Source organism: Coregonus clupeaformis, chromosome 34, assembly GCF_020615455.1.
Source record: "Coregonus clupeaformis isolate EN_2021a chromosome 34, ASM2061545v1, whole genome shotgun sequence".
Classification (NCBI taxonomy): Eukaryota; Metazoa; Chordata; class Actinopteri; order Salmoniformes; family Salmonidae; genus Coregonus; species Coregonus clupeaformis.
In genome coordinates, this window is record NC_059225.1 from 45,086,259 (window position 1) to 45,157,444 (window position 71,186).

Here is a 71,186-nt window from a genome sequence, read left to right on the forward strand (position 1 = left end):
CCTGACTAGTCTCCCAGTCCCTGCCGCTGAAATACATCCCCACAGCATGATGCGAGGTTTCCTCCACATGTGACGCTTGGCATTCAGGCCAAATAGTTAAATCTAGGTTTCATGAGACCAGAGAATCTTGTTTCTCATGGTCTGAGAGTCCTTTAGGTGCCTTATGGCAAACTCCAAGAGGGCTGTCATGTTCCTTTTACTGAGGAGTGGCTTCCGTCTGGCCACTCTACCATAAAGGTCTGATTGGTGGACTGCTGCAGAGATGGTTATCCTTCTGGAAGGTTCTCCCATCTCCACAGAGGAACTCTGGAGCTCTGTCAGAGTGACCATCAGGTTCTTGGTCACCTCCCTGACCAAGGCCCTTCTCCCCTGATTGCTCAGTTTGGCTGGGCGGCCAACTCTAGGAAGAGTCTTTGTGGTTCCAAACTAATGCCATTTAAGAATGATGGAGGCCACTGTGTTCTTGGGGATCTTCAATGCTGCAGACATTTTTTGGTACCCTTCCCCAGATCTGTGCCTCGACACAATCCTGTCTCTGAGCTCTACCAATCAAGTTGTAGAAACATGTCAAGAATGATCAATGGAAACAGGATGCACCTGAGCTCAATTTCGAGTCTCATAGCAAAGGGTCTGAATACTTATGTAATGAAGGTATTTGTGTTTTTTTTGCAAATATTTCTAAAAACCTGTTTTCGCTTTGTCATTATGGGGTATTATGTGTAGATTGATGAGGAACAAATTAATTTTAGAAATTTTAGAAAAAGGCTGTAACGTAACAAAATGTGGAAAAATAAGGGGTCTGAATACTTTCCGAATGCACTGTAAGTACAATGGTTTACTATCACTATTTTGACGTATTCTAATGAGACCATGTTGACAAGTTTGTGTAACACTGAACATTATTTTTTAACTGGTGACAAATAAAAGTTACAGAGCCACATTAACAGTTATGATTTACAATCCCCAGCCCACAGAATAGTTTCTGCTGTAGAGAAACCCAGGGGATAAAATCCTTGGTTCACCTGGATCACCAGAGAATAAAATGTTCCTGCCAGAATGTGTGCTCATTAAGTAATGATTCAGAGAACAATCTTCATATCTGTTGCGGCTGGTAAGCACTAAAAAACAGATTGCATTTCGAGAGAGAGCGAGAGAGAGAGCGAGAGAGAGAGAGAGAGAGAGAGAGAGAGAGAGAGAGAGCGACGTGTAGAGTGTAGGAAAGTAGAGAGCGAATGTGTGAGAGAGAGGGAGGTAGAGAGAGGCATTTAGCTGGCAGACAGTTCTCCTGATTCAGCCTGGCTGGAGAGCGGGGCTGGCTGTCTTGCTCCATGTACCTCATCTATCATTGCCTATTTCTGGGAGACTCACCCTTTTCTCCCTCTGTCCTTCCTTCCCTCCACACAGCACAGTGGGGAGAATTCAATCTTTCCATGCCTTCCAGTCATCTCCAGAAATGCATTAGTTCGCCCTTCACGTCGGGGGCCTCCTCCTGCCAATAACGGGCCACCACGCAGCACGATGAATGGCCAGAGGAAGCTGCAGCTTTCTACATGTATTCTGATTCCAATCGGTATGGTCCTACAGCTAGATTAGAGTGGAAAGGGAAGGATGGAGGGAGGGAGAGAGGGAGAGAGGTAGAGAGGGAGGGAGGAGGTAGTCTAGCTGCCTGGCTTGAAGGGGTTTCATGGAGCTTGCGGGGAACAGCACAATAAATGTCACAAGAGAAGATGGCCGTATTATATATTAATCTCTGCTCTGAGGTACATTTGTCACATGGGGTTTTGTGATTCAATCTTCTCTGCCTCTGAAGTTTGGCTCTCAGAGAGATGGAAATTCCTAACATGCATGGGTTTCTGGCTATTATGAGTTGAGGAATATGTGTGTGTGTGTTACTTGATAGAGTAATGCAAACAATTTTTTATTAACTATTTTTAAATACCAACTATCCCATAACAACTACAAAAATATAAAATGCTACATGCAACAATTTCAAAGATTTTACTGAGTTACAGTTCATATAAGGATAAAAAAAAAAAAAGTAGGGCCGTTGATCAGAAAACCAGTCCGTATCTGGTGTGAACACTATTTGTCTCATGCAGTGCGATACATCTCATTCGCATAGAGTTGATCAGGCTGTTGATTGTGGCCTGTGGAATGTTGTCACACTCCTCTTCAGTAGCTGTGCGAAGTTGCTGGATATTGGCGGGAACTGGAGCATGCGATCGTACACGTCGATCCAGAGCATCCCGAACATGCTCAATGGCTGACATGTATGGTGAGTATGCAGGCCATGGAAGAACTGGAAAATGTTCAGCTTCCAGAAAATGTATATAGATCCTTGCGACATGGGGCCGTGCATTATCATGCTGAAACATGAGGTGATGGCAGCCGATAAATAGCACGACAATGGGCCTCAGCATCTCATCACGATGGCATTCAAATTGCCATCGATAAAATACAAGTGTGTTCGTTGTCCGTAGCTTATGCCTGCCCATACCATAACCCCACAGCCACCATGGGGCACTCTGTTCACAACGTTGACATCAGCAAACCGCTCGCCCACACATACATGCTGTCTGCCATCTGCCCGGTACAGTTGAAACCGGGATTTATCCATGAAGAGCACACTTCTCCAGCGTGCCAGTGGCCATCGAAGGTGAGCATTTGCCCACTGAAGTCGGTTACGATGCCAAACTGCAGTAAGGTCAAGACCCTGGTGAGGACAACGAGCATGCAGATGAGCTTCCCTGAGATGGTTTCTGACAGTTTGTGCAGAAATTCTTCAGTCAGTTTCATCAGCTGTCTAGGTGGCTGGTCTCAGACGATCCCGCAGGTGAGAAAGCCGGATGTGGAGGTCCGGGGCTAGCGTGGTTACACATGGTCTGTGGTTGTGAGGCCGGTTGGACGTGCTGCCAAATTCTCTAAAACGACTTTGGAGGTGGCTTATGGTAAAGAGTGGCCCTTTATTGTCTCCAGCGCAAGGTGCACCTGTGTAATGATCATGCTGTATAATCAGCTTCTTGATATGCCACACCTGTCAGGTGGATGGATTATCTTGGCGAAGGAAAAATGCTCACTAACAGGGATGTAAACCAAAAACATTGTGTGCTTGGATTTATTATTTTTTTCAGCTCATGAAACATATTTTGGTTCAGTATACATTTGATGGTTTCCGATTCCATTTTAGAGCATTTCTAGGATACAGCAAAAAGACCAAGTGCATAGTTTCCATGGACCCATTGATACAGTAGAGTGTTGATTGTTTTTCTCACAGTATTTATTCCCAGAGGAAAGGGTTGTTGTGACAGGAAGACAGATCTACAGTTCTGGGTAGCCTGGTTACATCCATCAGATGAGACCACATCCACTTTGGGGGCCCCAACTGTTTTAGTACTGAACATCTCAAACAGGTGTCTAAACTGAAGAGGATGAAGATATTTTGAATCACCAGGTAACAGTGCCCCATGTTTCACTTCAGACTGTAAGGGCTGTCATACTCTTTAACAACGACATGGTGCTGTTGTGTGTCATCAATGCTGGGGAGATGACCAAACTCTCCTTCTCTTCTCTCTCCCTCTTTCTCTCTCCATCTCTCTCTCTTTCTCCATCTTGATCTCTCTATCTCTCTACCTCTTCCTCTCTTTCCATCTCTTTACCTCCCTCACTCTCTTTTCTCACCCCCCTCTCTCTCCCTCTTTCTCCTCTCTCTCAGTTATTTGCATAATCCCTGTGACACTCAGATTAATAACTCCACAGTCATTTGCATATCTATGCCTGGAATTGAGAACAGACATTAACACCATAAACGCAGTCCATCTTGAAATAAACTGTTTACTGATGTAGGCCTAGATGTGTTGAGTTATACTGGTAGAGAAGTGAGGGAAACAAAGACAGTCTGATGGTTCCCAGGACCCCAGTACACACACATACGCTGAGCCATGCACACACACACGCACACACACACACGCACACACACACACACACACACTATCCTTCCTTCTGCTCTCTTCAAGCCCTTCACCCCGACCAAACAAACGCAGGCCTGGGAAAAGGGAGACCTTGCCACTCTAATGGTTCTCGGTAACAAACTGCAGTTTAAGAAAGTGTAACCCCAAATTACAAACCCAGAGCTTTGGTTAAAACCATTGCCTTTTCCTGTTGGGGGCGAGGAACCACCAAGATCATATCTGCTTCAACACTGTCCCCCAGTGGAGATAAGATGATCAGCTCTATCAGAGATGGTTGCCTGGGAAGCACAGGACTTTGAGTTCTAGTCTTTCCTAGTATAGGAGATCCAGGACTTTGGAGCTTCCAGGAAAGGATTCCCCGTGTGTACAAAGCAATCTGCCGTCAAATATCAAATATGAATGAGACAGTTGAGACTTTCATGAACACAAAATGTAGGCAATTGAGAAAACTATAATGTAGTGCCAAACCTTCAAACCAAGCGGGCCAAACTGGTTCAAGTGATGTCATTACAACTCCTGCCGGGAAGAGATTGAGAATGTCTCCTCGAATAAATGAATTGAGGACCCTGTGAACGAGACATAATGTATGTACAGCTTCCATAAGAGCTTTGAGCATCTCTTATAGTTTCTTTACCCTTATGGCCATCAATAGGTGAAACAACAAGAGTTTTCTGACATTTTTATCTCATATGTCAAGTCCTTTCAAATCATTGGTCAGAAAGGAAAGGAAACATAGAAAGGAGGCCTATCGAGCCACAGTGTGTGTGTGTGTGTGTGTGTGTGTGTGTGTGTGTGTGTGTGTGTGTGTGTTTGTTACTGACAGAGAGTGGCAGGGTGATCTCACCCCAGGATCTGGTGATAAGAGTATGTTTATTCCCCAGAGTTTGTGAACGGGGTCCTCCTGCTCTGCTCTGCGCAGTGGGGCCTAATGCACTTGTGCTGTGCACTTACACTACACACACTCTTCACAGTCACACACACCCAGAGAGATGCACCACTGCGGAAATGACGTTTGCAATGAGGTAATGACATTTCCCCTATAATGTGGCCGAAGGCATCTTTCAGCAGAATGACAGGTCTAAGAGTCTGACCTGCTCCAGTGACAAGCCAGGCTCTAATCGGTAGGTACAGCTTTCACTGTGGCTCAGGACCCAGCCACAGAGTGGCCGTTCAATTATTGAACAGGTGCAATATGTTCAGGCAGAGAGAGAGAGAGGTACTTCTCTAAAATGGCTGCAGTGTCCTTCCTCTGCTTGCTTGGTAGGAGTCATCAAATGTTAGATGGGAGAAAATGTCCAACTACTTTCCCCCTCGTTCCTTCGGTCCGGAAGCATCTTCCTCTTAATTCCCCAAAGGTGCATCGACTTCGTCGGTTGTCAGCCGCGGCACAGATTTCTTTCATCTCTCTTTCAGAGCAGTTTTATTTTTTTCTCCAAAGGATGTTTTATTGTTTTTCAGCTTTTCATCAGGGCCTGGGTTGCCATGACGACAAAGTGGAATGTCATGCTGAATTTCACCTTTGCTGTTTCACCTCATATGCAGCACAGCATCGCAGTGTGTGTGTGTGTGTGTGTGTGTGTGTGTGTGTGTGTGTGTGTGTGTATATGAGTGTGTGTGTGTCTCATATGGAGCTTGCCGTTCAGAGCAAACACTGCGGAACGGCTCGGCCATACAGATGCCTGATTTCACGGCGCCGGGCGATGAGAGAAGGAGGCGGAGGAGAGGAGGAAGAGGAGATGGCAGGGGAGAGTGACCTTGGGAGAGTGTCCCTCTTGAGGTTTGGGGGGGGAGGAGGGGGGAGGAAGCAGTGTTTCACTCAGCAATCTGCTGCTTATGAGCCCCCAACACGGGGCCCAAATGGTGAGTGCCACAGCTGCACTCAGGTGAAACCGACATGGCCTCCCACTGAAGGCTAAGGACTGGAGGGAAAGTTGAAATGAATAAAAAACAACACTGACTATATTGTTACTGCAGGAGACCTACAGTGCATTCAGAAAGTATTCAGACCCCTTGACTTTTTCCACATTTTGTTACGTTATAGCCTTATTCTAAAATTAATTGAATTGTTTATTTTCCTCATCTACAAACAATACCCCATAATGACAAAGCAAAAACTGGTTTTTAGACATTTTTGCAAATTTATATAAAAAAAATATATATATATATCACATTTACATAAGTATTAAGACCCTTTACTCAGTGCTTTGTTGAAGCACCTTTGGTAGTGATTACAGCCTCGAGTCTTCTTGGGTATGACGCTACAAGCTTGGCACACCTGTATTTGGGGAGTTTCTCCCGTTCTTCTTTGCAGATCCTCTCAAGCTCTGTCATGTTGGATGGGAAGCGTTGCAGCACAGCTATTTTCAGGTCTCTCCAGAGATGTTAGATTGGGTTCAAGTCCGGGCTCTGGCTGGGCCACTCAAGGACATTCAGAGAATTGTCCCGAAGTCACTCCTGCATTGTCTTGGCTGTGTGCTTAGGGTCGTTGTCCTGATGGAAGGTGAACTTTCGCCCCAGTCTGAGGTCTTAAGCGCTCTGGAGAAAAGGTTTTCATCAAGGATCTCTCTGTACTTTGCTCCGTTCATCTTTCCCTCGATCCTGACTAGTCTCCCAGTCCCTGCCGCTGAAAAACATCCCCACAGCATGATGCTGCCACCACCATGCTTCACCGTAGGGATGGTGCCAGGTTTCTTCCAGATGTGACGCTTGGCATTCAGGCCAAAGAGTTTAATATAGTTTTCATCCAACCACATAATTTTGTTTTCACGGTCTGAGAGTCTTTTAGGTGCCTTTTGGCAAACTCCAAACGGGCTGTAATGTGCCTTTTACTGAGGAGTGGCTTCCGTCTGGCCACTCTACCACAAAGGCCTGATTGGTGGAGTGCTGCAGAGATCTCTACAGATCTCTACAGAACTCTGGAGCTCTGTCAGAGTGACCATCAGGTTCTTGGTCACCTCCCTGACCAAGGCCCTTCTCAGTTTGGCCGGGCGGCCAGCTCTACGAAGAGTCTTGGTGGTTCCAAACTTCTTCCATTTAAGAATGATGGAGGCCACTGTGTTCTTGGGGATCTTCAATGCTGCAGAATTTTTTTGGTACCCTTCCCCAGATCTGTGCCTCGACACAATCCTGTCTCGGAGCTCTACGGACAATTCCTTTGACCTTATGGCTTGGTTTTTGCTCTGACATGCGAGACCTTACTGTATATAGACAGATGTGTGCCTTTCCAAATCATGTCCAATCAACTGAATTTACCACAGGTGGACTCCAATCAAGTTGTAGAAAAATCTCAAGGATGGTCAATGGAAACAGGATGCAACTGAGCTCAATTTCGAGTCTCATAGCAAAGGGTCTGAATACTAAAAAATGTTTTTAAACATTTGCAAACATTTCTAAAAACCTGTTTTCGCTTTGTCATTATGGGGTATTGTGTGTAGATTTTTTTTTTTTTAAATATAAAAATATATTTTAGAATAAGGCTGTAACGTAACAAAATGTGGATAAAGGGAAGGGGTCTGAATAATTTCCGAATGCACTGTATATCTGAGGGGCTGTGTTATTCAACTCACAAGGCAGTATCACAGTAAACCGTATCAATTATATGATGTTTAATATTCTTATTATTGTTGTCTTATGACTATTTAATAATGTTTTTAATAACATCAGCTGTTTCTGAGATCACACAGTAAAGTTTAAAACATGGCCTACAAATAATAACTATAAACTCCTACTCAACAACCAAAACCACCTATTGTAATGACAGATCATGCAGTGAGTTTTCAGGAGTCTCTACATGGTTCTCTGAAGGTCCCTATTAGAAGAGGTATTGTTGTGAGAAGTGGCACGGTGCCACACAGGTGCCACAGCAAGCAGATGCTGTCGTAGCCTGTCACCGTTGAGTGGTAGAGCGCAGGAAGAATACCCCTCCACCCCAGAGAGAGCGAAAGGGAGAGGGGAGGGAAAGAGAGGGACATACTGAGATGGAGAGAGGGAGACAGAGAGAGACAGCGACAGAGACAGGATTGGGCTCGGTTTCGACATTGTTGTGTATCATGGGACCCCCTGTCAATCCTCCAGACAATGCCTCTCCTCTCCGTTCATGCTGGGGTTTAACTGACAATAATGGCTCTAACTGTCATGGCTGACGGCTATATTATTCACCATGACAAATGGGGTTGAGTGAAGAGAGATGCGGATGCCAGAGATCACCTCCCCCTCTCTAATCCATAAGTGTCTCTTTAACCCCCCTCCCATCACACACACACACATCCCACACCCCCTTATGCTCACCTCTAAAAAATGATGGACAACTTCATTATTGGACTGTAGAGGAAAATAAGCTTTTCTGTGGTCGTCAGTGTGTGTGTGTTTGTGTGTTTGTGGTGTGAGAAAAGGCTTCTGACATTTCTGAGAGCTATTGTTAAACCATATGACAGATGTCATTATGAAGACTTGGGAAAAGGGCACATAAAGCCATCAACGAGATTGACTGTCATCTGCCAAGAGTCAAACACTGTGACCAAGTCCTGAGTTATTACAGTGTAAGCCTAGAGTGGAAAATATGGTGTCATACTCTGCCCCGTACCGAAATGCATTACTTCCAAAAACTGTTCCACAAACACCAACAACTATCACAGAACATTCTCTAAAAGCTGCATGTTCAAGATGGGTGTTTTAGTGGGCCTATATTCCTGTCAGTTATGATACGATAGGGGAGAATAGATTATAAGGCTGCTATCAGGAGCCTTGGGGCCATATAGTACTGTCTGCTGTTAGAATTCATTAAGTGAGGATAGGCCCTATAGGATTATCTCTGTTCAGAGGCCTGGCTTAGATGCTGGCATCAGGCAGCCTTTCTGACAGGTCATTATGGCGCATCACACTGGGACCCACTGCAGAGAGAGGAGAAGAGCAGGCCCACCATGCCACTGTGTGTGTGTGTGTGTGTGTGTGTATGTGTGTGTGTGTGTGTCTGTGTTTGTGCATGTACCCCAACAGACATGGGGTAGTAAGATCTGCTCTTCTCTGAGATGTGTGGAGGGTTCCCTGCTACACTAATTACTTATAGTTGTACACATTGGGCTCTGGAAGGCCTCACAGCAGTAGAGATGCTTCAGACTGGGAGGAGAGGACTGATACATCATCTTAATGCAGATGTTTAACTAGTAGGGGGCACAATGTTAGAATCATAGGAGAGTCAGGCACTGGGTACTGGATAGCATAGATGAATACACACACACACACACATACATACATACACATATACATACATACATGCATACATGCAGGCACACACACGAACAAACACGCATGCATACACACCCAGTAGAAATAACTCCTCTATGAGAATCCTTTCTGGATAGACATAATGTCTATGAGTTGTTCATATTGGTAGCAGAACTATTACTGTGTCATGCTTGAGCTTAATTCCCATTCATGTTTGATGTCAGTGACTCCCAGTTCAGCTAAATGTCTGTCTGATGCTATCTCCCCTTTAACAGAGAGTAGAAAGAGAGAGAGAGAGAGAGAGAGAGAGAGAGAGAGGGGGAGGGAGAGAGAGAGGAAGAGAAGCAGAGAGGGAGAGAGAGAGGGAGATAGGGAGAGAACAAAAAAGAGAGACTGACGGACAGAGAGAGAGAGAGATAGAGATGATACAGTGGGAAAACCAGCATAGATAATACATGTTCCATATGTGCAGCAGACCTTGATCAATAAGCCTTGTTGTTATGGCAGACCAGAGAGAGAGACGGAAGGGGTATCTGAAGGCAGATGGTATCGATTTGCTCCCGTTTAAACAAACCTCCGTAATGCAATTCCGAGGGTAACTGACAGACACACACACACACACACACTGACGACCACGGAAAAGCTATTATTTCTCAATATTGCAAAACAAATTGTAATTAGACTTTGAGGCCACAGACGATCGAGAAACACAAGTGAGTGGAGCCCTTGAAATTCATCTGCCATTTTATTTAACTTGACCTCTCATAAACTAGGAAGATTATTAGAGGCTTAGATGATAAACCTGTCTGGCTGGGAAACTGCCTAGCTTACAGACATGGACAAACAGACAGGAAGGGGACACTTGATCTCATCAAAATGAAAGGGACAGCTCAGCTACCCCTCTCCTATCGAGCTAGGAGCAGCTCATCTAGCCCTAAAGTAATGTGTGACTGACTTCTCCACTCCATATGTCTGAGACCGAGTCTGGCCCAGCCAGCTCCTAAACAATAAAGACCTAGGATTTATGTGGGGCTCATTGGAAGTGGGAGTGCACACACACACACACACACACACACAAACACGCACACACAAAGTATACACAAAGTACACACACACACACACACAAAGTACACACGCACGCACACACACAGATTTCTCAATCACACAGTGGTGAATTAACGGGAATAGGTAAATGCATTAGATGAGCATTAGATGAAATTACCCAGTCTGGGCTGCTCCCTCCCAGCTAATATTCATGGCTAATTACCAGGTGCTGGTCGACTGTCTATCAACACGGTCGGTGACGCAAGCAGACGTTACAAAGACCTGTAGGCCTAGGAGATGAGTCCAGAGACTGGATTAATGTTAAATACTGATCAAACGCTTGGAGATGAACTTCATATGGGTGCTGAGGGGAACACCATCAGGCTTGACAATGTAATGCACAGAAATTAAGTGGTGAGTTTATAGGAACTCGATAGGATTTTGTCAGACCTAGTTTCAAATAATAATACTTTGAGTGTTTGCTGTAGCCTTCGTTCCATTGCAACAGGCAAGCTCAATCAACCACAGCTAAAGTATTTGAAATAATTTCAAATAGTATTTGAAACCAGGTCTGAATCTCGTACACACGTTACGTGTAGAAACTTTACTCCCCCCAGAGAAATGAGTAGGACTTTCTTCAAACATCTCACTCTTCAAGGTCATACGTCTTCTGCGCTCCTGTTGCTTTAATTACTCTTGATTTAAGGATTCATATCTAATTCTACCAGTGGGCCCAGATTACTCTTTTGTTATTAACTTTGGCACGGCGAAAGAAAACCTGTTGGATTATTTCAATTGAAATGTTTATTTTTAGGCTCATAGCCGATTGCACACTGTGCAGCGAAGGTTTACTCACCACATCGATCTTCTGGATGATATTGAGGGTGGAAATCACAGGATACATCATCATCACCCTGCGATGGCTTCTACTCACTCGCTCTAACTTTTATAAGAGATTAGGCCGTACGGATGCTCTCTCTACACACGCTACGAGAGAGAAGAGCACAAGGTTAAAAGATTAGCAAAGTTCTGTTGAGATTTGAGGCCCCAAAGTAATGCATACCTGTCTGGAGCTTTGCATGCTGGGAGCTAGAAATGCTAGAAATCTCTGCCTTAAAGGTCCAATGCAGCTGTTTTTATCTCAATAACAAATATTTCTGGGTAACAATTAAGTACCTTACAATTAAAATGGTCCAAAACAAAAATAGCTTCTTAGCAAAGAGCAATTTCTCAAGCAAGAATGTTCCTCTTCTCTTACTCTGTCTCCTCTTCTCCCATCCCCTCCAACCCACTCTCTCTTCATCAGTATGCTGTCAGGTCATCTCCATACATCCCCTATGAGGAATCCCTCTTTAGGTGGAGATAAAGATATACATTATGTTCCATAATTCATCCCATTAATAATGGAAGCATTTGCTTTTCAGATGTGGGAAAACATTATCATCTGTGCTCTCAAGGGAATCGCTGGAGACACTATCTCATTGATTACAAAATTCAATGGCGACATGTTGCTGTACGGTAGTGGGTGCACAACCGAAATCACTCAATAGGAATACTACACATGGCTTAGTAGATAGCAGATAGTGGATTGTATAATCTCAGAGGCAATAGTAATGTTTTTTATTCATGCAATAGCTTCAGTTGCAGTCCCTATCAGTTCGATCGTTCTCGTTTGAACAGGCTCGACAGAAATGACTTGACTATTTTCATGAATTTTATTTATATGTTGTTATTGCCTGTATTACAGAGCCAGTGAGTGGTAACTCACATTCCCAAGAGTGTTTTCATGCCTGTAAGACATTCAAAACACAGTCAGGCCTGGTACTCAGTCTGTGCATCAGGTCAAACTGAACATATTGTAAAAAAAGGCTGGTACATTAGACGGCTAAGTTAGCCCCTGACACAAATACACACATACACCTAAATAACTTGCATGTAAACTGATATGTATCTATGCAAGTATGTAAGGGATAGATGTGACTGAATATAGGCCTAGAGCATAGGTCTACCTGCTTTCTCAGGGTTTTGTCACTACAGGACATTTTTTTGTTCTAGATTCTTATTTTAAATGTATGTAATTCTGTCCTTGAGCTGTTCTTGTCTATTATTGTTCTATATTATGTCAGGTTTTATATGGACCCAGGAAGAGTAGCTGATGCATTTGCAACAGCTAATGGGGATCCTAATAAAATAACAATACACACACACACACAGCTGAGTCAGGCCCACTAGGTCTGGGCTAATGATACACACTCATAGATGGATACCGGCCCGCCTTACCGGCTGTCTCAGAGCCGAAGGCCAGCTGAGCCATATTAAAACCATGGTGTACACACACTGCTGTGCTGTTTGGCATGCTGCTCTGTCGCCTTACCTTAGTCCTGAAGAGTTACCCAGGGAATAGTTATATCCATACTGATCACCGCCCATACCCTTCTGGCCCTGAGAAATCAACAGGCAGGAAATATATATTTGCCTTAGATTGCCTCTTCCGCATTTGTCCCCCCATAAATACTTTTACAGCTCTACTAATGCCACTACGGGGAATAAGCAAGGTTACAGTGGATAAGATGAGGCCGAGATTTAGTTGGCAGTTCAGACAGCTCCGGACAAGTGATGAGGAAGGGACTGTTGTTGGGCTGTGTAGCGTTAGCATCGTTAGCATGCTGTGTGTGTGTGTGTGTGTGTGTGTGTGTGTGTGTAAGTGGGAAGGCATCACAGATGCTGGGGTGTATGTGCTCCCAAGCAGGGTCTAGTGAGAATATTCGTCAGCCTAATGTGACAACACCACGGCATTGTACTCTCAACACATGCATTGAGTTTACTGTAGAGACTGTGACATGTTTGTTCCATGTGTTGTTGTTTTGCTGAAGAAGGATTGCATAATTCAAGCCCTGCACTGTACCACAGCTATGGTGTTAGTTATGTCTATATCAAGCCCTCTGAATAAGTAAGAAGCAGATTTGGTAGAATGAGGAAGCTCCCTCTGTGACACTCTCTCTCTATCTCTCTGTGTCTCTCTCGCTCTCTCTCTCTCTGTGACTACAAAGTTGTTTATCAATGGGCAGCATTATTGAAAAGCAGCTCCTGGCTGAAGCAGAACGGATGACCTTGGTGCTAATGCTTATCAGAGACATCCAATATAAATTATTCAAATGAATGACTTCATTTTAGTTTTAAATGCTACTCATTTGGACAACTTCATGAAACTTGCAGGGTTTAAAGCCATAAAATATGCATAGTAAAGCCATCACTCGCTGTATAATGAATAAGCACACCTTGGAATTGACAGATTTGCTCCAGGAAAGTCTTGTTAAACTGATTACAAGAGTACTCTCTAGAGTTGGCTGGGTTCTCTTCACACACTATGTGAAGCCACATCAGCAATATTAGGAGGAGTTGTTAAACAGGTTTTGTCATCATTGTGCCATGGCCAGTTAGCCTTTTTAAAAATCTACCTGACAGTTTTCAGTAAAAAAAAAAACTGGAACTGGTTCTATTTCCAACTGGACATTTAATTAAATGTTATAAATGATAACACATACAGTATATAATTAATGTAAATGTATGTATGTGAACGCTAACTTGAAGTCATGCAGAATCTATAGTGCATAATCACATCTGATGTAACATTTCCATTGATTATGTTTTTACACATTTCACTTGACCCACATTGATATGAGCCATAATAACACATGACATTTCAGTATCTCAATACATCACTGTAGTATAATCTTCATTATAAACTGGGTGGTTTGAGCCTTGAATGTTGATTGGCTGACAGCCGTGGTATATCAGACCGTATACCACGGGTATGACAAAACATGTATTTTTACTGCTCTGATTACGTTGGTAACCAGTTTATAATAGCAATAAGGCACCTTGGGGGCATTGTGGTATATGGCCAATATACCACACCCCCTCATACCTTATTGCTTAATCATCCATCATCATCATCTTTCCAAACATCGATAGAAAGAACACTTGAAATACAGTAATGATACATTAACTATAATATCATAGTCTGTGGTTCAAAGTGCAGTGTTATTAGCTCCTACTCTAGCTTAGAGTGTGTGTGAATGGCTATGACAGGGTCCGGGTCAGAGGGGCTGATGGTGAAGTGTGCTCTCCCATCCCCTCCAACGGTCACCTGTTTCCCCGAGCAACGCCCCCCTGACCTCTGACCGGAGATGACATCACAGTAGGTTCCTCCAGGAAGGCCGGTGGACAGCATCACATCCAGGGAACTGAATAATAGGAAAGAGTTCAGTGTTACATACAATTATTGTAGGATGACTGCTACTATGTTATGGAATTGATTTCCTTACCCATTCAAAGATCATCTTATTAGTATTTGTCAATTCCATCAAACAGTGCTTCCCTTTCGATCAAAAATGGACCATCAAAATGTCCTCTAACAAATTAATTAATGGCATTCATTTAAATGTCTGCAAATGTGTTATCTACAACTTCTTCCATATGGTGAAACTCACATACCAGTTATCATTGTTGATAACTATGAAGCCTTGGTTGCCTCGTCCAAAAGCTATCTGGTTCCCCCCATTGTCCCACCAGTTAGACAACGGCTCCCCATCAACAACATTACGGAACATCACCATATTTCTACATGGAGAGAGAGAGCAGTTCAGCAAAATAATAACCACCATTAAGCGCACATACAAAATAACTGTACATTGACCAGGTCAAACTGCTCACATTACTGGATAACGCTTTGTTTGAAGGGGACCTACATTAATACTTAATATAATACTATCATAAGATGCTTATGTCAACGACCACATTTTTGAGACGCTTACACACTTTTTAAGAAAGCTTTACGTATTGCTTATGAACGTGTTATGAAGTCCTTGTTGAAGGTACCCTTCAAATAAAGTGTTACCCTTTATAGTAGGTCAATACAATACTATTCAACATGATTGACTGACTGAGATCTGGAGGTTTAAACTGTCACCTGATTGTGGGCCATCGGTGTTCACACACCCAGCCCTCCCCACAGCTGCCATCTGGCTGGATAGGGACAGGCTTGGTGGAGCCGTCAGGGAAGCTGGGAGGACCTATCCAATCATTCTGGTCCTGACCGACAGACAGGTAGCAAGACGAACAGCACGACCGTGAGGCGAGCAGTCACATTGACCATAGTCAAGTGACTGTGGTCATACACAATGTGCAAGGTTTAAGATCTAAAGTGTTGTGGTTTAAGAGAAGTCAACAGAACTTTTCCGAGGTTTAGACTGTCAGAAGCATACCTTTCCATCCACAACATGTTGATCCCACCAGTAGCTTGACATCACTCTTGTAACTCCATAGGGATGGGCCAGCATGAAAGCCACGGCCATCTTATACATTCTGAGGATATGATATAAATAATTTGTCTATACTTATACAATATATATAATCAGATTCTACAGTATGGTCCCTACCTGGGCTCCCAGAATGTGAGGATGGAGGCCCCTCCTGCACCATGCCCTCTCTGGTTGTCATGGTTATCCACAAACACCAGTGCCTCGCCTGAGGGCAGCAGATCCCAGCTCTCACCACACGTCCTGAAACAACAGACAAGAAGCTAATTTTCACCTCAGAATAGTCCGATTCTCACAGTATCACAAGCGGGTTCTCTTTCAGTGATGTTTTGTTCTCTCCATCAGAGAACCAGGGTTATGTAGTAACCGAGACAATATACTTCAGTCATACATGCTGAGGGTTCAACATATATTTGAGAATTTGCTGATATACAATCTGCCATATTTATATTCTTAGACCAAGGCAAGATGTTATACTATGTGTGTGCATCCCAAATGGCACCGTATTAACTTCATAGTACACTACATTTGACCAGCAAGGAACATAGGGAATAGGGTGCCATTTGGCAGGCATGCCAAATCATACTTGAGGTCAGAGAGTTTCCGTTGGTTCCACTTGCGGATGACAGAGCCCAGCATAGCACCATACTTGAACTCTGTGACGAGGCCCAGTCCAGAGTAGTCTGTCGCTTTTATCGGCTCGCCACCTAGGTCGATAACCTTGAAGAGAAAATGGGCATGTGTTCCTGTTGGATTTGCAGTGTTTTTGCTAAATCACACAAATAAACATGGTGCCCACAGTAGGCCTACAGCTTAAATGTCAGAAGCTGATTGATAAATTCCTAAATCTGCAGCATTAATGTTTAATTGTCACTTACAAGAAACGCATGACAAAAGGTATATATAAAATATTTGCTAGACTAGCCTGTTGTTTTGAATAAATAAACATATTGTAAGCAATCAAAAATGATACATAACAGGCCAAAACAACAGAACACATTGCCTACTTAAATACATTATACAAGTACAATAAGTCAACATATGGACATTTCTCATTCCCACCTCTTGGTAAATGAGTGGTCTGGATCCCTGTGTGAACCAGGTGGTGTTGAGGTTGTGAAGTCTGCTGTAGATGTTCTTCAGGTCCCTAGGCCACATGTGTTTACATGCGTCCACCCTGAAACCTGCTATACCCATGTCCACCAGCCTGTTCATGTAGTCCACTATCCTCTCCCTCACATGCTCCTTGTCCTGCGCCAGGTCCAGAAGACCTAGCAGACGACAGTTCCGCACCTGGTGGGTTGAAATGCCAAAGCAATACATTGTATGATCTCTGGGTTTATATTACATTACGTGATTTAAAAAAATTGGTTTGCAGAGAGAGAGAACATAATACGTCTCTATCAGTGTCTAGTGGTATTTACAAGAAGTTATCCTATTTATTTTCTCTCTGAAATTATACCTGATAAATGTCTTGGAAAGTCTCAATATTTCTGCTGCTGGTGGTGCATTTGTCATCGTTGAAGTGGGAAGCGGAGTAGGGCACAGATGGGAACTCCCTCTTGCTGGCATTGAAGTATGAGCCACAGGTCGAACGGCGTCTGCCCTCCCCCTCGCCCGCGCCAGACATACACATGTGATTAATGACCACGTCTGCATAGATCTTCACCTGCAGAGGGAGATGTGTTCATAACCACACTAATACTGATACATGAATGTAGTTCACTATTCAAACAGATATCATATCCATTCATAGCAGTAGTTCACGCTATTTTCATGGATCTACAATGAGAGATCTAAAGGCATACAGTACAATTCACACCAGAACGTTATATTTAGATATGATTTATACAGTGCCTTCAGAAAGTATTTATACCCAATGACTTATTCCAAATGTTCTTGTGTTACAGCCTGAATTCAAAATGTATTAAATATACTGAACAAAAATATAAACATGTAAAGTGTTGGTCCCATGTTTTATGAGCTGAAACAAAAGATTCCAGAAATGTTCCACACGCACAAAAAGCTTATTTCTCTCAAATGTTGTGCTCAAATTTAATCCATCCACCTGACAGGTGTGACATATCAAGAAGCTGATTAAACAGCATGATCATTACACAGGTGCACCTTGTGCGGGGACAATAAAAGGACACTCTAAAATGTGCAGTTTTGTCACACAACACAATGCCACATATGTCTCAAGTTTTGAGGGAGCGTGCAATTGGCATGTTGACTGCAGGAATGTCCACCAGAGCTGTTGCCAGATAATTAAATGTTAATTTCTCTACCATAAGCCATGTCGTTTTAGAGAATTTGGCAGTACGCCCAACCGGCCTCACAACTGAAGACTACATGTAACCACGCCAGCCCAAGACCTCCACATCCGACCTTCACCTGCGGGATCGTCTGAGACCAGCCACCCGGACAGCTGATGAAACTGTGGGTTTGCACAACCAAATAATTTCTGCACAAACTATCAGAAACCGTCTCAGGGAAACTCATCCGCATGCTCGTCGTCCTCACCAGGGTCTTGCCCTGACTGCAGTTCGGCATCGTAACCGACGTCAGTGGGCAAATGCTCACCTTCGATGGCCACTGACACGCTGGATGAATTCCAGTTTCAACTGTACCGGGCAGATGGCAGACAGCGTGTATGGCATTGTGTGGGCGAGTGGTTTGGTGATGTCAACGTTGTGAACAGAGTGCCCCATGGTGGCGATGGGGTTACGATATGGGCAGGCATAAGCTAGGGACAATGAACACAATTGTATTTTATCAATGGCAATTTGAGATGAGATCCTGAGGCCCATTGTCGTGCCATTCATCCGCCGCCATCACTTCATGTTTCAGCATGATAATGCACAGCCCCATGTCGCAAGGATCTGTACACAATTCCTGGAAGCTGAAAATGTCCCAGTTCTTCCATGGCCTGCATATTCACCAGACATGTCACTCATTGAGCATGTTGGAAGGCTCTGGATCGACGTGTATGACAGAGTGTTCCGGTTTCTGCCAATATCCAGCAACTTCGCACAGCCATTGAAGAGGAGTGGGACAACATTCCACAGGCCACAATCAACAGCCTCAACAACTCTATGCGAAGGAGATGTGTCGCACTGCATGAGGCAAATGGTGGTCACACCAGATACTGACTGGTTTTCTGATCCACACCCCTACCTTTTTTTTAAGGTATCTGTGGACAACAGATGCATATCTGTATTCCCAGTCATGTGAAATCCATAGATTAGGGCCTAATGAATGTATTTCAATTTAATGATTTCTTTACATGAAATGTAACTCAGTAAAATCGTTTAAATTGTTGCGTTTATATTTTTGCTCAGTGTAAATAAAAATGTACTACACAGAATAATCAGTAATGAGAGTGAAAACATGTTTTTAGAAATTTTTGCAAATATATTGAAAAATGTCTACACAGAAATATCTCACACCCCTGAGTCAATACATGTTAGAATTACCTTTGGCAGTGATTATAGCTGTGAGTCTTTCTGGGTAAGTCTGGGTAATTCATTTCCACATAATTCTTCAAGCTCAGCCATTTTCAAGTCTTGCCATAGATTTTCAAGCTGATTTCAGTCAAAACTGTAACTAGGCCACTCAGGAACATTAAATGTCGTCTTGGTAAGCAACTCCAGTGTATATATGGCCTTGTGTTTTATTTTATTGTTCTTCTGAAAGGTGAATTTGTCTTCCAGTGTCTGTTGGAAAGCAGACAAAACCAGGTTTTCCCCTAGGATTTTGCCTGTGCTTAGCTTTATTCTGTTTCTTTTTACCCTAAAAAAACTATATTCCTTGCTGATGAAAAGCATATAAATAACATGATGCAGCCACCACCATGATTGAAAATATTATTGCGAACAGGATGCATGTTTTGTATTATTTTTATTCTGTACCGGCTTCCTTTTTTTCGCTCTGTCATTTAGGTTAGCATTCTGGAGTAACTACAATGTTGTTGATCCATCCTCAGTTTTCTCCTATCACAGCCATTAAACATTGTAACTGTTTTATAGTCACCATTGGCCTCATGGTGAAATCCCTGAGCGGTTTCCTTCCTCTCCGGCAACTGAGTTAGGAAGGGCGCCTGTATCTTTGTAGTGACCGGGTGTATTGATACACCCTCCAAAGTGTAATTAATAACTTCACCATGCTCAAAGGGTTATTCAGTATGTACTGTACCAATAGGTGCCCTTCTTTCCAATAGGTGCCCTTCTTTGCGAGGCATTGGAAAACCTCCCTGGTCATTGTGGTATAATCTGTGTTTGAAATTCACTGCTCGACTGAGGGACCTTACAGATAATTGTGTGGGGTACAGAGATGAGGTAGTCATTAAAAAATCATGTTAAACACTATTATTGTAGTCCATGCAACTTATTATGTGACTTGTTAATCAAATTTTTACTCCTGAACTTATTTAGGCATGCCATAACAAAGGGGTGAATACTTATTGACAAAACATTTCTGCTTTTTATTTTTAATTAATTTGTTTAAAAGAATCTAAAAACATAATTCCACTTTGACATTATGGGGTATTGTGTGTAGGTTAGTGACACAAAATCTCAATTTAATCCATTTTAAATTCAGGCCCGTAACACAACAAAATGTGGAAAAAGTCAGGGGGTGTGAATACTTTCTGAAGGCACTGTACATGTCGTGTCTCAATATAAGGCTCACACAATTCAAATAGATCTATACAATGAGAGGTCAAAACGCATACAGCACAGTATCTGTGGGCAGTCGTGTTCCTTCCTTAACAATTAAAACAGAAATTCGGTACATCCCTCTAGTACAAATGAGTTAAATGATATCTCTTCTCAAGCAAGCCATTGCATAACCAATAAGATAGTTTTAGAAAGAGTGAGAAATGATTGGACCAAGGCCTTTTTCTCAAAATGTATATAACCATGTCCACTTTTCCTTCTATAAATGAATTCAAAGGAATCATGTTCCATCATCATTACCCCGACATTGTTGCACCTGCAGACCATGTCTCGGAGCTCCTGTTGGGTTCCAGAGCGAGAACAGAGGTTGTAGCTGACTGGCTGGTACCTCTCCCACCACGGTCTCCATGGTTTAGTCACCACCACGTTCTCACTGGGAGGGGAGATCTAGTACAACACATTTATATTTTATTTTATTTTACCTTTATTTAACTAGGCAAGTCAGTTAAGAACAAATTCTTATTTACAATGACGGCCTACACCGGCCAAACCCGGACGACGCTGGGCCAATTGTGCGCCGCCCTATGGGACTCCCAATCACGGCCGGTTGTGATACATACATTTACATTTTAGTCATTTAGCAGACGCTCTTATCCAGAGCGACTTACAGGAGCAATTAGGGTTAAGTGCCTTGCTTAAGGGCACATCGACAGATTTTTCACCTAGTCGGCTCGGGGATTAGAACCAGCGACCTTTCGGTTACTGGCACAACGCTCTTACCCACTAAGCTACCTGCCACATGAAGAATATAGTCTGTAAAATATATAAATTATCAGTCATTTCTATGAGGAATATCTACATGTGTATCAGTGGAGGCTGGTGGGAGGAGCTATAGGAGGATGGGCTCATTGTAGAGGCTGGAATAGAATCAATGGAACGGAGTGAAACGTGGTTTCCATATGTTTGATCTGTTTGATACTGTTCCATTTATTCAATTCCAACAGTGGAGGCTGCTGAAGGGAGGATGGCACATAATAATGTCTGGAATGGAGTTAATGGAATGGTACCAAACAAGTGGTTTCCTTGTGGTTGATACCATTCCATTGACTCCATTCCAGCCATTATTATGAGCCGTCCTCCCCTCAGCAGCCTCCGCTGATGTGCATCTATACTGTATATACACATTATCTATATTATCAATAGTGTTAACAGTGGAGGCTGGGTCATCAGATCTTATACATAAATGTTGTAATAGACTTTAAAAGTAGAAGCGGTCTTCCAACAGAAATACAATGTGATTTGACTGTACTGTTGCCTGGAAGAAAAACACATAGGCATACCTGCACTCCATCAAATCCATTGGGTCCCAGATATCGCTCACACTCTTCAGCTATGTCATTCCAGCGCCACTCAAACAGGTGGACTATGGTTGACCTGCCCTGCTGAATGTGTTGCTTTGTGTGACTTTTAGACTGGTATTGGGAGAGGCCTACTCCAAGACCCAGAGCCAACAGGCAGCCACATAGTTTAGCTTTTACCTGGTGGAGGCAATGACACAAGTGACTGATTAATTTATTACAATACCTAGGTTTCTGTCCAACTGGCGACAGATTTTCACTTGAATATTCTAAAATCTGCGTAAAAACGATATGCAAATTTTCCCTCCAGAGGGATGTTCATCAACACTGACTTGTTGCGGATAAAAGGCTGTGCGTGATGATGTAGTATACATTAAAAAAAACGTTTGGTCCTGGGTGGCGCAGCGGCCAAAAGCACTGCACTGCACACAATTGGCACAGCGCTGTCCGTGGTAGGGGATGGTTTGGCCGCTGGGGCTTTCCTTGGCTCATCGTGCTCTAGCAACCCCTTGTGACAGGGCCGGGCGCCTGCAAGCTGACGACGGTTGTCAGTCGAACGGTGTTTGTGCCCCTACCACCCTGAACACACCTGTTCAGGGTCGGGCCTGGTTAGTACTGGGACAGACTACCGCATGGGAATACCAGGTGCAGTAAGCTATTTTTATTTATTTGACAAATATATATATATATATATATACACACACACTTTTGCAGTTAAGTTAAATGGATTTCCATTGCATTTTCAACTCTACTGATGGTTTTGTCACAGATGCTACAAAGATGTCGATGACCTCCTTAACTCGATTTAATGGCGAGAACGCGGGGGTACAAACGGGGAAAATATGCATACTTTCTTTATGAAGCACCATTTTCCACCACCATGCTAATACTTCTTCCTGATGTTGCACCCCTAGTTCAGCCAGGGATAAACAAGACTGCTGCAACCTGATAGTCTGAACGCAATATCCGGGACTAGGCATTAACCACTTGCTGGAGGAAAATTGCGTATCATGAAGAAAGTACTCATATTTTCAGTCTTATCATTAAATCGAGTTTAGGAGGAAATAGATGCATTTGGAGCCTGAATTGCGAATGTTTTATGTACGAACAGGTCCACGGGGATACAAATGTATAGCCATCTGCGTGCATTCACTTTGGACAATAAGATGAAACGACTCAATATCGCCACCAGGCGGGGTTTGGGCTAGATAAACGCCAGATCATTTTTATTTGATTATTGGCAGCTAAGCACCTACCATGTCACTAACATAATTCAAATGATAGCCCATCCTCGATATTTAGTGAACATTTGCATGAAGCTTATCACTGTGCACCTAATCACCATAAATTCAGTCACGAAATAAATTATAAAGTTCATAATAACTTATTCCATCTGTCTATAAACTCAGCATGTTTTTCCACGTCCTTGTGGTAACATATGAAACATCGCGTGACTACAAATTTACTGCGATTATGGTTTTTATATAAACATTTGCGCACAAAAGCGTTTCCACCGCAATTGTCGCGTAATCCATTTCACCAACCAAAAAAAGATCCCACCTTGTCTTGCAAGTATTACGTTTAAATTGGGACATTTTACAGACACATTTGCTGCTTCCAAAAGACCTGTAGTGCAACCTCAACGAGAGATAAAGACAAACCTCATAAACACCAACATAGGTCCTACAACCAAATTATTACACGGGATTTACTGAACAAATGTTTCAATGCAATAGAAAACATATTGAATCGAGAAAAACAGCATGCGTTTGCAAAGGATACTAGTTTGTTCACATATTTTGGCAGTGGTAAAGGCCTGTGTGTCAGACTGGATATTTCTAACTAGTGTGTTTGTATCATTCAATAACACCGCCATCTGCAGTAGGCTATAGTTCTAAATGACTCACCTTCATTTTTGCTCTTCAGCTCTGCAGATCCATGCAGTCCAGTTGCAAGCTGCTTCTCAGACAACACAGCCAGTCTGTGCAGCATTTGAAGGGGCTTGTTTATAACAGGCCCTAAAGCAGGGAGCTGTTCCTCTTCTGAAGCCCACAGATCAAGCACCCTCAGTGGGCAGGGCAGTAACTGAGAGACCCTGGTCAGTATCTGCAGCAGTGGTTGCAAGTCATGCAAATGCTACCATATATTGCTAATCCCATATATTGGTGCTAAACATATGAATGGGTGACTGATTATCTTCATGAAATGAGGCATGGAACTGACAATACAAGAAAAGTGATTTTAATAAACAATGGTCTGTTTTGTTGGCACTGCTCACCTTCCTCCAGTGTGTACTTTGGTCTATCCCCAATAAATATATCAATCATCATGCATTAAGAGTACAGAGAGCAGGGTACAGCTAAGCTTATGGACTCAGTCCCTGCCTACCAGCATCATCGCTCACAGTCTCCTCAAGAGTGTTACTCTACAACTTTGACACCACCATCTGTAGCTTACAGCCAATCTAGATTTCAATTTGCTTTCAGTCTACATTTACCTTCTCTCTCTCCTGTTCAGTTATCACTTTCTGAGGTTGAAAACTCCTGTGACCCTACAGATGGTTCACCAATGCTACAAAATGGTGTAAATTCATATCTATATTTTGTAATTAGGCAAATTTGACATTGTGTGATTATGTAAAATATACAAAAATAATAATTAATAAATAAAGACCTTACAGTGGACTATTAGGCATTTATAGGCAAAGACAATATATATATATAAAAAAGATGTTTTTATTTGTTAAAACAGAAGAAATTATATTCCTAACTTGTTGTCTTCAGCTTTGCAGAGGATTCCATCACCTGTAGTTCAGAACCAAACAGGGGAGATGTCAAATATTGAAAGGGGGAGATTTTCACAGATTAGAAATACTACATCTCACAGCAACAGCAAAAAAGATTTAATATCAGGGGAGAAGAACATTTCAGATAAATAAAACACTGACTCCATGCTCTACAATTTATGCAAGAATTGGTGTGTGTGCATGTTGGAAGGATAGAAACAGGTGTGTATTATTACATTTATGTCCCTCATCAGAAAATAAAACCCCATAAGACTGTATATTGTGATTTATTTTTATTTTTAATATTACGTTTCTTCTGTGTTAGGGAGTTAGGTTGTAACCTATCATTTTAAAACTGCTATTGATTTCACTGGATATTATAACTAGGCTTAATGTTTGGTGTTTTAACTCCAAGGTACCGGTAATTACAGAATAGCCTGGTTGTATACCCAAGCAGAGAAAACAGACAGGTATCATGATGGTATGATGTGTTTTGGAAAGGATATGACAGACTCAGAAGGATACAAATGGTACTGACTGCTGGGCCACACTATCACCATGTAACGTCAACTTGACATCAATATCTTAAACAAAAATTTTAAAGATACAGATAGTGTTTTAGATAAATATAGGGATCATGTTTTAGATACAGAACTATAATAAATTCACTAATAAATAGCTTGAATTTCTCAGATTAGGCCTATCTTTTTTTAAATCAATACTTCTTTGAATCAACATTCAGCACAGGAGTTATATTTCAAGAGTTCTATTTATATTTTTCAGAAGTCAGTGAGACAACATAATATGGACCTAGAGGAGCAGAAGAACCCTTCTCACCTGTTCATCGGGTTCGTTTGGGTCCTTTCTTGGGGTCCGGGGCGTCCGCTTTAGGTCTGGCAGACCTGGCAAACGACTGGGAGGTCTGAGTTAAGGTCGGAAACAGTTAACATACACATATTGTACAGGAAACATCACACAAACTAAGAAACAAACTTATGCACTAAGCGTAATATGTATCTCTAGAGAATTTCAAATACCAACCTTGCTTTATAATTGTTAAAACTGTTTTGATTACATTTAAATTAAATATATAAATATATTCTTAATGATTGTTTAAAGTATATATTTGTCTGTTTTATCTTTGATTAGAAGTAAAGGATACAACGACGAGGGGCTTGTCATAGAGGACGAAACCGTTGGTGTCTCTCAGGGCCTTCTCTGCACTCCTCTCACTGGGGAGTCCTACGAATGCCTGGCCCTTCATACGACCCTCCTTCATCAGCACTATGTCAAACCTGAGGCAGAGACAAGGGAGAGGTTATTCTCACTGATGCCTAGTCTACACATTCACTCTGTCAAACCTGGGGGAGAGAAGTGACAGATCATTCTCAAAGATATCCTAAAGATTCGATTTTGATTTGAAGCACCGTACACCGCAAGCAATGTCTCAATACATACATATTTCTCTCTGCCTCAGATGAGACGTCGATGTATCTCCCATAGATGTATTTCAGATCCTGCAATACAGAGAATAACAAATAGCCACCATCAGCATAACGTTATCATAACACCACATTACACAGTGAGGGAAAAAAGTATTTGATCCCCTGCTGATTTTGTACGTTTGCCCTCTGACAAAGAAATGATAATTCTATAATTTTAATGGTAGGTTTATTTGAATAGTGAGAGACAGAATAACAACACAAAAATCCAGAAAAACGCATGTCAAAAATGTTATAAATTGATTTGCATTTTAATGAGGGAAATAAGTAATTGACCCCCTCTCAATTAGAAAGATTTCTGGCTCCCAGGTGTCTTTTATACAGGTAACGAACTGAGATTAGGAGCACACTCTTAAAGGGACTGCTCCTAATCTCAGCTTGTTACCTGTATAAAAGACACCTGTCCACAGAAGCGATCAATCAATCAGATTCCAAACTCTCCACCATGGCCAAGACCAAAGAGCTCTCCAAGGATGTCAGGGACAAGATTGTAGACCTACACAAGGCTGGAATGGGCTACAAGACCATCGCCAAGCAGCTTGGTGAGCAGGTGACAACAGTTGGTGCGATTATTCGCAAATGGAAGAAACACAAAATAACTGTCAATCTCCCTCGGCCTGGGGCTCCATGCAAGATCTCACCTCGTGGAGTTGCAATGATCATGAGAACGGTGAGGAATCAGCCCAGAACTACACGGGAGGATCTTGTCAATGATCTCAAGGCAGCTGGGACCATAGTCACCAAGAAAACAATTGGTAACACACAACGCCGTGAAGGACTGAAATCCTGCAGCGCCCGCATGGTCCCCCTGCTCAAGAAAGCACATATACAGGGCCGTCTGAAGTTTGCCAATGAACATCTGAATGATTCAGAGGAGAACTGGGTGAAAGTGTTGTGGTCAGATAAGACCAAAATCGAGCTCTTTGGCATCAACTCAACTCGCCGTGTTTGGAGGAGGAAGAATGCTGCCTATGACCCCAAGAACACCATCCCCACCGTCAAACATGGAGGTGGAAACATTATGCTTTGGGGGTGTTTTTCTGCTAATCAATTTATAACATTTTTGACATGCGTTTTTCTGGATTTTTTTGTTGTTATTCTGTCTCTCACTGTTCAAATAAACCTACCATTAAATTATAGACAGATCATGTCTTTGTCAGTGGGCAAACGTACAAAATCAGCAGGAGATCAAATACTTTTTTCCCTCACTGTACATGATTTGATGGGATTAGACAGGAGAAGCAGAAGACTAGAAGCAAACGTTTGTAAACTAAACATACACATTGAAAGTTTGTCAACTCTGTAGTATAAAAAGGTACCTACTTTCTCTTCCACTGACTTGGCAATGTTCTTCACGTAAAGTCTGCTGGTCGGCTCTCCAGGTTCATAATTTTTATACACCGACATCCTTTTAATCTCTGGTTTGAAAGAGAGGAAAGAGAAGAAGCCAGTCAACCCCAGTCCTACTTCAATACAAACAGCTACAGAAGACCACAGGGGTGCCTCTGCCAATCTGATGGCTATTCAAACCTTATTTAAATTCAAGGCCAAACATTGAGTCACTCCCTATAGTTAGAATGACAGGTATCATTAAAAAAGGCATGTTTTGATCTCAACACCCCCAACAGTTACAAATCCAGACACTACACATTTCTCTCAGCATTTTCAAGTAATTGTGCCCTTTAAACATTGAAATGCTTAGAGAGTGGTGTCAGCTACCCAGACAGAGTAGTTTAGTGATCTGGTAAAGTGAGAAGTGTCTGAGCTACCCAGACAAAGTAGTGTAGTGGTTTGGTACATGTTGTGATGTCCTATGTCTACATATTGACGGGTATCTGTAGATCTAAGGCTGTAGTGATCTGGTAGGTAGTGTACCGTCTCTGGACAGCCGTCCCTTATCCAGTTCCTTCCTGGAGATGACATCAGAGGGGACATCCTCGTCCTCATCACTGTCCTCCTCCAGCTGGGAGGCCTGGGCGGCAGGGTAGATCTTCCCAAAGCCCTCCCCTGGATCCTCCTCTGTAGTGGTGGTGGCCTGCATCTCCTCAGCTGCTACTGGGACAGATAGAGGATTATTAGTCTCAAATGTCATGTTTATTTGGCTTATGTAATTAATACATTGGAAATCGTATTATATGTTTACACTGAACCAGTCTACTGTAATGAGCGGACAAGCTGCAATAAACAAATGATACGTTTGTCAGGGTTTAAAAGAGATTGTTCAAAGCATTAGTTGACTGCTACTGCTATGTGGACTGTTTTGGTAAAATAACAGAGCTATTAGCAAGCACAGCTCCATGGAACTTTCACTTAAGGCTGAGGTAAAAGGTAATTGGGCACTCTGAGGTGCGCGCACACGCAAAATTATGAGCAGCGAGCTTATACAAATCCTCTGGAAACTTGTCATACACATCTAGCGTGCGCGCCCACCGGTGCGGAATGCCAGGGCTGTTCTGATAAATTCTCAGTAGAGAATTTTTCAAATGATCCTCCTCCTTATCACACCCCTTTGCTTCATTTAAATGGGTTGTTTATCAGCACCCCAAAACAAGACTAATCCACAAATCTATGTGGATTATGCGTTAGACTATCTTTTGCATTTGACTTTTTAGATCCATTTTATTTCTCGGGAGTTGGGACAAGAGTGGATTCATGGGAAGAGGGTGGCTTATAAGAGACAGAAGATAAGACAAGCTGCGACAGCCAGTCAGGGTGGCAGGTGACAACACACAGTGCCACAAAATGAAATATCTCTAATCCTGATAATAATGAAACACCTTCCTGCTTTGATAATTCTATAGTGCATTCTATAGAAGCCTTGAAATACAATGCAGCATATCCTGTGATTCCTCTAGTGGTGCGGCTACTGATTGAAATTCATCCATGTTGTATTGTAACCATGGAATCACAGATGTTCCAATAAAATGGAGGTGTTAAAAGCCTTTTACATAATTCTATGATTCCTCATTATTACCATTCAAAATGTGCTACAATACGATAACGCTTCATTATAACCTTTGTGTGGCCTATAATATTATCTTCTCAATCTTTTGAGTTGACATGTTAAATTCCCCCTTCAAACTGTTCTTCAAGTCTCAAGGAATAGAAGCTCCATCCTGACTGTTATGGATGCATTTGAAATGGCACCCTATTCCCTATACAGTACACTCCTTTTGACCAGGGCCAATAGGGACAGATCTAGTGCATTATATAGGGAATAGGGTGCCATTTTGGATGTAACCTTAGACCACTGAAACTGTGGGTAGTGTGTGTGTTTCCCAGAGGGGTGCAGCCTGGCCCTGTGGCGAGTCCGAGTCTGAGGCCCTACCTTCAGCCTCCTCAGCTGGCTCAGTGGGCTCCTGTGGCTGGGTGGAGCTGATTCCTCCTCCTTCCAGTATGGCCGACACATCTGTTGAAATGTGGAACTCAATCTTCTTCTGTCCGCAGGGCTGGGGCTGCTCAAACACATCCGATGGCTGCAGGATGGGCCCTGGAGCACTGAGAGACCACCAGAAAGCTAACATACACCACTAAACACCAGGGTCTGGCACTGGGCACAGTAAACTGTATTTCTCTGTGAATCTAGCTAGTTTATCTTTTTTTCTGGTCAGCTTGATATTTCCCAGTCCACTGTGTAGGCTCAGGGAACATTTAGAGTGCGTTTGTGGAATTTCTACTCTCTTCAAACTGAGTTTGTGGTCTGATCTATTTTGGGGTTACACAAGGTGCAGGCAGATATCCAATATGCAGCCAAAGCCACATTGGCGAACTATTGTGAGTGAGAAATGTTGTTTGGAAGGAGGATAAATCCTTCACAGCTAGTTGTGTTGTCTGGCCCTTCAGACAGACAACCCTGTACCTTTCAAACAGAAAACTGCATATTTTAAAGTTGACAATAGATTAAGAAGAGGAGGGAGAGGGTTGATGTGCATGAGTGGCTGGGTACCTCTGAGAGTCGGGCTTTGGGACAAAGAGAAGGTCCTTGAACTTGGGTTTCTTTCTCTTGGAGGACACTTTAGTTCTCAGGGGTCTCTTGCATGCTTGGTTGACCAGACCCATCAGGCGAATCATCCTGGAGAAGAAATCAACAAAAGGAAATAAAAGCAGCCTAGACATTCACGCCACTGTGCAAATTATGACTGCTCTAGAAATGGCACAGGGGAAATAGTGGTATACTGTGAAATACCGTCAGAATAATGTGACTCAACATTCATTGCAACAACCCATTTGGATATGTTAGAGCAAATTCCTAGCTGTGAAGAAAAAAATACAGGTACAGCTACCACACAAAAACATCAAAATCTCATATCTCTTGTAATCATTTGGCTTGAGACCAAAAGACATTGACAGGGGGCAGCCTCTAAACTGATTTAATTGGTTGAAATTTAAATCAATCGCCAATAAAGAAGTGTGATTGGTCCCTCACCTCTCTTTGTCCTCGTCATCGCCACTCTCATACTCAGACCCCTCCTCACTGGAGAAATCCATCTCATCTGCTGGTAAGGGGGGGTAGTGGGGAGGATAGGGGGGCGGCATAGGTGGAGGGGGGGCAGGATACATCTCATACTAAGGGGAGAAAGAGAGTATATTCATTGAGGCCTGAATTTACAAGACCTGCTACAGTACGCAATCTTTCATACAATCACACACAAAGACGTGGTAACACTAGTCTACATCCACAGATGGGATTGAAATCTAACTAGTGTATATTATAGGTATTGGACAATCTAGTCTAGTTGTGACAATAATCTGGGTCTTGGAGTATGGTCTCCATAATCTAGCTAGTATATAATGAAGCTAGTATAATGAAGCTAGTATATAATCTACTAATCTGTGTGTTGGAGTGTGATCCTGTAATCTCACCATCGGAGGTCTTGCTGTGATAGGGCCGAACGGAGACGGTAGGTTCATCTTGTTCATCAGGTGAAGGACCTGTTGGATGACAACACACTGTACTGTAACAGCCAGACTACAACGCTCCACTTCTTAAAGGTTTAGCTAGCTGAAGCTCTGAATCCAATCATTTATTGTAAAATGTCTGGGCGGATTGGCGTGACTGTGCCAACATCACAAACACACACTAGCAACCAGGCCCCCAGTGTCCAGTCTGGAGCGCGAAGTCACAAGCTCTGCTGGGTGGCTACTGTGTAAATTACGATCGACAGAACAGCCCCCAATAAAAATGTTAGCAGCCTATTTGGCCTTTAAAATTAGTTTATTATGATCAAATTCGATCCCCATGGTGAATTATTTTAAAGTTCGGTACAAATCGAGATATTTTATGAAATAGTGATCCATTCTGACTACTACATTTGTCGTCACACGTACTGACACAAACCAATCACAGGCGGGCAGGCTACGAGGAGGCTCCAGTTGACCCTCTCAGTCAGGATGAAAACGACTACATCGACCATGATCCTTTGATAATTATGGCCACTTTCACCATGATCCTTAGCGATTTTTTGGTGCCATTCAGCAATATGGCGCGCTTCAAATTCAAATACTTCTGGCTTCATGCGCCAATGGGAGTTTTCAATAGGAATACGTGGATGACATCAGCACTACCACCATCTACTGGTTTTAATGTCTATGCTAGCAACACAAACACACAGTCATTGTGACCTCAGCTCCATATGCAACACAGATTGCAAGGAGAGCATATGTCTGCAGCATTTACCAATGGAAATATACAGTGGATGGGTGAGGTAGTGAGTGAGTGAGGAGAGTGCCTGCATTGTTAGGACAATGGCATGCCCTTCCACAACACACTAGCGCCACCAAGAGACCATTATGAGGTACTGCAGCTGTGAATAGTTCCCAGAGAGTAAGAAGGACAGCCCAGCAGCATGGAGGGAAATGTTAAACCCATTACTCATGCCTCCCACTTATAATTTGCTCCCTTAATTGTAATTTCCCAGGCAAATGTTTGCTGTTTGATCTTTAAAGTGTGTTGGATGTGGCAAAAAAAAAAAACACTAGAGACATGTTCTGAGTCAAGAATATATAAATGTTATTTTGTTAACATAATTGTTTTTCTCTAAGGTTAAAATAAGAAAATGTAACTGTGGAATAAATAAATGCACAGAGATATGAGGAATAATATATATATTTGCATAAATACATTTCCCAGCATGAGCTCATAAATAAACCAACACAGAAGGAAATATCACTTTGCAGGATGTACTCACCTGAACGTAGAACTTTGGTACGCTCAGAAGGGCATGTGTTATGTTTGTCAGGATCCCATTCGAAGGAGGTGGGTATAAATATTTCAGACTGGGATTTGTTTGAAATTTCAACCTGCAGAGAATGAAGAAAGAAACCCACAGAAAACAGAATAATAAGCACATAAAACATGTCAAGCGCTACCTACGAACGTACGGTCTCCTAACACGCAAAAATAATAACAGAAACAAAATAAGTCAAAATAATGGGGCCGCATAAATATGTAAGCAGGCCACTGAGGTTTAGAAGCGGGCTTTGGCTGCCTTTTTCCTTAACAACCTGCGCAGCATGCGACTGAAATATACTCAATATCACACTTCCTATTCAGGGACGTTGAGACCAGTATGCTATCTCAGCATCTATTCAAGATCTGTTCTCGTGTAATGACAAAGGACTGTGCTTAGGTTAGGCCGTGTTCTGTGCCAGCCATGGAGGCTGAAACTCATTCAACTCAAAGTATATTTACACTCAGAGTTTGGGGGCCTTTTAATGAACAAAGTCATTACCTGCATTAAAAAATTAATCTTTTGTAACTGAATGTGGAGGGACCATAAACTCAATGGGTCGCTTTCCTGGAATAAGCCTATTCCTGGACTAAAAAGCCCTTTCAGTATAGGATTGAGAAACCAACCCTAAAGCCCATCTTTCTGCAAGTCTTGCTGTAGGCTTACTGGGGCTTCACAGCCACATAATTACTAAAAATGACTGTACACATGCATTTCATCCAACTACGATAATGCACATACCCTCGAATAACTGACAGACAAATCAACCCCCAATGTGTGTGCTGGGTAGGATAGGTGACTTCTCATAGTGCCATGACACCTCACACCTCAGCCCTGAGTGTCTTTATCAAAGGCCACCTGGTGCCACCAACTGGCAGCAGCAGATGGCCTGTCACTGCTGATGTCACTGCCGAGCACCAAGCCACAGACCTGACCTGTCAGTGCTGATGTGCTCAGCCACAGACCTGAGACCTGGGGTTATAATTGGACATGAGAATGCTGACAGCTCCTCATTGGAGATTCCGGCTGAGTCTCAGTCAGTCTCCCCCAGGCAACACACACGCACAGCGTCAGTCTCAAGACACACACATGCACACAATTACCCGAGTTTGGGTGCAGTGCCAGTCTCTATCAGCGGTATAGTCGGTTGTTTCACCTCCTTTTTCTTCTTCACGTCTTTGACATCTGTTGCACTGAGAAAGACAAAGGGTTTAATACACACTAGACACGTTTTGCTTTACAACTGAACATATTTGACTGTCTCACCCAGTTGAGATAAATTACCTGTCTGACACAGGTGGGTCTTTCAGCACCGTCACATGTTCCTGGTCTTTGGCAAACTCCACCACCAGGGTATGGTTGAGGATCTGCAGCTGGTGAAGCCTGCTCAGAGCCTGCAGGACAGGGGAGAGAATACAGGTTTTACTATATCCTATTACTATAACTCTAACTTACATCATGTAATATGATAATGAACTACTACTGAATGCAGAAACAATTAGCCTACCTTTGCTGCAGACTTTTCACTCCCAAATGTTGCAAAGGCTGTGTGTCTCTGGAGGTATAAGAATTTAATTGCATTAACAGGAGAACCGCTAAAGCAGTCATTTTGACTGCTCATGATTTTTTATTTGTTTATTACTCTGCCATTTTTTAAGTCAATATCCCCCTCCATCCTTGACTTTTCCTAAATAATCATGTATTACAAAGGGAAAACCAGCCACGTCACGGACACCGACGTCTTGCTCCCAGACAAGCTAAACACCTTATTTGCCCGCTTTCAGGATAACAGAGTGCCACCGACGCGGCCCGCTCCCAAGGACTGTGGGCTCTCATTCTCCGTGGCCGAAGTGAGTAAGACATTTAAGCGTGTTAACCCTCGCAAGGCTGCCGGCCCAGACGGCATTCCTAGCCGCGTCCTCAGAGCATGCGCAGACCAGGCGGCTGGAATGTTTATGGACATATTCAATCTCTCCCTATCCCAGTCTACTGTCCCCACTTGCTTCAAGATGTCCACCATTGTTCTTGTACCCAAGAAAGCCAAGGTAACTTAACTAAATGACTATCGCCCCGTAGCACTCACTTCATGAAGTGCTTTGAGAGGCTAGTTAAGGATCATATCACCTGTACCTTACACCCTAGACCCACTTCAATTTGCTTACCACCCCAATAGATCCACAGACGATGCAATCGCCATCGAAATGAGTAATGCCATATCCCATCTTGACAAGAGGAATACCTACGTCAGAATGCTGTTCATTGACTATAGCTCAGCCTTCAACACCATAGTACCCTCCAAGCTCATCATTAAGCTCGGGGCCCTGGGTCTGAAACCCGCCCTGTGCAACTGGGTCCTGGACTTCTTGACGGGCCGCCCCCCAGGTGGTGAAGGTAGGAAACAACACCTCCACTTCACTGATCCTCAACACGGGCCCCACAAGCGTGCATGCTCAGCCCCCTCCTGTACTCCCTGTTCACCCATGACTGCGTGGCCACGCACGCCTCCAACTCAATCATCAAGTTTGCAGACGACACAACAGTAGTAGGCCTGATTAGCAACAATGACCAGACAGCCTACAGGGAGGAGGTGAGGGCCCTGGCAGAGTGGTGCCAGGAAAATAACATCTCCCTCAACGTCAACAAAACAAAGGAGCTGATCGTGAACTTCAGGAAACAGCAGAGGGAGTACCCCTCCCTATCCACATCGACGGGACCGCAGTGGAGAAGGTGGAAAGCTTCAAGTTCCTCGGCGTACACATCACCGACAATCTGAAATGGTCCACCCACAAAGACAGTGTGGTGAAGAAGGCGCAACACCCCTCTTCAACCTCAGGAGGCTGAAGAAATTCGGCTTGGCCCCTAAGACCCTCAGAAACTTTTACAGATGCACAATTGAGCACATCCTGTCGGGCTGTAACACCACCTGGTATGGCAACTACACCGCCCACAAATGCAGGGCTCTCCAGATGGTGGTACGGTCTGCCCAACGCATCACCGGAGGCACACTGCCTGCCCTCCAGGACACCTACAGCACCCGATGTCACAGGAAGGCCAAAAAGACCGTCAAGGACATCAACCACCTGAGCCACTGCTTGTTCACCCCGCTATCATCCAGAAGGCGAGGTCAGTACAGGTGCATCAAAGCTGGGACGAGAGACTGAAAAACAGCTTCTATCTCAAGGCCATCAGACTGTTAAATAGCCATCACTAGCCTGCTACCACCCGGCTACTAAACCCTGCACCTTAGAGGCTGCTGCCCTATATACAGTGAGGGAAAAAAGTATTTGATCCCCTGCTGATTTTGTACGTTTGCCCACTGACAAAGAAATGATCAGTCTATCATTTTAATGATAGGTTTATTTGAACAGTGAGAGACAGAATAACAAAAAAATCCTGAAAAATGCATGTAAAAAATGTTATAAATTGATTTGCATTTTAATGAGGGAAATAAGTATTTGACCCCCTCTCAATCAGAAAGATTTCTGGCTCCCAGGTGTCTTTTATACAGGTAACGAGCTGAGATTAGGAGCACACTCTTAAAGGGAGTGCTCCTAATCTCAGCTTGTTACCTGTATAAAAGACACCTGTCCACAGAAGCAATCAATCAATCAGATTCCAAACTCTCCACCATGGCCAAGACCAAAGAGCTCTCCAAGGATGTCAGGGACAAGATTGTAGACCTACACAAGGCTGGAATGGGCTACAAGACCATCGCCAAGCAGCTTGGTGAGAAGGTGACAACAGTTGGTGCGATTATTCGCAAATGGAAAAACACAAAAAAACTGTCAATCTCCCTCAGCCTGGGGCTCCTTGCAAGATCTCACCTCGTGGAGTTGCAATGATCATGAGAACGGTGAGGAATCAGCCCAGAACTACACGGGAGGATCTTGTCAATGATCTCAAGGCAGCTGGGACCATAGTCACCAAGAAAACAATTAGTAGCACACTACGCTGTGAAGGACTGAAATTCTGCAGCGCTCGCAAGGTCCCCCTGCTCAAGAAAGCACATATACAGGCCTGTCTGAAGTTTGGCAATGAACATCTGAATGATTCAGAGGAGAAATGGGTGAAAGTGTTGTGGTCAGATGAGACCAAAATGGAGCTCTTTGGCATCAACTCAACTCGCCGTGTTGGAGGAGGAATGCTGCCTATGACCCCAAGAACACCATCCCCACCGTCAAACATGGAGGTGGAAACATTATGCTTTGGGGGTGTTTTTCTGCTAAGGGGACAGGACAACTTCACCGCATCAAAGGGACGATGTACGTGGCCATGTACCGTCAAATCTTGGGTGAGAACCTCTTTCCCTCAGCCAGGGCATTGAAAATGGGTCGTGGATGGGTATTCCAGCATGACAATGACCCAAAACACACGGCCAAGGCAACAAAGGAGTGGCTCAAGAAGAAGTTTGCATACTGCTTTACTCATCTCATATGTATATACTGTATTCTATTCTACTGTATTTTAGTCAATGCCACTCCGACATTGCTCGTCCTAATATTTATATATTTCTTAATTCCATTGTTTGACTTTTAGATTTGTGTATTGTTGTGAATTGTTAGATACTTTCAACATGGCACCGTCATAGGATGCCACCTGTCCAACAAGTCAGTTCGTCAAATTTATACCCTGCTAGAGCTGCCCCGGTCAACTGTAAGTGCTGTTATTGTGAAGTGGAAACGCCTAGGAGCAACAACAGATCAGCCGTGAAGTGGTAGGCCACACAAGCTCATAGAATGGGACCACGAGTGCTGAAGTGTGTAGCGCGTAAAAATCGTTTGTCCTCGGTTGTGAGTTCCAAACTGCCTCTGGAAACAACGTCAGCACAAGAACTGTTAGTCGGGAGCATCATGAAATGACTTTCCATGGCCGAGCAGCCGCACACAAGCCTAAGATCACCATGCACAATGCCAACTGTCAGATGGAGTGGTGTAAAGCTCGCCGCCATTGGACTCTGGAGCAGTGGAAACGCGTTCTCCAGTATGATGGGGAGAAAGGGGGAGAATGGGTGAGTTGATGAACGAGGGGAAGCAAACATGCATAATTATGTAATCACTAATTGTGATTGAAGAACAGGGCGGGCCATTCTATTCTTCTGGACCTGTACAGCCTTACAATGACAAGACAACGAGAACACAAAGAGAAAACCGGAGACTATTACGCACTACAACCAGACAAAGGTATGTCAAAGTGTGTCAAGCAAGTGAAAGTTATGAAAGTTCTGTCAACTGTTAGGACATGGGATAACAGCTCAGTGAAATCCAACTGATGCCATTGTGTAAAGATGCACACAATGTAAACACGAGCTGACAATAACTTACTATTTTTTACTGTTGTCATATCGACACATATTCATTATACTGCATTTATTGCTTAATGTGGCGAGTTTCACTATTTATCAAGGCCACTTGGCACTTATAATGACGTTTACGCTACTGAGCATTTCACTACACCCGCAATAACATCTGCTAAACATGTGTACGTGACCAATAAAATTTGATGTTTTCATTGACCACGCGTCTTTTGACCACGCGTATTGGTGGTTGGGGTATTATAATTTTTTCGTTATAAAAATAAGTTATTACCATGTCCCACCACATATAGTTTCTGTTTCACAGTTGTAACAAAGGCAATCCACAAATAAAATTGATTGAACACCTGAATTTTGGCGTTTTTACATATAGCCTACAGTAACATAAACTAATGAAAACACTAGTATTCTAATGTTACCCAAGGCCTTCATAAACACAACCATTTGATTTTTGCAATAGCATACAGTGGGGAAAAAAAGTATTTAGTCAGCCACCAATTGTGCAAGTTCTCCCACTTAAAAAGATGAGAGAGGCCTGTAATTTTCATCATAGGTACATGTCAACTATGACAGACAAAATGAGCATTTTTTTTCTCCAGATTTTTAATGAATTTATTTGCAAATTATGGTGGAAAATAAGTATTTGGTCAATAACAAAAGTTTCTCAATACTTTGTTATATACCCTTTGTTGGCAATGACACAGGTCAAACGTTTTCTGTAAGTCTTCACAAGGTTTTCAAGGGATCATTGTCATGCTGAAAGACCCAGCCACATTTCATCTTCAATGCCCTTGCTGATGGAAGGAGGTTTTCAATCAAAATCTCATGATACATGGCCCCATTCATTCTTTCCTTTACACGGATCAGTCGTCCTGGTCCCTTTGCAGAAAAACAGCCCCAAAGCATGATGTTTCCACCCCCCATGCTTCACAGTAGGTATGGTGTTCTTTGGATGCAACTCAGCATTCTTTGTCCTCCAAACACGACGAGTTGAGTTTTTAACAAAAAGTTATATTTTGGTTTCATCTGACCATATGACATTCTCCCAATCCTCTTCTGGATCATCCAAATGCACTCTAGCAAACTTCAGACGGGCCATGACATGTACTGGCTTAAGCAGGGGGACACGTCTGGCACTGCAGGATTTGAGTCCCTGGCGGCGTAGTGTGTTACTGATGGTAGGCTTTGTTACTTTGGTCCCAGCTCTCTGCAGGTCATTCACTAGGTCCCCCCGTGTGGTTCTGGGATTTTTGCTCACCGTTCTTGTGATCATTTTGACCCCACGGGGTGAGATCTTGCGTGGAGCCCCAGATCGAGGGAGATTATCAGTGGTCTTGTATGTCTTCCATTTCCTAATAATTGCTCCCACCGTTGATTTCTTCAAACCAAGCTGCTTACCTATTGCAGATTCAGTCTTCCCAGCCTGGTGCAGGTCTACAATTTTGTTTCTGGTGTCCTTTGACAGCTCTTTGGTCTTGGCCATAGTGGAGTTTGGAGTGTGACTGTTTGAGGTTGTGGACAGGTGTCTTTTATACTGATAACAAGTTCAAACAGGTGCCATTAATACAGGTAACGAGTGGAGGACAGAGGAGCCTCTTAAAGAAGAAGTTACAGGTCTGTGAGAGCCAGAAATCTTGCTTGTTTGTAGGTGACCAAATACTTATTTTCCACCATAATTTGCAAATAAATTCATTAAAAATCCTACAATGTGATTTTCTGGAGAAAAAAAATCTCAATTTGTCTGTCATAGTTGACGTGTACCCATGATGAAAATTACAGGCCTCTCTCATCTTTTTAAGTGGGAGAACTTGCACAATTGGTGGCTGACTAAATACTTTTTTCCCCCCACTGTATACAGTTGAAGTTGGAAGTTTACATACACCTTAGCCAAATACATTTAAACTCAGTTTTTCACAATTCCTGACATTTAATCCTAGTAAAAATTCCCTGTCTTAGGTCAGTTAGGATCACCACTTTATTTTAAGAATGTGAAATGTCAGAATAATAGTAGAGAGAATTATTTATTTCAGCTTTTTACCAGTGGGTCAGAAGTTTACATACACTCAATTAGTATTTGGTAGCATTTCCTTTAAATTGTTTAACTTGGGTCAAACTTTTCAGGTAGCCTTCCACAAGCTTCTCACAATAAGTTGGGTGAATTTTGGCCCATTCCTCCTGACAGAGCTGGTGTAACTGAGTCAGGTTTGTAGGCCTCCTTGCTCGCACACGCTTTTTTCAGTTCTGCCCACACATTTTCTATAGGATTGAGGTCAAGGCTTTGTGATGGCCACTCCAATACCTTGACTTTGTTGTCCTTAAGCCATTTTGCCACAACTTTGGAAGTATGCTTGGAGTCATTGTCCATTTGGAAGACTTTAACTTCCTGACTGATGTCTTGAGATGTTGCTTCAATATATCCACATCATTTTCCTTCCTCATGATGCCATCTATTTTGTGAAGTGCACCAGTCCCTCCTGCAGCAAAGCACCCCCACAGCATGATGGTGCCACCGCCGTGCTTCACCGTTGGGATGGTGTTCTTCGGATTGCAAGTCCCCCCTTTTACCTCCAAACATAACAATGGTCATTATGGCCAAACAGTTCTATTTTTGTTTCATCAGACCTGAGGACATTTCTCCAAAAAGTATGATCTTTGTCCCCATGTGCAGTTGCAAACCGTAGTCTGGCTTTTTATGGTGGTTTTGGAACAGTGGCTTCTTCCTTGCTGAGCGGCCTTTCAGGTTATGTCGATATAGGACTCGTTTTACTGTGGATATAGATACTTTTGTACCCATTTCCTCCAGCAACTTCACAAGGTCCTTTGCTGTTGTTCTGGGATTGATTTGCACTTTTCGCACCAAAGTACATTCATCTCTAGGAGACAGAACGTGTCTCCTTCCTGAGCGGTATGACGGCTGCGTGGTCCCATGGTGTTTATACTTGCGTACCATTGTTTGTACAGATGAACGTGGTACCTTCCGGCATTTGGAAATTGCTCCCAAGTATGAACCAGACTTGTTGAGGTCTACAATGTTTTTTTCTGAGGTCTTGGCTGATTTCTTTTGATTTTCCCATGATGTCAAGCAAAGAGCCACTGCATTTTAAGGTAGGCCTTGAAATACATCCACAGGTGACACAAATGATGTCAATTAGCCTATTAGAAGCTTCTAAAGCCATGACATCATTTTCTGGTATTTTCCAAGCTGTTTAAAGGCACAGTCAACTTAGTGTATGTAAACTTCTGACCCACAGGAATTATAAGTTAAATAATCGGTCTGTAAACAATTGTTGGAAAAATTACTTGTGTCATGCACAAAGTAGATGTCCTAACCGACTTGTCAAAACTATAGTTTGTTAACAAGAAATGTGTGGAGTGGTTGAGTGGTGGTTGAAAAACAAGTTTTAATGACTCCAACCTAAGTGTTTGTAAACTTCCGACTTCAACTGTATGAAATATATTAATGACACTGTTAGAATGTTGCCGTCAGAATGACTACTCCTTAGCTTGAAGGGGGGCCCCTCTGAGACCCAGCAGTTCTAGTGTTAATGTACAATTGTTGTAAAAATGTGTTATTGGACAGTGTTGGTGTATTGTGTGTTTTGATGTCATGCTGTTTTGTTGTCATGTTGTTGTTGTTTATTGTGCACAATCTACTGTTAAGACCGTAGCCAGCTAAGACTTAAGATACAGTAGTGGGCTACATGGTCTGACCTACCAGTACTCCTTTATCAGAGAACACTCTGACTGCCACGGCACCAAAGTACTTGAGTAGATCCTGCTTCTCATCCCTGGACAGGTCAGCTGGGAGATGGCGGATGATCAGAGTTCTACTCTTCCTCGATTGGACCAACTCCTCATCCTCACCCGCCATTACGCTGTCAGAGATAGATCAGAAAATCTTGACTAACCCGGTAACATTAACTAGGGATAGAAAAAGAAAGCCAGCTAGCGGGCTACGAGATTTAATGTTACTGTTGTTGACGTTACTGTTGAGGGAGGGTTGAATGCAATATGGTGGCTTGCAAGTATGCATCTGCAATAGTGTGAACTCCTTGTCTCCTTTCCTTTATCTGTACTGATTTATAGGAACTGGGCTTTTACCTACCCTGTGTTTTCAGATCAGAGTGCAGATAAAGGAGAATCAATGACAAGGCCGGGAAAGAACCCACATTATTGAGAGTCAAGATCAACCTGTGCTGGCTAGCTAGCTAGTAGCTGTAGTGTACAGGTAACTGCCAAAATAGAAGAAACACCAACATAAAAAGTGTCTTATTAATAGGGTGTTGGGCCACCACAAGCCAGAATAGATTAAAATGCGCCTTGGCATACACTCTACAAATGTCTGGGACTCTATTGAGGGATGCGACACCATTCTTCCAAAAGAAATTCCATCATTTGGTGTTTTGTTGATGGTGGTGGAAAACGCTGTCTCAGGTGCCTCTCCAAAATCTCCCATAAGCGTTCACTTGGGTTGAGATTTGGTGACTGAGATCGCCATGGCATACATCGTTTTCATGCTCATCAAACCCTTCAGTGACCTGTGGATGGGGGCATTGCCATCCTATGGGGGCATAGCCATGGTAGCCAAAAATAATGACCCAAATAATGGCCTGCCCAGCATTTTTATACATGACCATAAGCATGATGCATGTTAATTGTTTTAAGGAAAACTACCCCAAAACTATCTTTTGGTATTTGTTTCATTAGTCCATTATTGATATAGTCCCAAAATGTTTTGCATGTCATCACTCAAGCTTTCAAGATATATAGCTTTCAAAATACAGAAATACAGCAGGTATGATGTATTCTGCATCATATGCAAAACGTAGCATCATGTGTATGGGACCAATACAATTTGACTTGAAAACGCAACATCATATGATGCAAAAAAGAACAGTTTTTGTACTCCTGAGTGGCGCAGTGGTCTAAGGCACTGCATCGCAGTGCTAACTGTGCCACTAGAGATCCTGGTTCGAATCCAGGCTCTGTCGCCGCCGGCCGCGACCGGGAGACTCATGGGCGGCGCACAATTGGCCCAGCGTCGTCCAGGGTAGGGGAGGGAATGGCCGGCAGGGATGTAGCTCAGTTGAGCATGGCGTTTGCAGCGCCAGGGTTGTGGGTCCCACGGGGGGCCAGTATAAAAAAAATATGTAAGAGTGGGTAAGAGCGTTGTGCCAGTAACCGAAAGGTCGCTGGTTCTAATCCCCGAGCCGACTAGGTGAAAAATCTGTCGATGTGCCCTTAAGCAAGGCACTTAACCCTAATTGCTCCTGTAAGTCGCTCTGGATAAGAGCGTCTGCTAAATGACTAAAATGTAAATGTATTTCTATATTTTTTAAGTTATAGATCTTGAAAACTTCATTGATGACATGCAAAACATTTTGGGACTATATCAACAATGGACTAATGAAACAAATCCCAAAATATATTTTTTGGGGTGGAATTTTCCTTTAAACAACTCATTAACCATACCTGTGTGGAAGAACCTGCTTTCAATACACTATGTCTCCCCCATTTACTCAAGCGTTAACATTATTTTGGCAGTTACCTACACATTGATCAGCGAAATGAAACAAGCCAACTGTTAATGTTACTAGTTAACATTAGTTAATCCACTGAAATCCTCCCGGCCAAACAAAACCCACACCGGTATGATATCCAACATATCAAAGATTTATTTGGTTATTCCTTTCTGTTAGCTAATATCCCACAGCGTCCCGACACAGTCCTAACATTTTGTTGAGTCTACTAGCAGCAAGCAAAAGCAATAGCAAGCTGGCTACAGTAAGTAAATTCATAATGAAGCTACCTACAGTTTGGGTTGTGCTTAGCCAAACAGTCGATGAACTCAACTCAGACTCCGAGGCTAGTAGCTAGCTAGCATAGCTAGCTATTGGACCTGCATCAGCTAGTCTGTCAGTTAACAGCTAGCAAGTTATTGAACAAGCTGATGTTTGTAACTAGTGTTCAATTCACATTCTCCACCATCCAATGTCGTACATGTAGCTATGTCATTACACAACGCCATTCAATGAGTAGTTCATTGTAATTAAATACATTTTGAATTGAAAGAACAGTTTTTGCCACATACCTGCTAGCTAATCTGTAGGTTTTTTTCTTGCAGCCAGGAGCGCATGCGAACCACTTCCGCCCAAAATGATCGATGATTGGATGTTTACACATTTGACCGCCTACCAAGAGTCCAAAGCCTGTTGGTTCATCATGATGTCCATCACTAGTATTATTAACGTGAGTGTATCGCTTTCATTTCACCAGTAGAGGTCAACATTATCAAGAAAATAGTCAGGTCCCTAAAGTTGATGAACTATGGGAAATTAAAGTGGTTTAAGTTTGAATCCCATTGCACAAAGCACACCACAGTATTTTAGCTATACTTACAGTTTTATTTGTCTTTGATTGTCTAGAGATACTATTAAGAAGGCTTTCTCTCTCTTGCTCTCTCTCTCGCTCTCTTTCTCCCAGGGGCCTGTATGGCTGGCATCTGACCAAGCAAAATGCTGGACTTCTGTCTCTCATTCATTCCAGGCCAAACTGGTTTCCTGTGTCAAACTTTGTCTTGGATAGAGGCAAGCTTCTAGAGACAATTTTGAAAATGCCCCTCAAACAGTTGGTGACTCTCTGGGATGTTATAATGTATGATAAAGTAATCTGAAATATGAAAAAATAAAAATCTTCAGCTACATGAGACAACATCATCACATAAGTTCCTTACTGTCATATACTCATATCTCATTGCATATTAGGGCATATTCATCTACAGTTACACAACCCACTGACCAGTTAGTGACCAGTCCCACCAGAGGACATCACCCCAAGATCTCCTCCATGTTCTCAAGTCTCAAGGAGCTTCCAAATTCCTGTGCAAATTAAGCCTTTATTTGAGGACAACACAGGGCATTCCTCTAGGGGGGGAAACAATGTCCCCTTTCAGCCTGGCTCCCTCTGAAATTTCACAGGTGAGGGGAGGAACGGTATACTTTTTTTTCCCATCCCAGGACTACACACTCAACCCAAGCCCCTGGCAGAGGGTGGGTGGAAGTTTATGGGAGAGAGAGAGAGGGAGAGAGATAAGGAGAAGGAGACATAGATAGAGAGTGGGTGAGGTAAGAGAGAGGGTGAGGGAGGGAGGGAGGGAGAGAGAGAGAGAGAGAGAGAGAGAGAGAGAGAGAGAGAGAGAGAGAGAGAGAGAGAGAGAGAGAGAGAGAGAGATCGAGAGAGAGATCGAGAGAGAGATCGAGAGAGAGAGACATTCTCACAGTGACCATTACAGCAATATCACTTTACAGTACAAAAGAAAAAATGCATTTTGTCTCAAATCATACATGAAACTGACAGATGGATAGCACTGAGATTTGGGATTTGTGTTTGGTTCAGTGTAAATTTATTAGTAAGCTGGTCAGGTTGACAAATACTTTCTCAGCTGTATAGGACAGTAGCCAAAAGTAAAGATTGGGGCCTGCTATCTAGGACCTAAGTAGGAAAGCCATGTTCTTCAGTATTTGGCAAAGTCTTGGTGTGTTCAATGACACCAGCACATCCTCTTCTTCCTCTCTCCAAAGAGACAGATCATAGTTTCCCAACGTTCCCCACTGGGAGACTAGCCCAAGTTGGAGATGTTTGCCAGTAACAAACATCCATTGGAGTGTGAGGGACAAGGGACTGGGAATCAACGTAATAGCCGGGCTGCAGTAAAAGTGTGAGTCTGAATCAACACAAAGTTTAGGGAGCACATTCCACATGCAGTAATTTATAGGACAGCTCTAAACCAAGACTCCTGTTTCTGCTTGAAGGAAAAGCTCAAATCCCAAACATCCAACTTCTTCTAACATGACTGCTGGTCATTACATAGAATACAAGCTTTAAAAGTCATCAAGGTTTCAGCTCTGCGTCCTCAGAGTTGAACCCAATGATTGGAGATATATGTACACGGAAATACATATATTCTCCCCTGCCAATAGTATATTGTATCATTATTTCAGAAAATGTCACATTGGTTCCTCTTTGAGGAGTGAACTGTAGTTGTCCTCTTCTAAGTTTTAAAGCTATGTAGAGCAGATGTTTCAGATCTGAGATCTCTCAGTCACTTTCTTAACAGTGGGTGGGAACTTCAGCAGAGATTCACAAGCCTGCTGGTTGCAAATCTGTTTGTGCTGTAATACTCACACAATGACCTTAGGAGTTGGTAAGACAGCTCAAACAGATCTGGGACCAGCAGGTTAGAAGTCCTCTGAGAAGGTTCCATATTCAAGTTTCAAGTTTTAAAGTTTCAAGTTGTATTGTCACGTGCATAAGTACACTGAAATGCCTTTCTTGCATGCTCTTTCCCAACAATGCTGTAAAAATATTATACTATAAAATCAGGTAAAGTAGAACAAAAACACACGAGAAATAGAAATAAGAAGAACACCAGAAAGTATGTAAGCTATATACAGGGTCAGTTCCAGGGTCAGTGCCAGTACCATACTTACAATGTGCAGGGATACTGGAGTGGTACACTCTTAAAAAAAAGGGTTCCAAAAGGGTTCTTTGGCTGTCCTCATAGGAAAACCCTTTTGGGTTCCATGGAGCCAAAAGGGTTCTACCTGCAACCAAAAAGGGTTCTTCAAAGGGTTCTCCTATGGGGAGAGCCAAATAACACTTTATGGTTCTAGATAGCACCTTTTCTAAGATAGCACCTTTTCTGTAGTAGGGGTAGATACAGTATGTATGGGGATATGGTGACTAGGCATCAGGAGATATGATAAACAGAGTAGCAGCAGTGTACATGATGATTGTACCTGAGTGTGTGTGCGTGTGTGGAGAGTCAGTATGAATGTGTGTGCGTGTTATGTTTGTGTGAGCAAATTAAGTGTGTGTGTGTGTGTGTTTGTGTGTGTGTGTGTGTGTGTGTGTGTTGGAGTGTCAGTGTGAGTGTGTGAGTGAGTGTGTAGAGAGAGTCCTGTGAGTCAATGCAAAAATAAAAATAAAAGGGTCAATGCAGATAGTCCATGTAGCCATTTTGTTAGCTATTTAGCAGTCTTATGGCTTGGCGATAGAAGCTGTTCAGGAGCCTGTTGGTGTCAGACTTGGCACTCCGTTACCGCTTGCCTTGCGTAAACAGAGAGAACAGTCTATGGCTTGGGTGGCTGGAGTCTTTAACAATTTTCTGGTCCTTCCATTTACTCTGCCTGTTATAGAGGTCCTGGATGGCAGGGAGCTCGGCCCCAGTGATGTACTGGGCTGTACGCACCACCCTAACTAGCGCCATGCCAGGTCACTGACCTCCTCCCTGTAGGCTGTCTCATCCTCGCCGGTGATCAGGCCTACCACCGCCATGTCGTCAGCAAACTTGATGATGGTGTTGGAGTCGTGGGTGAACAGGGAGTACAGGAGGGGACTAAGCTCACACCCCTGTGGGGTCCCCGTGTTGAGGGTCAGCTTGGCCAAGGTAATGTTGCCTACCCTCACCACCTGGGGTCGGCCCGTCAGGAAGTCCAGGGTCCAGTTGCAGAGGGAGAGGGATATTCCATAGGTTCTGTATTCCAAAGGTTCTAGGTTCCATATTTCTGAGTGGGTCTTACCATTTGCTCAAGCTCCCTGAGTGCTCCTTCAGCAGGCCGTGGGTGCAGCAACCCCAGCCCAGATACAAACAGTAAACCAGGTCTTCCCCAGCCTCAGAGTGGGGTCTTTCATTATGGGAGAACTGGATGTAGGTCTGTGCGTGTGTCTGTGTGTCTGTGTGTGTGTGTTTGTTTGTGTGTGTTTGATATAAGACTTCTCTCAGATGGGTGTGGAATGTTAGTCAGTAGTGACTTTACATTCCTTCACTCTGTTCTCTCCATCATCTAGACTACACTGTGGATGGATAGGCCTGTAATACGGCCCCAGAACCACAACCAAAGGTATTGAATGCTACTGTAGCTTATCAATAAGTAACTGCCCTCTATAACGTAGTGTGCAGTGTGCCCTTGTCTCCCCATTAAATCTCACTGACAATGGGTCTGGATAGAACAGCTGTTTCACTGTTAGTGGTGCACTTGTTTCCTTCAGGAATGGGAGCAGTACCCCTGAGCAGAGAAAGGGAATACTTGTCCCTGAGGATGGATGTGTTTTGTACGCCGGCCTTCGCTGAATGTTTCTTGTTTATCAGTCACAAACAATCAATAGGAAGAGAATCGTCTTTCTCCCTCAGAGAGACTAAAGCTACTGTCTGTTTAGCCCTCAATATGAATCAAAAGGCCACATGTAGCCGGTCCATGTCGCACACTGAGGGTGCGCCCCAAATGGCACCCTATTCCCTATATAGTGCACTACTTTTGACCAGAGCCCTATGCGGATGTCAAAAGTGCACTCTATAGGAAACAGTGTGCCATTTCAGATGCAGCCTAGCTGAGTTAGCCACACACAATGAAGGTATTTGTAGGATCACAACCAAGATGTAATAATGACATGCTATTACATGGGTTACATGTTATTAAATGGGGTAAAACAGGGCCATATCTGTGTTATCACACGTTTAATTAATCTCAGAGAGGATGATGAGAAGCATGTCCAGAGGAAAACCCTTATGAACTCTCCTGCTCCAATGGTTTTCCAAAGCAATGTGCCATGCAGATGTGCTTCACTTCTTTTGATGGAAAAATATCTACCCCAGGCAGGACTCTTTTAAAAGGTTGTATTTCTTATTTTTTTCATCACTTCTTTGCTCTTTGTTCAATCTGCTTTGAAAACTGAACTGAACCGAGAAAGGTGGCCTACGACCAGGCAGAGAAGTAAGAAATTAGTGTCCTAAAGTTTTGAACCGAGGCCAACAGTCGTATACAAATTGATATTGTCCCAGTATTTATTTAATCTTCATTTATTTGAATGAGATTGTGGTTTGTGTGCTGGAATCTCTGTTTTCCTGGTTCCATGTCTTTGCCTGGCTACACGCACTAACTATACTGTCCATTCTCTGCCAGGCATGTAGCTATGGAAGCCAGTATAGTATGACTGACTGCAGACAGACAAAGTCCAGTCCTAGATGTTAACCATGTTAGACCCATATCCTCCTTGTGTTTCAAGGGACCTTAGTGATAATCAATGATGAAGGGCCTAAGCCCAGTGTTATTCCCTTTGGAGAAATATTCAAAGGCAATTTATGTGTTCATTTATCAGCCTCCCTTTCCTGTCCATATGGGAGTGGGTGAGCAGGGCCGGCCCTTTACTTTTGGGGACCCTAAGCAACTTTTTGTCGGGGCGTCCCATACCTCGCAGGGACATTTTCTTAGTGGCCTTTTAGAGTTAATTTCCTGCAATTCTACACATTTTGCCATGGGACGCAGAGAAAATATTGCAATTTCAAAGCAAATTTGCTAAATTGCAACTTTTGTATTCTACTATTCTAGCTCTCAACAGTAAGTTTAGACCCCGACTGAGTTCCTAAAAACTCAGACTGATTTCCTTTTTTTGGGTCACTAAGCGACCCTGTGGGTGAGGTATAAAGTAGTGTCCACCAGGTGGCATTCCAGGTGACATTCTACATGGCCATGGTATTGACAATGAAGGATAGGAAGAAGAAAAACATGTATTTGATATGAACGGCCAAAATTCACTCCCTAATATTGAAGTTAACTTGATAATACATGAAAGGGTAGTTAGATCCCAACATTTTAAAGATCTGAGTTCATTTCGGACCACACCGTCTTAATAATAAAGCTCTATATGAGGCCCCCAATTGTACTGACTAAATATGTCACAAAATTGAGAAATGACAAGTGTAGGCCTACCTGCCAGACGTTGACATTGTCTAAGCAACTCATGAAGTCCTTGTTTGACATACAGTACGAGTCAAAGGTTTGGACACACCTACTCATTCAAGGGTTGTTCTTTATTTTTACTATTTTCTACATTGTAGAATAATAGTGAAGACATCAAAACTATGAAATAACACATATGGAATCATGTAGTAACCAAAAAAGTGTTAAACAAATCAAAATATATTTTAGATTTTAGATTCTTCAAATAGCCACCCTTTGCCTTGATGACAGCTTTGCACACTCTTGGCATTCTCTCAACAAGCTCCACCTGGAATGCTTTTCCAACAGTCTTGAAGGAGTTCCCACATATGCTGAGCACTCTCTCAACTTCTCGTGACACTGAGATTATACCACCAAATTACAGTAGAAGAAAAGACTCAGGATTTGTCTAACGGATCTTGCTGCTTTGTGTCAGAATTTATCATTACCTGTAAGAAGAGAAGTTCGAACAAACATAAGGTACTTTTTGAAAACACCAAATAGATGTTCAGGCTATCAAATAGTTTTAGCATGTTGAAGCACAACAGTAAAATGTGTCTCCCAATAGCAACATAGACATAGTTTAAATGGTCTAATATTGCTAATCTAACTAGGTCTAACCTAGCTACCTCAACAAAAAACTATTAAAAATAACATTTATAATGAAGATAATTTGTATTCAACAGCATATCCCCAACAGCATACCATCCTGCATCCTGCATCCCACTGCTGGCTTCCCTCTGAAGCTGAGCAGGGTTAGTCCTGGTTGGTCCCTGGATGGGAGAACAGATGCTGCTGGAAGTGGTGTTGGAGGGCCAGTAGGAGGCACTCTTTCCTCTGGTCTAAAAAAATAAAATCGTATATCCCGGGGACGTTATCCTGTGTTGAGTGCTGTCTTTTGGCTGGGAAGTTAAACGGGTGTCCTGACTCTCTGTGGTCACTAAAGATCCCATGGCACTTATCGTAGGGGTGTTAACCCTGGTGTCCTGGCTAAATTCCCAATCTGACCATCATGGCCACCTAATCATCCCCAGTTTCCAATTGGCTCATTCATCCCCTCTCCCCTGTAACTATTCCCCAGGTTGTTGCTGTAAATGAGAATGTGTTCTCAGTCAACTTACCTGGTATAATAAAAGGTTTATCAATTTTATTGCCAATTTTTCAATGCGAATCTTAGTTGAAGGGCAACCTAATCATTCATCGGCCGAGTCTGGCTGTTAAGGTTTATGTTATCAGGCATATACGGTACATGATGTAGTTTTTTGTCTGAGTGTGTGCATGGAGAAGGCAGCCATCTTGGCATGGTGGGAGTAAGGTTGGGACACGGTATAGAGCTTCTCCACTGACCTCTATTTTGAGGTGCGTTCTTGGCCCTCACACGGAATCAGTATTTTCTCTTCCAACAAGGCCCCAGTCATGAAGGCTGCTCCTGACACAGGCTACAATGGACTCTCTGTACTGCTCACCTAGAATCTCCATCTGCCACATAGGCATGATGAACGATAATGAGTGACATTTACTCAGAGGTTGCTGTAATGCACTGTAAAACACTATTCTTTAGCACAGGTGAACCCCCTGAGAAAGAGGATCTAGCCCTCTCCAAATGCGACACGATAAGCAAACTGCTGTAGTTGTATCACGATGCTAGTCTATCTACTTGTGATTTAGTTGTTACATGATATGGGAGTTTTCCCAAGAAAAGTGGCCAGTATTGTTAAGTGTCATTGAGTATGTACTTGGGAAAGCCCTGAATTGTATGTCTAGGACCAAGAGCCAATGCCAGAACAGGATATCCATGTATAGTAGCCTATATCCTCCAAGGCACTTTTTTACAAAGGCTATCAGAAGTAGGCTGATATCAAGACAAATAAATGTCTCCATTATTTGGAGTAGTTGTTTTCAGTGTCTGAGAAGAAGAAGAAGAAGAAGAAGAAGAAGAAGAAGAAGAAGAAGAAGAAGAAGAAGAAGAAGAAGAAGAAGAAGAAGAAGAAGAAGAAGAAGAAGAAGAAGAAGAAGAAGAAGAAGAAGACCCATCTCCAGCAGCATACTGAGCGTAGAGGAGAACAGCAGCCGTCTCAGTGGGCTTGTTTAACTCATCTGCTCAGACCGTTTAGTCTCTCTCATTGAGGAAGAAAAGCATTAACACTGTTCTTTCTGCCTGCATGCTGCTCTGCTATGGGAGTATGCCACCCAACCCTGTCTTATCAAGAAGATGAATTCACTCAATCCTTCCTACTGGCAAGTATGTCTTCTATCCAAACACCTGAAACAGAAATAAACAGTGAAAGGAGTGCTACTCGTCAATTGTCCAACTTTGTTTATACATTTTTTATTTGACATGCAATGTTACCAAGGTGATTGGAATAGTGGTTAGAGTGGCTGCTCTGAGATTGGAAAGTTGGGAGTTCGATCCCTGGCTGAGTCATGCCAAAGACCCGATGGGTCTCTGCTTGGTACTCAGCATTAAGGAGACAGATTGGGGGTAAGGCGCTGTGATAGACTAGCATCCTGTCCAGGGGGTGTACTTCAAGCTGCCTCATGTTACAGTAGATAGACTCCTATTAGCCATTCCGGTTGGCACAAGCTAAGGCTACTTACTTGCATACCTGGTGCTTCAAAGGAGGGTGTTTTTGGCCTAGAGCTGCTAAATCTTACGTCATAGTGCATCGTCAAATTGAGTGATGTAGCCTATACACCTTTCTCTCTCAGCATGTCAAGGCAATGGCTAGGCGCAGTTCAGACACAAACCAACATGCCAAAGTTGTCTTAGTTGAGCAAATCTGAGTTTTTCTCACATAGTGAGTGAAACGAATCAAAGTATTGATGTTGTCTGGCGAACACGGATAATGTGGAGAATAGGAGTAGGATAAATATGAACGGTGTCACTGGGAGAATGTTTAAGTCCTTGTTTGGAATGCCTGGAAGAAAGACACAGCTCTTTTTCAACAACAGTAATAGGGAGGTACTCTCTCTGTGCAGCATAATCACATCGTTGCCCTGCAAACGTCCCAAAATTAAACCAAATCTCACACATTGATAGCCGGGTAGCTGCAATCATGGTTTTCCGAAATCGCCATCTTGTCTTAACATGGTCGCTGTAATTGCATAGTCACCAGGATTGTTTTAATGAGAAATCCCTTGGTGGACTATCCTTTCACTCTGAAGGGGGTTGTTAGAACTATCTCTATGCTGCAGGGACTACAGTATTTAAACCAGAGTAGGGATATCATGGTGCTGCTGCGTCTCTACTGGTGTGCAGCTGTCTCTATGGTCTTTGACCCCTCAGCCTGTAGGTGAAACATGTTGGGGTCAAGGATCAAGGCTTCCACTGCAGGTTGGTTGGTTCACTACCTCCAGCGTTGGGCTGCTGCCTGTCTCTGCATTGCCCAGACCTGCTCTGCCACGTCTGGGCTGTGTCATCCCAGCAATGCCCCCCTCGTTGCCTCCAGCGCCAGCGCCACAGCTCACTTCCACCTTCCACCACAAGCCCTGTGTTGTGATTGAGTGTGCTGCCAAAAAACAAATGTGCAGAAACTGATTATTTTCAAAAAAAAGAGACCTTCACTCCTGCAGGTGCATGGTTGGATAAGACACACGTTTCAGCTTGCCCAGCATGTATTTTTCACTTAACTACCAGGTGACTATTTGCCCCTAGTCTTCCCTGTTTCTAATCGCCATCAAATTCCATCTCCCGCTGCAGTAAACTCTTACGTCATTACCTGAATGTCAGTGTGAGATTTAAAAAGTGTTTGAGTACCCTGCATGAATAAGGTCTATTGTGTCATCATTACCCTATATATCTTTAATATAATACAGTATGCTGTATATAATAAAGTGTATGGCAGTGTATCACTTGCCTTCCATTTGGAGCCACAAGCCTGCCTGGCATGGCCAGCACTTCTGCCAGTCAGATAATGGTTGGTTGCACTCTGAGGCACCCTTATATTACCCCTAGATCTGTAATCAACAATTAGTGGCAAAGAGAAACTTTTGATCAGGACCGTCCGCGGCGAGGAGTAAAAAAAAATAAAGAGAAGTAGGTGCATGCACCTACATTTATTCGTCTTTTTTCCCCCTCCAACTGTTTTCTGCCTGAAGCGGGATCCAATAACATTGGTGCTCATTCCCTTCAGTATATCCCTCCTATAATGAAGGTCCTGTTGGCTCTGACTGACTGTCTCTAGTACAGTGAAGGGAGATTCATCAGAGGGTAGAAAGATGTGACTGATCGTTATTTTAAAGTTCTTGCTCTGCTCTTACATTCCAGGTTATGACAGCACCAGACATGACCATTTCACCCATTACCCCAACAAAGACAAGCTTATGCTAAAAGAGAAAACATGAAGGTTCCAATACAGTAACGACATAATATTCTGTTCATATTTATTTTTTATTTTATCTGTACCGATTGCTGTAACAGAGAATAGTCAATAGGACAGTAACTATTGTGCTAAGATGGATCGGTCATCCCCTACCTCCCCGCTCCAGGAAAGGAAAACTTCACTGAAATTGACAGTGGCTTGCGAAAGTATTCACCGCCCTTGGCATTTTTCCTATTTTGTTGCCTTACAACCTGGAATTAAAATTGATTTTGGGGGGGTTTGTATAATTTGATTTACACAACACGCCTACCACTTTGAAGTGCAAAATATTTTTTCTTGAAACAAGAGAAAAAAAACACAAAACTTGAGCGTGCATAACAATTCACCCCCCAAAAAAAAAAAAGTTAAATCAATACTTTGTAGAGCCACCTTTTGCAGCAATTACAGCTGCAAGTCTCTTGGGGTATGTCTCTATAAGCTTGGCACATCTAGCCACTGGGATTTATGCCCATTCTTCAAGGCAAAACTGCTCCAGCTCCTTCAAGTTGGATGGGTTCCGCTGGTGTACAGCAATCTTTAAGTCATACCACAGATTCTCAATTGGATTGAGGTCTGGGCTTTGACTAGGCCATTCCAAGACATTTAAATGTTTCCCCTTAAACCACTCGAGGGTTGCTTTAGCAGTATGCTTAGGGTCATTATCTTGCTGGAAGAGGTAAAATCTCTGGAAGACTGAAAGAATTTCCCTGTATTTAGCACTATCCATCATTCCTTCATTTCTGACCAATTTCCCAGTCCCTGCCAATGAAAAACATCCCCACAGCATGATGCTGCCACCACCATACTTCACTGTGGGGATGGTGTTCTTGGGGTGATGAGAGGTGTTGGGTTTGCGCCAGACATAGCGTTTTCCTTGATGGCCAAAAAGCTCAATTTTAGTCTCATCTGACCAGAGTACCTTCTTCCATATGTTTGGGGAGTCTCCCACATGCCTTTTGGCGAACACCAGCTCCTTCAGGGTTATCTTTGGTCTCTTTGTTGCCTCTCTGATTAATGCCCTCTTTGCCTGATCCGTGAGTTTTGGTGGGCGGCCCTCTCTAGTTTGTTGTGGTGCCATATTCTTTCCATCTTTTAATAATGGATTTAATGGTGCCCCATGGGATGTTCAATGTTTGGGATATTTTTTTATAAACCAACCCTGATCTGTACTTCTCCACAACTTTTGTGTATGTCCATTAAATGAAATCCAAATAAAAATCCATTTAAATTACAGGTTGTAATGCAACAAAATAGGAAAAACGCCAAGGGGGATGAATACTTTTGCAAGGCACTGTAGACACCCTTTGCCTTGATGACAGCTTCGCAAACTCTTGGCATTCTCTCAACCAGCTTCATGAGGTAGTCACCTGGAATGCATTTCAATTAACAGGTGTGTCTTGTTAAAAGTTAATTTGTGGAATTTCTTTCCTTCTTAATGCGTTGGAGACAATCAGTTGTGTTGTGACAAGGTAGGGGGGGTATACAGAAGATAGCCCTATTTGGTAAAAGACCAAGTCCATATTATGGCAAGAACAGATCAAATAAGCAAAGACAAACGACAGCCCATCATTACTTTAAGACATGAAGGTCAGTCAATCTGGAAAATTTCAAGAACTTTGAAAGTTTCTTCAAGTGCAGTCGCAGAAACCATCAAGCGCTATGATGAAACTGGCTCTCATGAGGACCGGCACAGGAAAGGAAGACCCAGAGTTACCTCTGCTGCAGAGGATAAATTCATTAGAGTTACCAGCCTCAGAAATCGGCAATTTACAGCCCTTCAGATTGCAGCCCAAATAAATACTTCACAGAGTTCAAGTAACAGAAACGTCTCAAAATCACCTGTTCAGAGGAGACTGGTTGAATTGCCGCAAAGTAACCACTACTAAAGGACACCAATAAGAAAAAGAGACTTGCTTGGGCCAAGAAACACGAGCAATGGACATTAGACCGATAGAAATCTGTCCTTTGGTCTGATGAGTCCAAATTAGAGATTTTTGGTTCCAAACGCCGTGTCTTTGTGAGACGCAGAGTAGGTGAACGGATGATCTCTACATGTGTGGTTCCCACCGTGAAGCAGGGAGGAGGAGGTGTGATTGTGTGGGGGTGCTTTGCTGGTGACACTGTCTGTGATTTATTAAGAATTCAAGGCACACTTAACCAGTATGGCTACCACAGCATTCTGCAGCGATACGCCATCCCATCTGGTTTGCGCTTAGTGGGACTATCATTTGTTTTTATACAGGACAATGACCCAAAACACACCTCCAGGCTGTGTAAGGGCCATTTGACAAAGAAGGAGAGTGATGGAGTGTTGCATCAGATGACCTAGCCTCCACAATCCCCCGACCTCAACCCAATTGAGATGGTTTGGGATGAGTTGGACCGCAGAGTGAAGGAAAAGCAGCCAACAAGTGCTCAGCATATGTGGGAACTCCTTCAAGACTGTTGGAAAAGCATTCCAGGTGACTACCTCATGATGCTGGTTGAGAGAATGCCAAGAGTGTGCAAAGCTGTTATCAAGGCAAAGGGTGGCTATTTGAAGAAACTCAAATATAAAATATATTTTGATTTGTTTAACACTTTTTTGATTACTACATGATTCCATATGTGTTCTTTCATAGTTTTGATGTCTTCACTATTATTCTACAATGTAGAAAATAGTCAACATTAAAAAATAATAACTTGAATGAGTAGGTGTCCAAACTTTTGACCGGTACTGCATATGGGGGATACAACCATCCCATCTCTGCAGATTTTGCTGCAAAGAGACAGAATAATTTGATGTTTTTTTTCTTTTTAACTGTCCATATGTAGCATGTTTTTGGTCACAGGTTCAGGAATGGCTGAAGAATTACAACACTTACCTGCAAATAGCACTGCTGGGTGATCTGAAAAGTCATAGTCAATTGATCAATATTATATAATAATGCTCTCAGCAAAAATCTTTAATTTACAATCTGTTGAAACTATGGTCAACTGTGAGTGCTGTTATTGTTAGGTGGAAACGTCTAGGAGCAACAACGGCTCAGCCTCGAAGTGGTAGGCCACACAAGCTCACAGAATGAAACACGCTCTCTGGGGTGCTCTCTCACGTTGAAACACGCTCTCTGGGGTGATGAATCACGCTTCACCATCTGGCAGTCCAACGGACGAATCTGGGTTTGGCGGATGCCAGGAGAACGCTACCTGCCCCAATGCATAGTGCCAACTGAAAAGTTTAGTAGAGGAGGAAGAAGGGTCTGGGGCTGTTTTTCATGGTTCGGGCTAGGCCCCTTAGTTCCTGTGAAGGTAAATCTTAACGCTACAGCATACAATGACAAGCTAGACGATTCTGTGCTTCCAACTTTGTGGCAGCAGTTTGGGGAAGGCCCTTTCCTGTTTCAGCATGACAATGCCCCTATGCACAAAGCGAGGTCGATACAGAAATGGTTTATCGAGATCGGTGTGGAAGAACTTTACTGGCCTGCACACAGCCCTGACCTCAACTCCATCGAACACCTTTGGGATGAATGGGAACACCAACTGCGAGCCTGGCTTAATCGCTCAACATCAGTGTCGGACCTCACTAATGCTCTTGTGGCTGAATGGAAGCAAATCCCTGCAGCAATGTTCCAACATCTAGTGGAAAGCATTCTCAGAAGAGTGGAGGCTGTTATAGCAGCAAAGGGGGGACCAACTCCATATTATGGAATGAGATGTTTGATGAGCATGTTTCCGCATACTTTTGGTCATGTAGTGTATATAGATAGATAAGTATTATTGGTTGGGGGCCCCTAGAGGCCGGGGGCCCTAGGCGACCGCTTATGTCGCTTATGACTGGGGCCGGCCCTGTAAGGTTCCATGGTTCCATGTGATCCCCACATATCTCTGGGAGGGGCCCAGTATTAGACAGAGATAATTGGTACTTGAGAAAGGGCAGCATGGCTTTAACCAGTGGATTGGGCGAGGTGGAAAAAATAAACATCAAAGCGTCTGCAAGCGAGAAGACAGGGCAGAGAGTACTGCAGCCAAAGCAGGATTACCAGTACTTTAGCTGAAATAGAAATGTGTGTGGAAGCATATACATTATGGTTTCTCTGAAGAAATGAGAGTGCTTACTTGCTAACTTTTTGAAAGGGGTTTGGACTGGGCTGAAAGCAATGTGTGTTCCTATATGCACTTAAACAAATCAACAAAAAATACTATCCTAACTGGCTATACAGAGGTGACCAAAAAACGATTACATCATTCTTATGTGTGTAATTTCCTTCCCAATCAAGGGATTCATCGTTTAAAACATTGTTAAAATGAAGGGGATCTTGTGGTCTACCACAAACAAGACATATGACTAAGTCTACCCTTACATATTTCTCAAGTGTGAAAAAAGGAGAAGGGGCACCTCCCAGCCCCCAGGATGTGTTTTAATTTACAAAGGGGTTTTGGTGCGCTAGCTAGCTGCAAGAAGGGAAGGCTGACCTAAGCTGGGGGGAATGTCAGCATTCCTATTCACGGTTGTTTAATCACCACTCTAGGAGAAGGAGAAGAAGAAGAAGAAGAAGAAGAAGAAGAAGAAGAAGAAGAAGAAGAAGAAGAAGAAGAAGAAGAAGAAGAAGAAGAAGAAGAAGAAGAAGAAGAAGAAGAAGAAGAAGAAGAAGAAGAAGAAGAAGAAGAAGAAGAAGAAGAAGAAGAAGAAGAAGAAGAAGACCCAAGAGCTAGGGCTAGCGCAGTGATAATTTTGAGAGAACCCAGATCATCCTCTTTTGTGGGCATTTTTCCTATTTTGTTGCCTTACAACCTGGAATTAAAATGGATTTTTGGGGGGTTTGTTTCATTTGATTTACACAACACGCCTACCACTTTGAAGATGCAAAATATTTTTCTTGTGAAACAAACAAGAAATAAGACAAAAAAATACAAAACTTGAGCTTGCATAACTATTCACCCCCCCCACCCCCCAACCCCACCCCGGGTCTGGGCTTTGACTAGGCCATTCCAAGACATTTAAATGTTTCCCCTTAAACCACTCGAGGGTTGCTTTAGCAGTATGCTTAGGGTCATTGTCCTGCTGGAAGGTGAACCTCTGTCCCAGTCTCAAATCTCTGGAAGAATGAAACAGGTTTCCCTCAAGAATTTCCCTGTATTTAGCGCCAACCATCATTCCTTCAATTCTGACCAGTTTCCCAGTCCTTGCCGATGAAAAACATCCCCACAGCATGATGCTGCCACCACCTGTCACGATCGTCGGAAGGAGCGGACCAATACGCAGCGCGTGGAGTGAACATGATGACTTTATTTATAAAGCAACCACGTAAAAACAACAAAAGACGATAGTGAAGTCCTAACGTAACAATACACTGAACTTGGAACAATAACCCACAAAACAAAGGTGAAAACTGACAGTTTAAATATGGCTCCCAATCAGAGATAACGAGCCGACAGCTGACACTCGTTACCTCCGATTGGGAGTCATTGACTACAACATACAACACCTAGAAAAACAACCCACAGACCTGCAAACATAGAAATACACCCGACAGAACTACCAACATAGAAAAACACCCAAATCCCCAACAAAACAACATACACTCTAGCTCACATACAAAAGTCCTAGAGCCAGAGTGTCACAGTACCCCCCCCTAAAGGTGCGCACTCCGGGCGCACCAGCATACGCTCTAGGGGAGGGTCTGGGTGGGCGTCTGTCCACGGTGGTGGCTCTGGCCCCGGTCGTGATCCCCACCCCACCACAGTCACAAACTGCTTAGTAGGCAGTACCGGACTAAGGGACAGCACCTGACTAAGGGGCAGCACCGGACTAAGTGGCAGCACCGGACTAAGGGGCAGCACCGGACCAAGGGGCAGCACCGGGCTAAGGGGCAGCACCTGACTAAAGGGCAGCACCGGACTGAGGGGCAGATCCTGGCTGGCTGGCTCAGGCGGATCCTGGCTGGACGGCTCTGGCGGATCCTGGCTGGCGGAAGGCTCTGGCTGATCCTGTCTGGCAGAAGGCTCTGGCTGATCCTGTCTGGCAGAAGGCTCTGGCTGATCCTGTCTGGCAGAAGGCTCTGGCTGATCCTGTCTGGCAGAAGGCTCTGGCTGATCCTGTCTGGCAGAAGGCTCTGGCTGATCCTGTCTGGCAGAAGGCTCTGGCTGATCCTGTCTGGCAGAAGGCTCTGGCTGATCCTGTCTGGCGGAAGGCTCTGGCTGATCCTGTCTGGCGGAAGGCTCTGGCTGATCCTGTCTGGCAGAAGGCTCTGGCTGATCCTGTCTGGCGGAAGGCTCTGGCTGATCCTGTCTGGCGGAAGGCTCTGGCTGATCCTGTCTGGCAGAAGGCTCTGGCTGATCCTGTCTGGCGGAAGGCTCTGACGGCGTTGGGCAGACGGGCAGTTCAGACGGCGTTGGGCAGACGGACAGTTCAGGCCCCGTTGGGCAGACGGGCAGTTCAGACGGCGTTGGGCAGACGGACAGTTCAGACGGGCGTTGGGCAGACGGACAGTTCAGGCCCCGTTGGGCAGACGGCAGACTCTGGCCGTCTGAGGCGCATCGTAGGCCTGGTGCGTGGTGCCGGAACAGGAGGTACCGGGCTGAGGACACGCATCTCAGGGCTAGTGCGGAGAGAAGCAACAGGGCTTGCTGGACCCTGGGAACGCACATGACGCCTAGTGCGGGGAGCCGGAACAGGGCATGCTGGACCCTGGGGACTCCCATAACGCCCTAGTGCGGGGAGCCGGAACAGGGCATGCTGGACCCTGGGGACTCCCATAACGCCTAGTGCGGGGAGCCGGAACAGGGCATGCTGGACCCTGGGGACTCCCATAACGCCTAGTGCGGAGAGCAGGAACAGGCCGGGCGGGGCTGGCGACGCGCACCGTATCCCTGGTGCGAGTGGCCGGAACAGGCCGGGCCGGGCTGGCGGCGCACCGTATCCCTGGTGCGTGGAGTAGGAACAGGCCGGGCTGGGCTGGCGACGCGCACCGTATCCCTGGTGCGAGTGGCCGGAACAGGCCGGGCCGGGTTGGCGAGCGCACCGTATCCCTGGTGCGTGGAGTAGGAACAGGCCGGGCTGGGCTGGCGACGCGCACCGTATCCCTGGTGCGAGTGGCCGGAACAGGCCGGGCCGGGTTGGCGAAGCGCACCGTATCCCTGGTGCGAGGAGTAGGAACAGGCCGGGCTGGGCTGGCGACGCGCACCGTATCCCTGGTGCGAGTGGCCGGAACAGGCCGGGCCGGGTTGGCGAAGCGCACCGTATCCCTGGTGCGAGGAGTAGGAACAGGCCGGGCTGGGCTGGCGACGCGCACCGTATCCCTGGTGCGAGTGGCCGGAACAGGCCGGGCCGGGTTGGCGAAGCGCACCGTATCCCTGGTGCGAGGAGTAGGAACAGGCCGGGCTGGGCTGGCGACGCGCACCGTATCCTTAGTGCGAGGGACCGGAACAGGCCGTACCGTCACGGGGAACACACACTACTGGCTGCACCACGGGACTAGGAACGGGCCGGACCGAACTGGTTACACACCCCAGTACCTCACGCCGTGCCTCAACACTTTCCTTCCCTGCTTTACCCAGTTGCCCCCTTGACCTGGTAGCCCACTGAATCCGTCCCTTCTCTGCCTCCGTCAGCCCCCTTAACCTGGCAGCCCTCTGACTCTGCCTTGTGGCAGCCTCCTGCTGCTCCGTCGCCCAAGCCATGTGCCCCCCAAAAATTTCTTGGGGTTGCCTCTCGTCCTTCCGACGATGATGGCCCTGCTGATGCCGTTGCTCCTCTCGCCGTCGCCTCTCCACCGTCTCGTTCCATGGTCGGCGATCCATACCATCTAGGATCTCCTCCCAAGTCCAGGACCCTTTACCTTCCACCAGTTCCTTCCATGTCCAGACCCTTTGTTCCTGGACGCGCTGCTTGGTTCCTTTATGGTGGGTTATTCTGTCACGATCGTCGGAAGGAGCGGACCAATACGCAGCGCGTGGAGTGAACATGATGACTTTATTTATAAAGCAACCACGTAAAAACAACAAAAGACGATAGTGAAGTCCTAACGTAACAATACACTGAACTTGGAACAATAACCCACAAAACAAAGGTGAAAACTGACAGTTTAAATATGGCTCCCAATCAGAGATAACGAGCCGACAGCTGACACTCGTTACCTCCGATTGGGAGTCATTGACTACAACATACAACACCTAGAAAAACAACCCACAGACCTGCAAACATAGAAATACACCCGACAGAACTACCAACATAGAAAAACACCCAAATCCCCAACAAAACAACATACACTCTAGCTCACATACAAAAGTCCTAGAGCCAGAGTGTCACACCACCATGCTTCACTGGGGATGGTGTTCTTGGGGTGATGAGCGGTGTTGGGTTTGCGCCAGACATAGCGTTTTCCTTGATGGCCAAAAAGCTCAATTTTAGTCTCATCTGACCAGAGTACCTTCTTCCTTATGTTTGGGGAGTCTCCCACATGCCTTTTGGCAAACACCAAACGTGTTTGCTTATTTTTTTCTTTAAGCAATGGCTTTTTTATGGCCACTCTTCTGTAAAGCCCAGCTCTGTGGTGTGTACGGCTTAAAGTGGTCCTATGGACAGATATTCCAATCTCCGCTGTGGACCTTTGCAGCTCCTTCAGGGTTATCTTTGGTCTCTTTGTTGCCTCTCTGATTAATGCCCTCCTTGCCTGGTCCGTGAGTTTTGGTGGGCGGCCCTCTCTTGGCAGATTTGTTGTGGTGCCAAATTCTTTCCATTTTTGAATAATTGGGTTAATGGTGCTCCGTGGGATGTTCAAAGTTTCTGATATTTTTTTATAACCCAACCCTGATCTGTACTTCTCCACAACTTTGTCCCTGACCTGTTTGGAGAGCTCTTTGGTCTTCATGGTGCCGCTTGCTTGGTGGTGCCCCTTGCTTAGTGGTGTTGCAGACTCTGGGGCCTTTCAGAACAGGTGTATATATACTGAGATCATGTGACAGATCATGTGACGCTTAGATTGCACACAGGTGGACTTTATTTAACTAATTATGTGACTTCTGAAGGTAATTGGTTGCACCATATCTTATTTAGGGGCTTCACAGCAAAGGGGGTGAATACATATGCACGCACCACTTTTATTTTATTTATTTTTTAGAATTTTGACTATTTTGTGTATGTCCATTACATGAAAATGTATGCACTCACTAACTGTAAGTCGCTCTGGATAAGAGTGTCTGCTAAATGACTAAAATGTAAAATGTAAAGGAAATCCAAATAAAAATGCATTTAAATTACAGGTTGTAATGCAACTGTCACGACTTCCGCCGAGGCTGCCTCCCCTCCTTGTTCGGGCAGGTTTCGGCGTTCGACGTCACTTACTAGCTACTGCCGATCCATTTATCATCACTCCATTTGTCTTGTCTTCAATCACACACACCTGGTCCTTATTCCCTCATTAGTCATTGTATAAGTGTTCCCTCTACTTCCTTGTCTGTGTGGGTGATTGTTTATTGTGGATGTTAGTGAAGCTCGGTGGAGCTCGTGTATTTTGTATCGACAGGAGTATTTCCCGTGTGCCTTGTATATTCCAGTGCGCCTGTTTTGTTCCCTGGAGTGTGTTTGACGCATTTCTGCGTAAACCTGTATTTTGCGGATTAAAGCCTGTTATTTCTGCAACTGACTCCTTCAACACCACCTCATCACAGAATCACCCACCCGTACATGGAGTCAGTGGGAGAGACGCGCATGCCTGGAGTCGTGGAATGGGTCCAGGATCATTCAACTATGCTAGCCAGCTTGGGTGAAGCGATGGATCGGGTTCTTCAGGTCGTCCAACGCCTGGAGAGGAGAGAGCCTGATCCGTCGAGACCAGCTGGCCAACCGGATCCCGCCAACTACAGCCCAGCACCCGGAGGGATCCAGATATCCCGACCACGGGAGTTCGACGGGACAGCGGTCCCATCAGAGCGGGAGAGGGTGTCCGCCCTCGTCTCCTGCCTCTCGGGGAAAGCCCTGGAGTGGGCCAACACGGTGTGGAACGAAGGAGGAGCCGCGTTGGAGAACTACGGGGAGTTCGCTCGCATCTTCCGGGCGATCTTCGATCACCCGCCCGATGGTCGAGAGGCGGGAGAGCGGCTGGTCCACCTGAGGCAGGGGACGAGGACTGCACAGGACTTCGCATTGGAGTTTCGAACTCTGGCAGCTGGGTCCGGGTGGAATGAGCGGGCCCTGATCGACCATTTCCGGTGCCATCTGCTAGAGGACGTCCGACAGAAGCTAGCCTGCCGTGACACCATGTTGTCCTTCTCGCAACTGGTGGACATGGCCGTTCGTTTGGACAACCTGCTGGCAACCAGAGGACGTCCTGGAGGAGGTCTGCCCGTTTCCATCCCGGCCGGCTCGGATCCAGAACCGATGGAGATGGGTGGAACCGCTAGCCGAGAGAGCGGAGGACGACAGCGCCAGTGCCACACTGGTGGCGCGAAGGGACATTTCACCACACGTTTTCATCAACGCTCTTCTGGGTTTGGAGGCGGCAGGTAGGGCACTCTCGCATCACCCCAGGTATCGGACACCCACACTCGTTCAGAGCCCTCTGCTGCGCACTGTAAAATACACATCTCCTTTCCTGAGCACATGGTAGTTCCCCAGTGTAAGGCGCTAGTCGATTCAGGCGCAGCAGGGAACTGTATGGACAGGGCATTCGCACACCGTATAGGCATTCCATTGATTCCCCCTATCCATTCCACGCCCCATCAGAGCACTTGATAGTCGACCATTAGGGTCCGGGTTGGTTAAGGAAGTTACTGCACCAGCCACCATGATTACCCATTATTGAGTCTCCTGCTTTCCCTGTGGTATTAGGTATCCCTTGGCTAGCACTCCACAAGCCCACATTCTCATGTTCGCAGAGGGTTCTTACGGGGTGGTCGCGAGAGTGTCAGGGTAGATGTCTAGGTGTTTCCGTCGGTGCAACCACGGTGGAAAGTCCAGACAGTACCTCCACCGTGCGCATTCCCCCTGAATACCTCAATCTGGCACAAGCATTCTCTAAAACGCAGGCGACTAAGTTACCACCTCATCGGGCGGGGGATTGCGCGATAAACCTCCGGGTAGACGCTGTACCTCCCAGGAGTCATATATACCCCCTGTCACAGGCTGAAATGGTGGCTATGGAGACATATGTAACCGAGTCCCTGCGCCAGGGCTATATACGTCCCTCCACTTCACCCGCCTGCTCAAGTTTCTTCTTTGTGAAGAATAAGGACGGAGGTCTGCGCCCGTGCATTGATTATCGACCACTGAACAGGGACACGATAAGATTTAGTTATCCTCTCCCCCTCATTCCTTCAGTGATTGAATCAATGCATGGGGCTCGCTTCTTCACCAAATTAGATCTCAGGAGTGCGTACAACTTGGTACGTATCCGAGAGGGAGATGAGTGGAAGACAGCATTCAGCACAACCACGGGGCATTATGAATACCTGATGATGCCCTATGGTTTGATGAATGCTCCCTCAGTTTCGGGACATGCTTGGTCGCGGTGTAGTGGACTACATCGATGACATCCTGGTGTATTCCGCTACGCGCGCAGAGCATGTGTCCCTGGTTCGCAAGGTGCTGGCCCGACTGTTGGAAAATTACCTTTATGCTAAGGCAGAGAAGTGTATGTTTTTCCAGCAGTCCGTCTCCTTTCTTGGATACCGCATTTCCACCTCAGGTGTGGAGATGGAGGGAGATTGCATTTCAGCCGTGCGTAATTGGCCGACTCCAACCACGGTTAAAGAGGTGCAGCGCTTCCTTGGCTTTGCCAACTACTATCGGAGGTTAATCCGGGGCTTTGGCAAGGTCACAGCTCCGATTACCTCCCTGTTGAAGGGTGGGCCGTCCCGGCTCCGCTGGTCTGCTGAGGCTGACCTGGCCTTCAGAAAACTGCGGGGTCTGTTCACCTCAGCCCCAGTACTGGCCCACCCCGATTCATCACTACCGTTCGTAGTGGAGGTCGATGCTTCCGAGGTTGGGATAGGAGCTGTCCTGTCTCAACACTCGGGTACGCCACCCAAGCTCCGCCCCTGTGCGTTCTTCTCAAAGAAGCTCAGCCCGGCGGAGCAGAACTACGGCTTTGGTGATCGGGAGCTGTTGGCTATTGTCCAAGCCGTGACCATGTGGAGGCATTGGCTCGAGGGGTGAAACACCCTTTCCTCATCTGGACGGACCACCGTAACCTGGAGTACATCCGGGCAGCGAGGAGGCTGAATCCTCGCCAGGCCTGGTGGGCCCTATTCTTCACCCGGTTTGATTTCACTCTATCATACATCCCGGGTACCAAGAACGTGAAGGCAGACGCACTTTCCCGGCTGTTTGACACAGAGGCGAGGCCCAGCGACAACACCCCCCATACTGCCGGCCTCCTGCATTGGGGCGGCGGTAGTATGGGCGATGGACGCGGATATAGAGCAGGCATTATGCACGGATCCCTCTCCACCTCAGTGTCCAGAAGGGCTACAGTATGTGCCTGCTCTTATCCGTGATCGTCTGATCTACTGGGGACACACGTAATCCTCCTCTGGTCACCCACGTATCGGCCATACAGTGCCCTGCCTGACCGGAAAATAATGGTGGCCTACCTTGGCTAAGGACGTGGGGGTGTATGTCTCCTCCTTCTCAGTGTGCGCCCAGAGTAAGGCACCTAGGCACCTCCCAGCTGGTAAATTACAAACTTTACCAGTTCCACAACGACCATGTTCTCACCTAAGTGTTGATTTTCTAACTGATCTTCCCCTCTCCCAAGGTAACACCACCATCCTGGTCGTTGTGGACCGCTTTTCTAAAGACTGCCGCCTCCGTCCTCTGCCCGGTCTCCCCACGGCTCTGCAAACTGCGGAGGCCCTGTTTACACACGTCTTCCGGCACTACGGGGTACCAGAGGATATAGTGTTTGACCGAGGTTCCCAGTTCACGTCCAAGGTCTGGAAGGCGTTCATGGAACGTCTGGGGGTCTCGGTCAGCCTGACCTTTGGGTTCATCCCCGAGAGTAATGGACAGGTGGAACGGGTAAATCAGGACGTGGGTAGGTTCCTGCGGTCCTACTGCCAGGACTGGCCGGGGGAGTGGTCGGTGTTCTTGCCATGGGTAGAATATGCCCAGAACTCTCTCCGCCACTCCTCCACTAACCTAACGCCTTTCCAGTGTGTTCTAGGTTACCAACCGGTTCTGGCACCATGGCACCAGAGCCAGACCGAGGCTCCTGCGGTGGATGACTGTTTTCGGCGCACGGAGGAGATGTGGGATGCTGCCCACGTTCACATCCAACGTGCCGTGCGTCGTCAGAAGGCCAACGCTGACCGCCACTGCAGTGAGGCCCCCGTCTTTGTACCGGGGGATCGGGTCTGGCTCTCGACCCGGAATCTGTCCCTCCGCCTGCCCTGCCGGAAGCTGAACCCGCGGTTTGTGGGGCCGTTCAAAGTCCTGAGGAGAGTCAACAAGGTCACTTATAGGTTATTACTTCCCCCTGATTACCGTATTAACCCCTCGTTTTATGTGTCTCTCCTCAGGCCGGCGGTAGCTGGTCCGCTCCAGGAGTCTGAGGTGCAGGAGGTCCCTCCACCTCCTCTGGACATCAAGGGGGCCCCGGCGTACTCTGTCCGTTCCATCCTGGATTCGAGGCGTCGGGTGGGAGGCCTTCAGTACCTCGTGGAGTGGGAGGGGTACGGTCCGGAGGAACGGTGCTGGGTCCCGGTGAGGGATATCCTCGATCCCTCCATGTTACGGGATTGCCACCGTCGCCATCCGACTCGCTCTGCTCCGTGTCCTCCGGGGTCGCCGTGCTGCTGGAGCCGCGCGTCAAGGGGGGGGGGTACTGTCACGACTTCCGCCGAGGCTGCCTCCCGTTCGGCGTCACCGGCTTACTAGCTACTCCCGATCCATTTGTCTTGTCTTCAATCACACACACCTGGTCCTTATTCCCTCATTAGTCATTGTATAAGTGTTCCCACTGCTTCCTTGTCTGTGTGGGTGATTGTTTATTGTGGAGGTTAGTGAAGCTCGGTGGAGCTCGTGTATTTTGTATTTCCTGTGTGCCTTGTATTTTCCAGTGCGCCTGTTTTGTGCCTGGAGTGTGTTTGACGCATTTCTGCGTAAACCTTTATTTTGCGGATTAAAGCCTGTTATTCTGTGAATTACCCTCCTGCGCCTGACTCCTTCAACACCACCTCATCACAGCAAAAAAATAGGAAAAACGCCAAGGGGGATGAATACTTTTGCAAGGCACTGTATCATCATCTTTTGTAGGCCCGCAGATCATACGGTAGTTATAGGGTTGTCAAGGTCATTTCCATAAGGGATTCAAACTTTTGTCAAATTAATGTCAAAAGTAGATTTTCTGTTGTTGCATTTTAGTTAACCCTTTTCCTAACATTAACCTAATTCTCATAATCTGCTACTTTAATTGTCCTAACCTGCTTTGTAAGTTCTCCTAACCTGCAACGAAAAGTCAAATCTGACAAAAGCTGTATCCCATCTAGTTAAAACCGGTTGTCAGAGTGTGCCACTCAACAAACATGCATATAAAATGTTCCAGTGTGCATACCTCTCACTCACACCCTATCATTTTGATTCAACATCTTAACAGACACCACTTACAGAATGTCCATAAACCCAGCGTTATAGACCGACATCCATATAAAAAATGTAATCAAATGTTATTGGTCGCATACACATATTTAGCAGATGTTTAGCAGATAGAATATGTAGTATATCTGAAGAATATTATATGTTCAGCAATAGTTGAATAGGATGACCCCTTGACTTTTTCCACATTTTGGTAGGTCACAGCTTTATTCTAAAAATTATTAAATCGTTTTTTTCCCTCATCAATCTACAAACAATACCCCATAAGGACAAAGCAAAAACAGGATTTTAGAAATGTTTGCTAAAAGCTGAAATATAACATTTGCATAAGTATTCAGACCCTTTACTCAGTACTTTGTTGACGCATCTTTGGCAGCGATTACAGCCTCGAGTCTTCTTGGGTATGATGCTACAAGCTTGGCACACCTGTATTTGGGGAGTTTCTCCCATTCTTCTCTGCAGATCCACTCAAGCTTTGTCAGGTTGGATGGGGAGTGATGCTGCACAAATATTTTCAGGTCTCTCCAGAGATGTTTGATCGGGTTCAAGTCCGGGCTCTGACTGGGCAACTCAAGGACATTCAGAGACTTGTCCTGAAGCCACTCCTGTGTTGTCTTGGCTGTGTGCTTAGGGTCGTTGTCCTGTTGGAAGGTGAACCTTCGCCCCAGTGTGAGGTCCTGAGCGCTCTGGAGCAGGTTTTCATCAAGGAACTTAGATTTGTGTGTATTAGGTTTTTGTTGTGGAACTGTTAGATATTACTTGCTAGATGTTGCTGCACTGTCAGAACTAGAAGCACAAGCATTTCGCTACACTCGCAGTAACATCTGCATGTGACCAATACATTTGATTTGATTTGATTTGAATAAGTGGTCTGCTTCCAGTGAGAAATGCCCATCTCTTCACTGGTCACTGTAAAAAAAATCAAGTGCTTTCAACGTAGCTAAAAATATGAGTTAGCCCACTAAAATAAGCTTAGTTGTTTGAAATGTGTGTTTTTCAAGCAAAAGACTACAACTGTTAAGCTATGATATCTTCACCATTATTGGTTGTATAAATTCTTGCCCATCATCCACACAAAACATTAATTAGAACTTACTGTATGGACTGTATGTGTGAGGTTGAACCATCCAGGACCTTTATATCAGGTGCTGTTAGAGGAAGGCTCGGAAAATTGCCAAAGACTTTAGCATCCCAAGCAATGGAATGTTCTCTCTGCTGTCGTCTGGCAAGCGGTACCAGAGCACAGGGTCTCGGACCAACAGGCTCCGAGACAGCTTCATATCCCCAACCCATTAGTGTCACGAGTTACAAAGCCAGAACCCAGAAGCAGACCAGGACAAGGTAAGTTGAAACGAAGGTGAGTGTTTATTTACAAATTCAAGAGTGATGCTGAATAATCCAGGGAACAGAGCGGGCGGCGTTGATTAGTTGTTGGGGGTGCAGTGGTTGATCCCGTCAGGGCTCGGCAGCCGCCGACCACCAGGCAGAGGTTGGATGAAGGCTCCGGACGAGTGATGTTCATGGCTAACGATCCGGCAGGGAATGGATGTTAGGCCAGAGCCTAAGAAGGGTGATGATCAGGACCAGGTGTGCAGATTGCAGATGGGATGCAGGTGCGGAAATCAAGAGCGCTCCCCGGAGCGTTCCAGAACCCTCGGGAAACTGGAGATCCCGAGCAGAAAAACTAGTCCACAGACAGGACCCGACTCAGACTGCCGGGATCGTTACAGTACCCCCCCTCCGACGAACGCCACCGGGCGGACTCCCGGAGCGCCAGGATGGAGGCGGTAGAAGTCACGGATGAGGTCAGCATCTAGGATCTGTCGCCGCGGAATCCAACTCCTCTCTTCCGGACCATACCCCCTCCCAGTCCACGAGATACTGGAAACCCCGGCCCCGCCGTCTGGAATCCATGATGCGTCGCACCGTGTAGGCAGGACCACCTCCGATCATCCGAGGAGGAGGAGGAGGAGGCGGAGGAGGCAACAGAGGACTAAGGAAAACAGGCTTGAGGCAGGAGACATGAAAGGTGGGATGGACTCTGAGCGTCCTCGGGAGTTTGAGTCGAACTGCCACCGGATTGATCACCTTCTCCACCACAAACGGACCAATGAACTTCGGTAACAACTTCCTAGACTCAGTCCGTAAAGGAAGATCCCGTGTGGCCAACCAGACCCTATCTCCGATGGTGTAGGTGGGAGCGGGGATCCGGCGACGATTCGCCTGGAGCTGATACCGGTCCGAAACTCTAAGGAGTGCCTTTCTGGCCCGATGCCAGGTCCGGTGGCAACGACGAATATGGGCCTGAACAGAAGGCACTGAGAGCTCCTTCTCCTGAGAAGGGAACAAGGGAGGTTGGTAGCCATACAGGCACTGGAAGGGAGACATCCCAGTGGCAGATGTAGGGAGAGTATTGTGGGCATACTCAACCCAAGGCAACTGAGAGACCCAGGAGGTGGGGTTGGAAGAGGCCAGGCAGCGTAGCGTGGATTCCATCTTCTGGTTGGCTCTCTCCGCCTGACCATTAGATTGGGGGTGAAAACCAGATGTGAGACTGACTGTAGCTCCAATGGCCAAACAGAAGGACTTCCAGACAGCAGAGGTAAACTGAGGGCCACGGTCGGAAACGATATCACTGGGCAACCCGTGGACCCTGAAAACCTCCCTAACCAGGATCTCGGACGTCTCCGAGGCAGAGGGAAGCTTGGCAATTGGCACAAAGTGGGCGAACTTGCTGAATCTGTCCACGATAGTCAGAACGACCGTGTTCCCCTCAGAAGCGGGCAACCCAGTGACAAAGTCCAGGGCCAGATGCGACCATGGTCGGCGGGGAATAGGAAGGGGGTGAAGTAGTCCAGAGCTGGGCCGATTGGTACCCTTATTCTGCGCACACACTGGACAGGCAGCAACATAACCCCGAGTATCCTCGGCCATGGCAGGCCACCAAAAAGCGTCTGCGAAGAAACGCCATCGTCCGAGCCACGCCAGGGTGACAAGCCATCTTGCTGGCGTGGGACCATTTGAGGACCGCAGGACGAACCGACTCAGGCACAAA

The 71,186-nt window shown here is 44.9% G+C and overlaps 2 protein-coding genes across 5 annotated transcripts; both read right to left on the reverse strand.

The window, feature by feature from the left end:
• Window positions 1-14,134: 14,134 nt before the first annotated feature.
• On the reverse strand, window positions 14,135-24,447 carry LOC121550094 (alpha-amylase-like). Of its 2 annotated transcripts, none has more exons than XM_041862237.1 (12): window positions 24,361-24,447; window positions 23,498-23,696; window positions 21,573-21,770; window positions 20,533-20,679; window positions 17,019-17,225; window positions 16,619-16,849; window positions 16,143-16,276; window positions 15,677-15,799; window positions 15,503-15,602; window positions 15,208-15,329; window positions 14,733-14,858; window positions 14,135-14,482 (listed from the first exon to the last, which is right to left on the reverse strand). In XM_041862237.1, the coding sequence occupies exons 2-12, from the start codon at window positions 23,501-23,503 to the stop codon at window positions 14,290-14,292; spliced, it is 1,587 nt and encodes a 528-aa protein (XP_041718171.1). In that variant the 5' UTR covers window positions 23,504-23,696; window positions 24,361-24,447; the 3' UTR covers window positions 14,135-14,289. The 2 variants fall into 2 exon arrangements, with proteins under 2 accessions (XP_041718171.1, XP_041718170.1); XM_041862236.2 differs by lacking the exon at window positions 24,361-24,447 and adding an exon at window positions 23,869-24,208.
• Window positions 24,306-43,564, reverse strand: rnpc3 (RNA-binding region (RNP1, RRM) containing 3). Of its 3 annotated transcripts, none has more exons than XM_045210594.1 (16): window positions 43,510-43,564; window positions 41,134-41,293; window positions 33,615-33,662; window positions 33,392-33,501; window positions 33,211-33,300; window positions 32,066-32,177; window positions 30,741-30,809; window positions 30,304-30,443; window positions 29,824-29,949; window positions 29,206-29,375; window positions 27,753-27,929; window positions 27,201-27,295; window positions 25,834-25,892; window positions 25,538-25,670; window positions 25,213-25,288; window positions 24,306-24,959 (listed from the first exon to the last, which is right to left on the reverse strand). In XM_045210594.1, the coding sequence occupies exons 2-15, from the start codon at window positions 41,287-41,289 to the stop codon at window positions 25,217-25,219; spliced, it is 1,557 nt and encodes a 518-aa protein (XP_045066529.1). In that variant the 5' UTR covers window positions 41,290-41,293; window positions 43,510-43,564; the 3' UTR covers window positions 24,306-24,959; window positions 25,213-25,216. The 3 variants fall into 3 exon arrangements, with proteins under 3 accessions (XP_045066529.1, XP_045066528.1, XP_041718172.2); XM_045210593.1 differs by having other exon boundaries at window positions 24,306-24,394; window positions 27,753-27,932; XM_041862238.2 differs by having other exon boundaries at window positions 27,753-27,932.
• Window positions 43,565-71,186: the final 27,622 nt, after the last annotated feature.

Excerpts from the sequence above, each read along its gene's own strand:
- LOC121550094 (XM_041862237.1), bottom strand. Across the intron at positions 16,850-17,018 it reads CTTTCCAAGACATTTATCAG|GTGCGGAACTGTCGTCTGCT; the intron begins GTATAATTTCAG and ends TCAACCCACCAG. Across the intron at positions 16,277-16,618 it reads GACCACTCATTTACCAAGAG|GTTATCGACCTAGGTGGCGA; the intron begins GTGGGAATGAGA and ends TTTCTCTTCAAG.
- rnpc3 (XM_045210593.1), bottom strand. The coding sequence starts at position 41,289 with ATGGCGGGTGAGGATGAGGAGTTGGTCCAATCGAGGAAGAGTAGAACT. Across the intron at positions 30,810-32,065 it reads TACCAAAGTTCTACGTTCAG|GTCCTTCACCTGATGAACAA; the intron begins GTGAGTACATCC and ends GTCATCCAACAG. Across the intron at positions 27,933-29,205 it reads GCCAGCTGAGGAGGCTGAAG|TAGCAGCTGAGGAGATGCAG; the intron begins GTAGGGCCTCAG and ends TATCTGTCCCAG.